Source organism: Podarcis melisellensis (genome assembly GCF_964234715.1).
Source record: "Podarcis melisellensis genome assembly, chromosome: 8".
In the NCBI taxonomy this organism is placed as follows: domain Eukaryota; kingdom Metazoa; phylum Chordata; class Lepidosauria; order Squamata; family Lacertidae; genus Podarcis; species Podarcis melisellensis.
In genome coordinates, this window is record NC_138540.1 from 71,734,706 (window position 1) to 71,805,821 (window position 71,116).

Here is a 71,116-nt window from a genome sequence, read left to right on the forward strand (position 1 = left end):
AGAGAGACCAGACTGACCAAGGCTGCACAGGGGGATTTTGTGGAGGACTCGGCCCCTCTTGAATATTTGAGTTTCTTTCCCATAATTTTCAGTTTTCATCTTTTAAAAACCTCTCTTCCTTTTACTTGTGAAGCTTTGACCCAAAGCATGCAGAGAAAATTGTGCAGAGGGGTTACATTTTTTTTAGATATTTCCAAGCCAACCCCAAGTTTCTAGTCCTTTCTGAGAACTTCTTGTTTGATGCATACTTTAATGAGGAGTAAACTCCTTCCCTGTGCACCACACCATAATGAAAGAAAAACTGGAAGCAATTTTCAGAAACTGGGTTGTTAACTCTGTCAATTTGACGCAGAAGTGTCATAATCCAAAATTAGCTGTACTCAGAGACATTTTAATCTCTTCATGCTGCAAAGTCACAACAGGGAAGTGTCAGAATAAATACTCTGTTGGATGTAGGGTGGTGGCTGTTCTCAGGATTTTTCACAGTAAATAACCCACAAGGAACCAACAACAACAACAAATGCATTGAGTACAGCATTTTGTTGCAAAATTAAGTTGTCTGGTTATGTGAGGTTCAGCCATATATTCCCTTTGGGATGTTGAGCTTTTGAAACCCTTTTATTATTGTCTGGCTAACCCTTATGATGGGACACAGGTGGCGCTGTGGGTTAAACCACAGAGCCTAGGGCTTGCCAATCAGCAGGTCGGTGGTTCAAATCCCCACGCCGGGGTGAGCTCCCATTGCTTGGTTCCTGCTCCTGCCAACCTAGCAGTTCAAAAGCACGTCAAAGTGCAAGTAGATAAATAGGTGCCGCTCCGGCGGGAAGGTAAATGGCGTTTCCGTGCGCTGTTCTGGTTCACCAGAAGCGGCTTAGTCATGCTGGCCACATGACCCGGAAGCTATATGCCGGGTCTCTCGGCCAATAAAGCGACATGAGGGCCGCAACCCCAGAGTCGGCCACAACTGCACCTAATGGTCAGGGGTCCCTTTACCTTTACCCCTTATGATAAAGATGAGGAACTTCTGGCCTTCCAGATGTTGCTGGACTACAACTCCCACCATTCCTGATTCCAGCCATGCTGACTGGGGCTGATGGGAGTTGAAGTCCAACAACATCTAAAGCAGGGGTGAGGAGGACATTGGAAGCTGCTTTATGCCTGATTATATCATTGGTCCATGTAGTTCAGTATTGTCTGCAGCAGCTGTCCACAGTTTCAGGTGGGATTCTCTCCCAGCTTTTCCTGGAGATGCCAGAGGTTGAACCTGGGACCCCTTGCATGCAAGGCAGATGCTCTCCTGCCGATTCATGCAAGGGAGATCAGGGATCTCTACCATAGCTGAGATTCCTGCATTGCAAGGGGTTGGGCTGGATGTCCCTGGGTTCCCTCCCAACTCTATGATTCTATGAAATATCTGGCTGATGTGCTGTGGATTAGGAAGAGTTTCTGACTCCCAGTTACAGAACAGAACAATTTATTGCACCTTTTAAAATTTACAGATTGCTCTTTGTTGAAAGAAAACTACATGAAAATGATGTATAAATGGTATATAACACCAGTGCAGATAGGAAGAATGAATAAAACGGGCTCAAATATATGCTGGAAATGTAAGGAAAAAGAAGGGACTTTTTACCATGTGTGGTGGGACTGTAGTAAAATTTAAAAAATTTGAGAAATGATATACAATGAGTTGAAGAAAATGTTCCAATTAACATTTGTAAAAAAGCCTGAAGCATTTTTGTTAGGCATTGTAGGAGAAGACCTGCCAAGGAAATTGAAAAACATCTTCATGTATGCGACAACAACGGCAAGAGTCTTAATAGCACAAGGATGGAAGAACGAGGAAATCCCGACTAAAGAACTGTGGCAAGAGAAACTGGTGGACTATGCGGAGTTGGCAAAATTGACACACAAACTACGTGATAAGGACAACTGTCACTTTAAGAAGAAGAATGGGAACCTTTTACAAAGTACTTAAAGAAACAACAAAATGAACTGGACTCCTTGGCAGGTTTTGTATAAACATTCACAAACTTTTTATTGGTAATATATAGAAAGATAAGTTAAGGATCTTTACAATTTTATAATATGCAAAGAATAACATGTGCTGAAAAACCAGAGAGAGGAGCTAAGGGAAGTCTGGGGGGTGGGGGGGTTCTTCTTGGGGGGAGGAATGGGGGGATCAGGATGATGCATTTGTGACAAATTGTTATGTTGAAATTCCTAATAAAAATGTTTTTTTTTAAAAAAAGAACAATTTATTGCACCTGAGCTCAGTTTAGTTCTGAAAACAAACTCCTGGGCTCAGATGGGGAACAAGGGAGAGAGATGGTTTAGCTCCCACTGAAAGGTGAATCGGTCTAATTACCACTTCCAAAAATGAGAGGCAAATGGAAATATAGCTGTCCCTCAAAATTTGTGCTTCTCTGAATTTTGCAATGCACTTCTCCAGCCAAGTAATGTGTGCAGCAATATCTATACCAGGGTGAAGTGCGCATGAAAATCCATACTGTACTCTTCAGGCCCAACCCACCTGCAGAAGTGCCTGTTTGCCACAGACTCTCCCTGTTTCCCATGCAAAGAACTGTGCCCACTCCGCTCTTCAAAAGAAAGGTGCAGTGACGGTATCGCTTGTTGGAACTACATCTTTTCTTGCACCTAGCTATGCATCTAAACCTTCTTTGTACCTGCTATACTTTGCAACCAGTGCCTTGCCTGTGTACCCATTGGCAAAAGCAGAACTGAGAATGCAAGGTATTCATCCAGCACTGAGGGGCAAGATATTCCCTTTGGATTTAGATGGTGCTCTTGCCTCATGCCCCCAATAAACCCCCACCCCTGGGGAGGGGAGCTGATGTTGCGGAGAGAACGTACGAGAGCTCTTTGCTGAGAGGGGATCTCACACTTGGAGCTGGCCCTGGAGTCCATCCCAGTAAGGCATGAATTGTCCCCATTGATCAGATTGACCTTAGGGTCCCATCTGCACAAAGGCCTTACTTCCAAAAAAACCCCGAAAAAAGATGCAACGGCTCTGCAGCGTAATCTGTGCCTTGCATATTTGCAAAGCGCAGAGATCGCCTAGGCCTCTCAACAGATGAGTTCTCAAACTCACAAGGGCTGGGTGTGACAAGGGGCAGGCAGGACCAGGGCATGCAATCCCAACCACTGACTTTGCATCCTGGTCCATGCCCAGGACCTTTGCATCCCATGCTGTTGAAATGGGATGCCATTGCCCCCGCTAAGTGTTACAAAGGGCCTTCCATGCATCGTGCAGCGCCATACTTCCGGAAGCTGGATGTGAACACATTGCCCATTCCTGGAATACAAGGGCAATTTAGCTTTTGTCGCAGAAGCAACCTGCTGTTTCCTTTTCTGCAGGCGGCAGTGGATTGCAATAGCAGGGTGAAATTTGCAGGTGTTGCCTTTGACCCAGAGTGAGTGGCTTCCGAGATTATGTCAACACACACATTCTTTGGGGATTTCACACAGCTGCCTACCTGTTTGAAGAATCACACATGCAGTTATTTTGCCACCCCTGCACGTTCCTTGGTGGGAGAACGGCATTGCAAAATTCAGAGAAGCACAAATTTCGAAGGATGTTTCGGTTCGCGCGCATTTCAGAAAGCGCAAATTGCATAGATTCACATTTAAATGTGAACCGAATCGCATTTCTCTACTATCCCTAATTTTTATATTGATGGGTAGCAGCTCTCGATGGCTTCAGACAGAGATCCTTCTCAGCCCTACCCGGGGATTGAACCTGAGACCTTCTGCTTGCAAAACAAATGCTCTGCCCCTGAGCTACAGATGCTCCCCTTCCAGTTTCCTAAAATATTAACCGTAGGACAGTCTTCATCACACTGGTGATCTCCAGATGTTTTGGACTACAACCCCCATCAGCCCATGGGCCTTCTGGAATGAATGGACCATCATCTGAGAGTCAGCTGTTCCTCTGCCCATGGACCGCAATTGCAATCTGCACTCTTCCATCTCCTCTCAACAGTTGGGGGGAAATCGTAGGAAATAATCCAAAGCAAATCTCTGTCTGACCTCTTGACCTGGAGGAGAGGAGACTGTGCAAAACCAGTGACCTGCTCACCTCCCTCATTCTGACGTGTCATCCCACTCGCCATTTCCTGAACACCAAAATGATGATGTGGTTGCAATCAGGAAATATGGTATTAATTGAAAGACAAGTAGAAAATGTGCCTCCAGCAACAGAGTCATTCTGGGAACTGAAAGCTAGTTTCACCCATAGTGACAAAGGTGTCAATTTACCAGTCTGTGCCTCCCATTGCCCGTCAGCTCTGAGTGCAAATTCTGCCCTTTGTGACATCATCTGTTGACCCAGTGGCTGTGGCCCTGGAACTATCACCTCCATGTGTGACAGATTACTATTTCTTTAAAGCAACTGGCATATGGCCTCTGGAAGGTTTATTATTATTTTATCATTATTTTATCTATTTCATGGGTAGGCAAACTAAGGCCCGCGGGCCGGATCCGGGCCAATCGCCTTCTCAAACCGGCCTGCGGGCGGTCCGGGAATCAGTGTTTTTACATGAGTAGAATGTGTCCTTTTATTTAAAATGCATCTCTGGGTTATTTATGGGGCCTGCCTGGTGTTTTTACATGACTAGAATGTGTGCTTTTATTTAAAATGCATCTCTGGATTATTTCTGGGGCATAGGAATTCGTTCATATTTTTTTTCAAAATATAGTCCGGCCCACCACAAGGTCTGAGGGACAGTGGACCAGCCCCATGCTGAAAAAGTTTGCTGACCCCTGAATTCTATTTATTTCAACAATTTGTTGTATATTGCCTGGTTAAGAGCCAGTGTGGTATAGTGGTTAAGAGTGGTGGACTCGTAATCTGGTGAACCGGGTTTGCTTCCCCGCTCCTCCACATGCAGCTGCTGGGTGACCTTGGGCCAGTCACACTTCTCTGAAGTCTCTCAGCCCCACTCACCTCACAGAGTGTTTGTTGTGGGGGAGGAAGGGAAAAGGAGATTGTGAGCTGCTTTGAGACTCCTTAGGGTAGTGATAAAGCGGGATATCAAATCCAAACTCTTCTAATCACAGTTGTTCCTAAGCCATGGATAGGAGACCTAATAAACAAAGCTAGGGATGAGTTAAAACTGTAATAGCAGACTTTAATTAAATAGCTTGCTAGGGGGGAATAAAACAAATAGCCTTTAGGAAGTACCAAAAGTTTTATGCGGTGGGGCCTGTCTGATTTCAACTGGAAGGGCATCTGATTTCCCCCCATGAGAGTACGGCAGCCATTTTGACTGCCTTGCTCTCTCGCGATTTCAGGCCAAGATTTCACCCCGAAAAGGCTTTTCTTCAGGTCTGCAATCTCATGCAGTGCCCCAAATGTGACTCACGTGGGATTTTGGACCCAGAAAATGGTGTCCCAGATTTGGGCCATATCGTGTTGTGGGGTATGGTACTGTGGGGGAGAGAAAGCAAGCTTGCTGTGAAAGAGCACAAAACCATCTGTGCAACCTGAATTTGCTGGTATGGGGTTGAATCCGACCCAGAATTAAAGACAGTCTGGAAGTGCCCCTAATCATTTTGTTTCACCCTGTGGAAGAACGATTCTTTTCAAGATCACAATACAGTAAAGAGGGAAAATTATCCTGTTGAGAACATACATTAGATTTCTTTAAAAAACAAAAAAAAAACCTCATAGCCAGAGAGCCAGTTTCACAGTCAGTTGTCTGGAATATACATTAGTTATCATCCTTTTTACCAGGTAGCCTTTTACCAGTTGAAGTTCCTTGTTCACATGTCCCAGAATTGTCTACTTTGATTGACAGAGCTCTCCATGATCTTAGGTGTAGGTTTTACTCATCACCCTGATCCCATCGCCCTATATAGGGTTGCCATATTTCAAAAGTTGTTGAGCTTTTTTGCAAAAATCTTAATATATATAAGGAAATTCGCCAAAATCTAGACTTCCAACATGGGTTTCCGTATGTCAGGATTTTCCCAGACATTTCAGCAATTTTCGCCCTGTTTTTGACTGCCATATTCCGGCTACGTCCAGGAAATTCTGGGCATATGGTAACCGTAATTAATGAGCTTTTAAAAAGTCAACAAGACTTGGTGGGGGCAGGGTCTTGGTGCATTTTGCTTATATTTTGAGATCTGGACACACACACACGCCCCAAAGTGCAAAAGTGTACTTCAGTCTGCCTCCAGACGACTGCATTCTGGTGCACCTTCAGATCAATGACTGGCACTTGGACCAGTTCAAAGGAGGAGAAATCACTGCAGGAAGTTATGGAGGTGTTTGTAGCGTCAAGTACCGCATGCAGTTAGCTCCCCCTAATGGATCAGAGAAGAATGACAGAAATCCATGATCTTATATAAGGGATGAACGAGGTACAAACATTTGGCCCTTCACCTAGTTTATCCCTAATTTCCCTTTCATGAAGTATGATTTGCCTACAGGGTCATTTCTTCATAGAACTCCATTCCCATGTTTTTCATTCCCTTGTGGCTTAAGTTCAGGAATTGGTGGGAAAGTGTCGTGACATACAGCTGCTCTGATAATTGCTGGGCCCTTCCAGGCTGTTGTGTTGTTGTTGTTGTTTGGGTGCAATTCTGCAGCATGTCACTGATGCAATAATAGTGCATTCGGGGTGAATTTATACTGGACCAGCCACACACCATTCTGCTTTATTAGTTGCTTTGCAATGCTTCTCCAATGTTCATCCATTATTGCCACCTAGAAGGACATTCTTCTGCTATAGCACAATGAGAGTGGGACACACAAAAAACAGAGAGGAGTGTTTGTGGCATAAACAGTTACAGGACTTCAGCAGCAAGTTATGGGCCCTGCGATGGTAGGAAATGAAGCATATTGTGTCCCCTGAAACTTGAGGCTGGGGTCGTGTATAAGTGCCCATGTACCATAATGGGAAGGAATCCTCACCAACTCGCAATTAAAAGGACATCTGAAGGGGGCAACTGCTTTCCTGATTTTTACTCATAGGAACATTGGAAGCTGCTTGATACTGAATTACCCATGCTGTCCCTCCTACATGCCAACATCTTCTGCCTGAAGTGATTGCCTCCCTCTGTCCAACGGTAGGGCTAGGCCTGGAGCGAGACACCAGGACTGAACCCCTGAGCTTTTTACTTTTTCTTCTGCCTAAATTGGCTCTCTTAAGAATATCAGAAGAGTCCTGCTGGATCAGGACAATGGACCATATAGTCTAGCATCCTCTACTCTCAGGGACACGGGTGGCGCTGTGGTCTAAACCACTGTGCCTCTTGGGCTTGCCGATCAGAAGGTCGGCAGTTTGAATCCCTGTGACGGGGTGAGCTCCCGTTGCTCTGTCCCAGCTCCTGCCAACCTAGCAGTTTGAAAGCACACCAGTGCAAGTAGATAAATATGTACCGCTGCAGTGGGAAGCTAAATGGCATTGCCGTGCGCTCTGGTTTCCGTCAGTGTCCCGTTGCGCCAGAAGCGGTTTAGTCATGCTGGCCACATGACCCAGAAAGCTGTCTGTGGTCAAACGCAGGCTCCCTCGGCCTGAAGCGAGATGAGCACCACAACCCCATAGTCGCCTTTGACTGAACTTAACTGTCCAGGGGTCCTTTACCTTTACCTTTACTTTCAGTAGCCAAATGGGACTTGAGTGCAACCAAATACTTCCCTCTGCAGCTGGAATTCAGAAACATTACTGCCTCCGAGAGTGGAGGTAGAATGTCAGGGTTACTAGCTAGTCATCAGTAGCCTTATCCTAGAGACCCTTTGGAAACAACCCTGGACTCCTGTTTTCTATGCTATCGCAGCTATGGGGCTGTAGGAAGTGGTGTAACTGCTACTGTGCCAGCGGTGATAGAGCTGTGCTGGTAGCGACAGGTATGTTGATGAAACTCACCTGGAACACCTGAGGCACGTCGGCAGCCACCCACCCCGCCATAGCTGTGGGTGATTATTATGAGATCAGCAAGCCTCATGCATGCAAGCTTTATTTGTGTTTTTTGCCATTTAATCCACATTTACCCTTCCTCGGAGGAAATACAATAAGTTCTGCACTGTTCTTCCAGGGCTACTGCCATTAGAGGTACATCTTTTATCTACACAAACCTAAGATGACTAATAGCTCTCAGGATCTGTGGTTTGGTTTCTGTCATTCTGTTTTTACATGTTTTTATTTTGCTTTTAATTGCAACTTAAAAAAAACAAAAACAAAACTTGGTGTTTGAAGCCCTGGGAAGGAAGGGCAGGATATAAATTCAACAAATAACTCAATATCCTCCTAGGCCTTCCTGTTTTTGTTAAGCTGCAAAAACCACTCTAAGGATTGGTGTGTGTTTATGTACTGGTGACCTCACGGGTGCTAGCCAATACGTGCCCACCACAGCTGGCTTTCCTCCAGTTCCAACAGAAGCCGACCAAAAATCTGGCAGAACTGGTTTCCCCAAAGATTGCTGCACAGCAGGGGAAATGTATGTCAGTTTGGAGTGCAGCAACAACCCTATAAAAGCCACCTCCACTCCCTTAAATGTTACATCTGTGTTTGTGGGTCAGACTGTTCCCATCCCTTTCTCTCACTTGTTGACGTTCAGTATGAGACATTCCTGTCTCTTCCTCTCCCTTTGCTCCTTTTGTAGGTAGGGACCAACGGAGCCCCTCCCTAACCTTCATGAAATTCAGTGCTGTCCCTTTGACAATAGAACAGTGGAAGACGGAGGAGGGGTTCAGCCAAACCCTGCCGTGTGCTCTTTCAACACACAAGGAGGCTGAGAGGTTGCCCAATCTTGCCATCTTGCTTGCCCCCATCATGTACTTCCCTCCCCCACCAGCCAGAGGGGAGGAATATGACTTTGAAAGTGGCCCTCCCTAATTTGTACTTTCTGGAACAAGAAAGCAAAATTCAAATTTCTTTGAATTTTGTAAAGCAGCCAAGTAATGGCTAGGAAATTGCATATACAGTAAGCCTGCAACTTATGTGCATTTCAGTTGTGCACATTCAACTTTATGAGCTTAGCAAAATCATCATCATCATCATCATCAATAAGGGGGCAGAAAGGGGTCCAAGCATCCAGGAAAATAAACTTCGGCAATCCCATCCGCCATTGCACCCAAAGAACTTTGATTTGGGCTTTATGCGTGGTCCCTGGAACATAAACCTCACATAGGTTTTGGGCCTACAGTACTTCTGTGAAGTGTGCATAGCAATTCATAGATCAGTGAAAGTAACGTACACAAATGCATTATATTAGAGGAAATATAAATATTATATGCTTTGGCTATTGTGCATGTTAGGCAAAAAGGCATACAAAAATTAGGAAAAATTCACTCTAAAATGCTAATGAATTTCACAAGGATTTTTTTTTAGAAAGATATTCAAATGCTAATTAACGAGGAAAACTGACCTTAAGATTGGAAAAACAAGAAACAGAGAAACCAAAACTGATTTATTCACCTGTCACTAGATACACTTTGATGGATGTTTACCACACACATAAGCTCTCCCTTGACATATTTCCCATCAAATGGAGACCCCTGTATGTGAATACAATCCTTCCATGTGGCTTGCGGCACACCATGTATCACTTAACATGTTAAAGGATGGTTCTATGTTTGAATGAGTCCCCTAATTGCAGAGCTGCCCAGCCAAAGCCTGATCAAAGTCTCTTTGTTTTTGCTCCTGATCTGTGTGTCACAGTTTTGCTCATTTGTGGGGGCGGATCCTGATCCATGGATCATATTCTTGCTCTCTCTTTTTTTGGAGTCCTGAGGTCCCCGAAATGAGAGAAAATGTGGCCCGCATGTCAGAGCAAAAAAGTGAGAGAAATCCCAAGAGGGAAATCATTCTTTCTAGTCCAGATCTGCTGTTTCAGGCCCATGGCATCCTTTCCCCCCTGCACAGTGACCAAGCAGAATCTGAGCACGAGAACACTCTCCCATTCTGTAGGTTCCAACAACTGGTGTCAGTCTGCATTTCTTAGTACAGAAAGTATTGATCTGAGGTGTAGAGATCTTTCCTGTTCTGCTTAGTTAAAGAGGGTTCTGGAAAGTTTTCTTTCTATGTGAAAGAAACAGGCAGAAGGTTCTTGTTTGGGTTATTTCTTCCGGGAAGCTGAGTACAGCTGGTTTAAACAGGTTCTGTTATCTTTCTGTCAAGGTCGTGCTGACTATAATAGTAAAACCAGGAGGAGCCTGGGTCTCACGCACTTTTCTCTTTCTGTCTCTCTATTCTAGTGTGGTGTTCTGTATGCTATAGTGCTAAGGATAAGTCTTATAAGTCATTGAAAGTTTTATTGTAAGCGCTGCAACTGGATTTTTATGGACTGTGCCAATCCTGAATGTATCGGATTTGTGACCATGATGCTCATTTGCCTTCAGTACCAGCAAAGCTCAGCTGAACAACAGATAGCTCTATTGACCATAAATTTGCCCAATCACCTTATAAGCCACCTGGTTTAGTGACCCGCACTGCCCCCTGGGGGAGCAAATGCCAGAGTTTAAGTTTGTGCTGCATGGATTTTTATTATTAGTATTAAAATAAAATTTAATATTTAATTTAAAATTAAAATTTTTAAATTAAAATTATTATTAAAATTCATCCATTCATTCATACAATGTAAAAACACAAAAATACACAACAACTCAATAACAATACCCTCTCCCCTACACACATACAGCTTAAAAGGCCATAGATTGTTTAATTAGCCAAAGTACTTTCTTTCCTATGTCTTGAATCTTCCAACATTCAGCCTCCTTGGCTGTCTAAGGAAGTTCTAAGTGTTATGAGAGAGGGAGAAAAACTGCTTCTATCTACTTTCTCAATTTTATAAAATTTATCGTGTCCCCACTTACTCACCTTTCCCCTAAATTAAAAGCTCTCAAGCGCTGCAAATGGGATGCCCTTATATTTTGGGTGTTCTCCTGCTCAGAAGTAAGTCCTCCAGAGTTCAGTGGGATTTAATCCCAGGTAAATGTGCAGCAGCCACGAAATTAAAAGACGCCTACTTCTTGAGAGAAAAGCAATGACAAATCTAGACAGCATCTTAAAAAGCAGAGACATCACCTTGCCAACAAAGGCCAGTATAGTTAAAGCCATGGTTTTCCCAGTAGTGATGTATGGAAGTGAGAGCTGGACCATTAAGAAGGCTGATCGCCAAAGAATTGATGCTTTTGAATTATGGTGCTGGAGGAGACTCTTGAGAGTCCCATGGACTGCAAGATCAAGCCCATCCATTCTTAAGGAAATCAGCCCTGAGTGCTCACTGGAAGGACAGATCGTGAAGCTGAGACTCCAATACTTTGGCCACTTCATGAGAAGAGAAGACTCCCTGGAAAAGCCCCTGATGTTGGGAAAGATTGAGGGTACAAAGAGAAGGGGACGACAGAGGACGAGATGCTTGGATAGTGTTTTCGAAGCTACCAGCATGAGTTTGACTAAACTGCGGGAGGCAGTGGAAGACAGAAGTGCCTGGCATGCTCTGGTCCATGGGGTCACGATGACTTGGACTAAACGACTAAACAACAACAAAAAATGTGCAGGATTGCAGCTTTATTACCTCTGATTTTGACCCATTGCTTCTGCTGACTTTAAAATTATTTAACGACTTTAAAATTATTTATAGACTGCTCCAATTGCTCGCATCCTTATTAAAGAGCCAAATCACACGTTTAACGTGGCGTCTGCTGAGTCATGATGATTCGATTGATGTCTCGAGAATGCTGCTGTTCCATAGGTTCCCTGTAGGCTTAATGGCTGGACCATTTCAATCTTAAATTAGAGCACGCAGAGGCAATTCCGCACAGCGATGATGCACAGGAAAATAAGTGTCAATTATACGGTAGTGTGCTTAGTGATGCTAGAGGGCCGCGGTGTGCCAAGAATCCTGCACACCGGCCCATTCCTCTGCTATTGGTGCATCTGCCCATGAGGCTATTTCCTTTCCAACTGGGATGGGAAGGTGCCAGCCTGAGAGATGGCACAAATGATAATGACAGATCAGGAGGCGTCCCCCCAGCCAGTAAATGCCACCTGCCACCTGAGGGCACCTGCTGCAGGGCCCAGGGTGGGTTAAAAGCATGTGGCATAGGGAAAGGCCAGTCGTGAGTCAGAGGCTATAGGAGCCTGGCCATCGGCAAGGAGACAAGCTGCTGGGAGGTCCTGCCAACAGAGGGTTGCATCCCGGGGATTCTGCTTTTAAGCTGGTAAGCACAAGGGGAGGTGTTACTAGGGATAGAGGATAAATTCAGTTTTGTTTGCATTTTGGTGAGAAGCAACCTAATCTGAACTTCCAGAAGCAATAGGCAAACCAAAACCTTTGAAATTTGCACTTCTTCAAATTCTGTGATGTGTCTCTGCAACGAAAGAATGTGTATACAATTGCACGTGCTAATGAAAAGAACTTACCAAAATGCATTATATTGGTGGGGGGATACTTGCAAAAATGTGTTTTATATGGAGTAATTCCCACTAAAATGCTGACAATTTTCCTGGCGGATAATAATACAGTGGTACCTCGGGTTACAGACATTTCAGGTTACAGATGCTTCAGGTTACAGACCCCTTTAACCCAGAAATAGTACCTCAGGTTAAGAACTTTACCTCAGGATGAGAACAGAAATTGTGGCAGCGGGAGGCCCCATTAGCTAAAGTGGTACCTCAGGTTAAGAACAGTTTCAGGTTAAGAACAGACCTCCAGAATGAATTAAGTTCTTAACCCCAGGTACCACTGTAACAACAACAACAATTTGCTGTAGAAATGCAGAAAACTGAATTTAAGATTTGAAGAACAAGAAATTGAGAGAAACGGAAATTTCCAGATCCATTCACCTCTTATGTTTCAGAGGCCTTCATTTGTTAAATGAATGGCATCAGCACCAGGGCAGTCCCCTATTTCAATTTGAAAGTCTGTTTGGTCCAAGTCCAATTTAAAGATAGTGACCCATAAGAAGGAAGAACCTTGAAGTTTGACACCAGCAGTTAAAAGTACCTGGGCAACAGACTGAGCAGGCAGGCAGCCCCCTGGTCAGTCTTTATAACCATGGGTTATCTCCAGTGTTAATCCTATTCAAAAGTAGTTTCCTTAAAAATAATGGACAGTGTTTCCCAAACTTAGGTCTCCAGTTGTTGGACTACAACTCCCATTAGTCCTAGCTAAGAGGACAAGTAGTTAGGGATTACGGGAACTATAGTCCAGATACAGCTGCAGACCCAAGTCTGGGAAACGCTGCCCTTGATCCTTTATAGTAAACCTTGCTAAATTGGCATCAGGACATTTTATGCAAATTGGTGTCTTATTTCAACCCCTAGTGCATACCCTCCTTTTTTTGGCAATGCAGAAAAATCTTAATCTTTGGGCAGTTGGCAGGGGGCACAGTATCCCCAAACCAGCATTTTGTGCTGTGCCTGGATGTAATCCCCCTTTTAGTTTCTCACAGCACCACTAAACCTAGTGTCAGTCTGGGTCATGGTGCCTGAAGTGCTGCCACTGCTTCCAGAAAAGCCCACCAAAGCTCATTGCCTGAAACCCTGGAGAATTGCTAGCCAGTGTAGACATTACTGAGCTAGATGGACTCACTATAAGGCAGTTTCCTAAATCCCCATGTTTCCTTGAAGACAGAGCCAACCCTGCCTTGGTTCACCTCTTGCAGCAGGGACTGCTTTGACTGATAGCAGCAGCTCTTCAAGACTCTTGAAGCGTCTTACCTTGTCGTGTTATCTGAGATCATTCACTGACCTTGGAAACTGTTTTATTCTGAGTCATATCCTTGGTCCGTTTAGCTCGCAGTTAACAGAAGCAGCTCCAGAACTAGCGCTTCTAAATATCTTCCAAGACACACGCTACACACATAACAGCTTATAAATCACTTACTCTCAGCAGCTAGGAGTGTCATAACCAGATGCTGGAGGGAGCTGTTCGGAGAGAATATGGACCACTGGTACCAAACTGCTCTACTAGAAAAACTAACCAACAAATTGAAACTATCACGGGGACAAACAAAGACGGACCCCTTGACCCTTGGGTAGCTCCCCTTTATCACATACACAGGCCAACAAGACAATGACCAATCCCTCACAACCGACAACATACGAATCAATATGGCGGACCCAACCCAGCAATGCCCCCCACCCACCCCAAACACGGACAAAGCACACTGCAACCAACCATGCCTTGGGCCTTTTGGTCTCTTGCTCCGCCAGCAAAAATAAGACACCTATCCACACAACACTGATTTTTTTAAAAGTTCCACTTATATACTATGTCAAGAATGAAACTTGAATGTCTCCCTCACCCCACTTTTTCTGTTCCTGTTTTTCCATTTCTCCATTTTCTCCTGTCTCTCTCTCTCCTTCTCTCCCCACCTCTCTTTCCCCCTCAACCTCATACAGTGGTACCTCAGGTTAAGAACTTAATTTGTTCTTAAGAGGTCCATTCTTAACCTGAAACTGTTCTTAACCTGAAGCACCACTTTAGCTAATGGGGCCTCCTGCTGCTGCCGCGCTGCCGGACCCCGATTCTGTTCTTATCCTGAAGCAAAGTTCTTAACCTGAGGTACTATTTCTGGGTTAGCGGAGTCTGTAACCTGAAGCATCTGTAACCCTAGGTACCACTGTATTACCTACAACAACAAAAATGTTTCAAACTGACTGCAATTGGCTTGTATGAAGGACTCTACGATTTGAAACAGAGACAATGAATGCACTGTACCTTTGTTACTTATGGAAAACCTTTCATTAAAAACATATGAGGGAGAGGGAGAGAGAGAGAGAGAGAGAGAGAGAGAGAGAGAGAGAGAGAGAGAGAGAGAGAGAGAGAGAGAGAGAGATGACACGGATTGGCAGTGTTTCTCCAGGGATTCAGGCAAGGAATCCCTAACTAGAGATGCTGGGAACTGAACCTGGGACTTTCTGAACGCAAAGTTGGTTCTCTAGCACTGAGCTACAGCTCTCCCCCCACATATCATTGTGCCAGGGGAAAAAATTCTCTTGCTCAGCTTCTGCACATCAGGATGCTGTTTCAAGGTGTGCAGGAGCAGGATGGAGAGCAAATTTGGCAACACATCTGTTCTGCCTCTGAGCTTCAGCCCTTCCTGCATGCTTTTCCACTGAGTCACGGCGCCTCCCGGTCTTAGGAACTGCCGCCTTAGGAACTCCCACAAAGCTGCCACAAGCGGCGCTCCCTACGGCCAGTTTTCAAAGCCCTCCCTTGACTTGGTGCCCAAGCTATGCCAAAGTTTTTATGGGTGGTTTGTTTTTTTTTTGGGGGGGGGGAGAAAGACTCTTAGGAGTGTTTGAATTGTAACACAGAGCACAACTACTTTATAACATGATCACAGGACATCCAGAAACAATTATTCTGATATGATAATGTGCCACACTGAAATGTTCAAATGTTTATTTGATTGTCCTTGATCTTCCTGCCACACTTGCTGCCCTCCCCTGCCACACCCTTTGAGAACCGCTGCCTTAGACCATGCAAAGGATGCAGCTGTGGCTCAAGAAGGCAAAATGTCTGTTGTTAGGGACTGCAGGACAAGACCTGCCAAGGAAAATAAGGAACCTCTTTATGTATGCTACAACAGCGGCAAGAGTCTTAATAGCACAAGGATGGAAGAATGAGGAAACCCCGACAAAAGAACAGTGGCAAGAGAAATTGATGAACTATGCAGAACTGGCTAAATTGACATACAAACTGCGAGACAAGGACAACTGTGACTTCAGGGAGGAATGGGAACTTTTCACAAATTATTTAAAAATACAACAAAATGAGCTGGACTCCTTGGCAGGTTTTGAATAAACATACACAAGTTTATGGTTGATAACTTGATGGACAGATATGTAAGGATATATACAATTTTATAATATGCAGAGAAAATATGTGCAGGGAAATCAGGGAGAGGACCTGATGGAAGTCCCGGGGGGGGAGAGAGAGAAATATTATGTAGGTGATTATATGGTTTGATAATTTGTTATGTGGAAATTGAGCAATAAATTTTAAAAAAAGAAAAGAAAAGAAGGCAAAATGTCAGGAGCCGCCTGAGCTATCCAGTCCAATGCAAGTCAAGTGAGTCCTCCTGATAATTCTGGATAACAAATGTCTGGCTCTCCTCCCTCTGCAGGACGGATCCTCAAAAGGTCTCCAGCCACTCTCCACTCTGCTTGTGACAATGGCAGGCGTGAGGCAGCTGGCCGTTGCATTGCTCCTTGTCTCTGCTGGTAAGTGCAAAGTGCAGGCACAGCGAGGGGTGGGGTGGAACCAGTGGCCTCGAGAGGGTGCTGGACTCCAGCTCCCATCAGCCCCAGACAGCTTGGCCAGTGATCAGGAATGATGGAAGTTTCTAAGCAGAGATTGGACGGCCATCTGTCATGGATGCTTTAGCTGAGATTCCTGCATTTCAGGGGGTTGGACTAGATGAGCCTTGGGGTCCCTTCCAACTCTACGATTCTATGATGGGGTTGTGGCCCAGCAACATCGGAGAGTTACAGGTTCCTCACCCTGTTCTCCACCCAAAGCTACAATTTCCAGAGTGGTTAATAATAATAATAATAATAATAATGATAATAATAATGATAATAATTGTTCCCCACCCAACTGTCTGAGTTTAACATTCAATCCCTCTTCCCAGGGGACTCTGAGACCTATAGCTCTGTGAGGGGGGTAGGGGCATCCTAGCAAATCTCAGCACCATTAACAAACTACAGTTCCCAGGATTATTATTTTAAATGTGTAGTGCAGGTGGGGCCAATATTTCTCTTGTCAGTTTAAAAAGAGCACCATGCTCACTTTTCCGGCTTTTTAAAATACCCAGACAAGAAATTCCAGCAGGAAGTGATGGATTGGAGCAGATAAGGAGTCCCTCCTCTCTCAGCGAGGTGTAAAGGACTGAGGAGCAAAACCCTGGCTAGATATATATCTATCTAAGTTCTGAAAATGCTCTGCAAAAAAGCAGTTGTAAAGCTCCCAATTGAAAATATCATTGAGTTGCGATTTCAGCTCTGCAGCGCCATCTGGTGTCAAAGTGTTATAACACATTTTGACACCTGAGTCCCCTCTTTTCTCCAGCTCTTTCTCTCTCGATCCCCTACAGCAGGGGTGACCAGTGACTGTGATCTACTCACAGAGTTAAAAACTGGCAGTGATCTACCCCATGGGGGGGTTTCAGATCAAAGTTTTTGAGCTTGTTTTAGGAGGGGAAGCCCCATTTTGGGGGGTTCAGGTCAAACTTCTTGAGCTTTTTTTAGGGGAGCCAAAGTTGTTGAGCTTCTTTGCGGGGGAGGCACTGATCTACCAGTGATCTACCAGAAACGTCCACTGATCTACTGGTAGATCACTGATCTACTGGTAGACATACCTGCCCTACAGCTAAAAGCATCTTAGAACCACCTGATCCAGTAAAGATTCCATAAAAATGGCTAAAAAGCAGGAACGGCCTAAAGCCTGATTGTTCCCTTCCTCTTCCTCAGAATCTCCAACCCTACTTTGAATAATTTACTGGCTGGAATAGAGGGACAGTGTGACATAGTGGTTAGAGCGTTGGGACTAGGACATGGGAGAACAGGCTTCAAATCCCCACTCAGCCCAGAAGCTCACTAGGTGAGCTTGGGCAAGTCAACTCTCAACCTAACCTACCTCGCAGGGTTGTTGTTGTTGTTGTGCAGAGAATACGGAGATGCAGAGAACCATGTATGCCCCTTGGAGCTGCTTGGAGGCAAAGTAGGATATAATGCAATAATAATGTTGATGTGTTTTTGCAGTGTGCACCCAAGATGACGAGGGAAGGATCATTGGAGGCTATCCCTGCCTCCCCCATTCTCAGCCCTGGCAAGCGTACCTGACTGGCGCATACACTTGCGGGGGGACTTTGATCGCCGACTCCTGGGTAGTCACTGCTGCGCACTGCTATGGTGGGTGAGTCTGACCATGCACCGGAAATAGTCTTCTGCTGAGTCCGATTGGCCCATCTAGACCTGCCCAGATGACTGGGTGCAGACAGGGGCGAACGAAGGCGTCGTGACACCCGGGGCAGGGCATCGCTACGTAGGGCGCATGTGTGGCGTTGCTACGTACAATGCATGCACCGTACGTAGCAATGCCGCACATGAGCTGCACATAGCAGTTTGCCAGTGGCGGCGCTCCAGCGTTGTACGGACGGTGCCAGGATCCCTCCATCGCCGCTACAGCTGCAAATGGAGGGATCACATCGCCATCTGTACAGTGCTTGAGCAGCACCAGCGGCAAACCGCTATGTACAGTGCATGTGTGCTGTTGTTACATACAGTGCATGCGTGTGACGCCGCACATACGCTGTACATAGCGGTTTGCCGCCGGTGCCGGGATCCTCTGCTCACGGCTGCAGCTGCGAACGGAGGATCCTCCACATGTAGCTGCAGCGGCGCAATGGCTGCTTGCGCTGCCGTGAGCCCTCGCTGGGTGCTTTCTTGTCACCCTCCCAGACATGGCACCCGGAGCGCACCGCCCTCCCACCGCGCCCCCATTGCGATGCCACTGGGTGCAGATCTCCAGGGACTCAGGGCAGATGTCTTACCCTGCCTTGCCACAACCCTGAAATCTCTTTAATGGAAGATGCTGGGGGATTGAACCTAGATCTCCTGTGTGACAAGTAGTATGTGCTCTGTCACTGAGCTTTAATCCCATTCAAAGTGAGAAGAGGCAAGGACAGCCATGTGCTCAGCTTGATAAGCGGACAGCCCTCAATTTCAAGGGCTGTCAGATAGGGATGGGTGGCTCTGTCCGTTTCGGTTCTTTCTGTTTCTCTCCCCACCCCCACCCCATCTTAAATTCAGTCCTCCACCTTGATGCAGCAATTTGCAGAAGGAAGGAAGGAAGGAAGGAAGGAAGGAAGGAAGGAAGGAAGGAAGGAAGGAAGGAAGGAAGGAAGGAAGGAAGGAAGGAAGGAAGGAAGGAAGGAAATAATGCTGCTGCCCTGGTCAGTGGTGAGGGATGATGGGAGTTGTGGTCCAGCAACATCTGGAAGGCCACAGGTTCCCCATCCCTGCCGCAAGGCTTCTTACCATTCAAATCCTGCTTAATCAACCATGTGATGAAAAAGACATTGCTGAGAGCAAATGCAAAGCTTTTGCAAATAGGTCAGGCAGAGGGTTGTATTATACACAGACGAACAGTGCCATCTGGTGGAGTGATTTTTACATCGCAAATCGTTACATTATTATCAAAAGGCTTGCGATCCATCGGGTTTGGAATATTTCATAGAAACATTCTGTACTGCAGTTTGCTACATATTTGAGTGATTTTCAGAAAGAAACCATTTCCCCACAGAGATGTTCAAAAGCAGCAATTTTTAAAAGTTCCTATACTTTATGATTTGGCTTCAGGATTTAGGGTGGTGACTTTCCTTTCCCTCTTTCTGCAATTTTCACTGGTGAAAAAGAAGTCTCTCAAAGCCAGTTTTGAACTGGAAATAAAGCCACAGTTGCTTTGCAGGCGCAGATCTAATTTTTGTGGGTGAAGCTGTCAAATTTGCATGGGCTGCAATGCACATTGGAAATTCCACCTGCGTTCTTACACTGTAGCGAACTATCTCCTGTATCAGTCTGCCTTGGCTTTACGAACAGCCTCAGATGTTAGGACCAGCCCTGCTGTTAGGCAGAGTGAGACAGCTGCCTTAGGCAGCAGATGCTTGGAGCACTGAGCAGTTGTGAGATGTGGGAAAGGCTGCATTTCCTAAGCAAACATGGTGCCCTCAGGTACACTCAGTTGCGCCGTTATGCAGTGGCAGCTCCCATCTTACATACTGCAACTAGGTGCAATGGAAGACACTGTCCTGGCACTAGATTTGAATGGCAGTCCTTCCACTTCTGTAGGTGGACTGGAGTCTGTGGGTGCCCCTTTGTCCTTTGTGTCAGGCAGCAAAGAGTCTTGGGCCCTGGCATCATCCTGAGCCACCTGGAGGGTGAGCATGAAACACGGAGCCTCTTCAGTGGTGGCACCATAATTCTGCAATACCCTGCCAACAGAGATCCATTCTTTCCATCATTTAAAATCTTCTTACCAACAGGCTTTTCATGCTCAATTGTCGTGCAGTCTGGCTTGCAGTGTTTCAGACTTCTGCTTTTCATTTAATCTTTGCAATTTTATTTTTAATTGTTACATGCAACTTCCATCTCTGAACAGTAATAAATCTCTGGGTTTGGTTTCCTTGGAAGGAAGGTCACTGGAGGTGGGTGGCATTAATAAGAGTTATTTACACATATATGAAGGGTGGGTGCAAGATGGAAGGTTCCCAGCGTTAACACCCCATCAGATCCTGCTCCCATTTTAGGTTTTGGGGCAGAGCACTGGATTCTCACAGAAAGCAAATCTGGCTTCTTAGTCTCCTTCTAGCCCAGTTCCAGGACAAGACTGCCAGGTTATTGTTGCTTCCCATCCACACACCTTGATGACCATACGTGGAAACAAAATCCATATCTGGAAATGGCTTTCTCCTTCCAGAAGAGCCCATCCACTCAGCAGGCCACTCTGCTACAGCCATCAAGGTACACATGCCATATATTTAAAGCACATTTAAAGAACTCCCCCTTCCCACAAATCCTGGGAACTGCAGTTTGTTAAGGGTGCTGGCAGCTGTAGCTCTGCAAGGGGTAAAATACAGTTCCCAGAATTCTTTGGGGGGAATTAATGTGCTTTAACAAGGGACGCAGGTGGCGCTGTGGGTTAAACCACAGAGCCTAGGACTTGCCGATCAGAAGGTCGGCGGTTCAAATCCCTGTGACAGGGTGAGCTCCCGTTGCTCGGTCCCTGCTCCTGCCAACCTAGCAGTTCGAAAGCACGTCAAAGTGCAAGTAGATAAATAGGTATCGCTACGGCAGGAAGGTAAACGGCGTTTCTGTGCACTGCTCTGGTTCGCCAGAAGCGGCTTAGTTATGCTGGCCACATGACCCGGAATCTGTACACTGGCTCCCTCAGCCAATAAAGCGAGATGAGCGCCACAACGCCAGAGTCAGCCACAACTGGGCCTAACGGTCAAGGGTCCCTTTACCTTTACCTAATGTGCTTTAAATGTACGGTTCGTGCACAGCCATAATCTATAGCAGCCCTGCTGGCTCTGTTAAGACTATTCAATCTTAAAATCAAGAATCACAGAGCTGTAAGGGATGCCTCAGACATTGCATGGACTACACTCTATCCCATTTCCCCCCCACAATGCACCTTAACACATATTGATCCTATTGTGTACCTACTCTGGGAGCTTTATGCTGCGAGCAGAAAAGCAGGGAGAGCAATGCGTTGAATGATTTACTGATGGCATACTCTGGTTGGGAGCCAGGGACAGCATGTGCAGTGGTGCTCTCTGTACAAACCAGCTTTTTTTCTCTCCTTGTTGGCTAGCAATATAATCGTGCGGCTGGGGAAACACAACCTGGCAATCCGGGAAGAAGGGGAGCAGACCCGGAGGGTGGTCAGGTACTTCCGCCACCCGCGTTTTGACCCCCGTACCCTCAACAATGACGTCATGATGCTGAAGCTGGAGAGGCCCGTCCCCTTTACGCAAAATCTACATCCTCTGGAGTTACCCAGAGGCTGCTCTGCCCCTGGGACGGAGTGCCTTGTTTCTGGCTGGGGCACCCTCACTACGCCACAAGGTACATGCACGGGCACAAAAGAACCAACTCTTTTTGCTCACCTTTATTGCACAGCTGGGGAACCGCTGGGCCACCAGATGTAGCTGGACTACAGCTCCCCATCATCCCTAACCATTGGCTATTCTGGGCTAATGTAAGGTTGCCATTTGTCCTCTTTTTCTAGGACACATCCTCTTTTTCAGGGGTAAAATTTCTGTCCAGGTGGATTCTTTAAATTTTCCAAAATATGTCTGACTATACTTTCTGGATGAGACATAAGACACATAATTGATGCTTTCCTCTTCCCTTCTCCTGCTCCCCTCGGCAATATATCACAGCTTCTATAGCCTATATATAGTAGGGATATTTAAAATGAGAGTCATCATAGTCCTCTTTGTTGCTCTTCAAAATATGGCAACCCCAGCTGATGGGAACTGGGATCCAGCAACATCTGGAGGGACAAAGGTTCCTCAGCCCTGCCTTAATGCACAGGCTGCCAATGCGCTGCTCACAGGCACACCTGCAAGTGCAGAGGCCTTCCCTGGTGCACAAAGTGGGGGGGATTAAATGTTGCACTATGCTGATTATTCAATCATTGCAAGCATCTCATGGAACAATCTCCCCTCCCTCTACATCCTGTTCTGTGGGTTCTCCCCCCCCCAAAAAAAACACCTAGAGCCAATTTCCAGGGGCACATAGGAGTGGGGTGGGGGGAACCCATTGAGCAAGTGGTCTTCCTTGTGTGGGCTTCGACTGGTGGGACTCATTAGCTGAATCTTGCCCAGGGTCCTGACTTCCTGCTGAAATTAATTTTGAAAGAGGCCCAAAGCCTAATTGTTGTGTCTCTGTGTTGGAGGTCCTGGAAAATGCAGCTGGGGAGAGAAGATTCATTCTGCAGGAAGATGGCCCTTCATTAACCACACAAAACCACAAAAAACCACACACACTTTTCTCCAGCCTAATTATTGGCAGGAAGAAGAGAAGGGGTATTATGTGCATGCGTGTAGTATATGGGGTGCCCCATGGCAGATTCTCCCGTTCCATGGGCCTGTAAAGGTTGGTGACCCCTTAGAGCTCCTCCAGACCATCTGCTTATACATCCCAATTTGCTTGCATAGTGTTTTCCGGTTGGTAAGATCTCATTCTTGAGAATTCGTTCTGGTTTGTTTACAGGGTGGGTTATGCACCAACAAGCATTCATCCCAATTTGCTGGCCAGGTGTTTACACGTCTTCCCATTAACCATGCACCCATCCCATACTTTTCAGTACATTGCCTGTCACTTTCCTAACCGTAAAAAGCACGGCTTTTTAAAGATAAGCGGATTTGCATGTGCTAAAGCGACAGAACGCTGCAATCCACTTTAACCACACGGACCTAAATTTCGGGCATGCGCTTGAACCAGTGCTGCAAAATAGTGACGGTCCACAGGCACCCTCCATGCACAATCAGAAAATTACTCTGTCATTAAGCGTTGCGGATAATTTGGACATTGAGCAGCTATTAAATGGGGAACGGGTGGTGTTGTCTTTTTTACAGCCACTTTCCCAAACATCCTGCAATGTGGAAACGTCAGGATTATCAGCTCAGAGAGATGTTCAGCTTCTTATCCTAACAGCATCACGAATGGGATGGTTTGTGCTGGTGTACCAGAAGGTGGAGTGGACTCCTGTCAGGTAGGACCTTCCCTTCCTGCATGTTCTTATTCTCAGTGCCTTCTTCTGTGTCATACCTTGTCTTTGCCTCTTGGGCTTCTGATCAGAAGGTTGGCAGTTCGAATCCCCACGACGGGGTGAGCTCCCGTTGCTCTGTCCCAGCTCCTGCCAACCTAGGAGTTCGAAAGCACAACAGTGCAAGTAGATAAATAGGTACCACTGCGGCAGGAAGGTAAATGGAGTTTCCGTGCGCTCTGGTTTCCGTCACAGTGTTCCGTTGTGCCAGAAGCAGTTTAGTACTGCTGACCACACAACGCGGAAAGCTGTCTGTAGACAAACGCTGGCTCCCTCGGTCTGAAAGCAAGATGAGCTCCGCAACCCCATAGTTGCCTTTGACTGGACTTAACCGTCCAGGGGTCCTTTACCTTTTACCTTTTTACATTGTCCCCCCACCCTGGCCCTCCTGCTGACGCCATCCTCTTCTCTCTCTCTCTCTCTCTCTCTCCCTCCCTCCCTCCCTCCCTCCCTCCCTCCCTCCCTCCCATCCATTGTTGTGCAATTATCTATCCGGCTTGCTTTCCCCTGCATTTTATTCACTGTGCATGCTTTCATGTCTTGTCAATGATGCCAACCAGGGCAGGACTTGGGGGCAGACACCTGGGCTCACATCTGCAGGGCAGCATGCTGGCCACTCATAGACTATGCTTATATTTAGTACCAGTGGTTTGCTGGTGCCCAGTGGGACTTGTAGGGCAGACCAGCAGTAGGTGGAGCCAGAGTCAATAACTTGCAGGACCACCACACACACAGACCCCAACAGGCTGCAAAGTAAGATGGCAGGCAGGTGGGGACCTGCTGAGGGTACCCTGGTGTTGGTGGGCGATACTTCATTTGCCAGCCTGCCATAGCAATACCACTGTTCTAGCCAAGTGCTCTGCTCTGCCACAACGCTGCCCCCTGTAGGTCGGATGGCAACAATGCAATGTCAGGAACTGTGCTGCCTTTCACAGGGCGACTCCGGAGGGCCTCTTGTCTGCAATCAGCAGCTGGAGGGGATCGTCTCCTGGGGCTTGGAAAAATGTGCCCAGCCCAACCGGCCAGGGGTTTACAGCAGAGTATGCAAGTATGTCAACTGGATCCAACAAATCATGTGGAACAACTGATCCCGAGGAAAGAGCTCGTCTTATCCACATTGGTGTTCTGGCAATAATAAACAATTTTTGAGTGCAGGGGTTTAAAGTCTCTCTTTCCATGAATTCTGCAAATATATATATTCTGCAAGTATTACAGCCAGTGGTGGGTAGAACAGGATAGCTTCCCCTCTTTGAAATAAATGTATATATTGGCTCTGCTTGTTTCTCTCTTCTCCAGTGCAATGCTTTTAAAGCATTCCTCCCCCCACCAGCAACTTCTGGAACTAACTGCAGAATACCCAAGAGACCTCCATGGCTTTGCTGGTTGGAAGTGCATTACAAGTGCATGGGAATGTAGGGTGTTCTTTCAGAAGCTATAACCAGGAGGAGTCATCATTTTACTGTGCTGTGAAGAACATACTGGTTAAAGCAAGTGTCTCTAACGTTTCCAAACCCAGGACCCACTTTAAGTCCAAGGATGCATTAGGGAACCCATTTCCCAACCTTTTCCGATACATTTGCATGGTGGTCGGGACACAGGTGGCGCTGTGGGTTAAAGCCTCAGCGCCTAGGACTTGCTGATCGAAAGGTCGGCGGTTCGAATCCCTGCTGCGGGGTGCGCTCCCGCTGCTCGGTCCCAGCGCCTGCCAACCTAGCAGTTCGAAAGCACCTCCGGGTGCAAGTAGATAAATAGGGACCGCTTACCAGCGGGAAGGTAAACGGCGTTTCCGTGTGCAGCTCTGGCTCACCAGAGCAGCAATGTCACACTGGCCATGTGACCCGGAAGTGTCTCCGGACAGCGCTGGCCCCTGGCCTCTTAAGTGAGATGGGCGCACAACCCCAGAGTCTGTCAAGACTGGCCCGTACGGGCAGGGGTACCTTTACCTTTACCTTAGGGCTCCTGTGGGGACCCACCTTGGATCAGGCTGTGACCCAGAAGTGCAGAGATTTCCAAACTTTGCATGTTGGTGGTGCACCTTTTTAGACAGGAATCATTCCATGACACAGTAATTCAGTTTCACTAGCAAACCGAAGGTTAAACTTAACTTTTTTTCCAAACCACAGGAGGAGCGCAGGGAGTGTTTGCGCGACACACCTACACACTGCAGCTGACACGCTATTGTCATGACACAAAATTTGGAAAACTCTGCACAAGTGGCTCCCACCCATCAGCTGAACCAGTGGGTTAAGGGATCAACAGAGAAAAGGTGACTCTTACGTACGGGTGTCAGAGGATTTTGACCCTGGCTAGATTTGCAGTGACTCCCCCAACTCACCATTCAAATATCAAAAAGTTATTAAATTTGTATACCGTGATTCATCCAAAGAACTCTGGGTGGTTCACAGCATAAAAATACGAACAAAAGCACAAAATACATAAGAAGAACAAAAACAAAACAATGCCACTCCCAACTGCCGTCCTCAGAATGAACCAAAAATCTGCCATTTAGTCCATCGAACTTAACAAGGTTAATTGTCCCCCCACCCCACCCCCTGGTGTTTTAAACAGTGCAAAGCTGCTTGGAGCAGCTTCAAAGTGCGGTACCTCTGCAGTGCAGGGTAAAAATACTTTTTAAGATGCTGTGGGAAGAGACTACACTTCCTGTGTAATTCTATACACAAAGGTCTATTGTACATACAACAAAATGGCTGCCCTCATTAGAACAGTAGCCTTGGTTCACTTTCTTAATACTCCTTATTTGCATGTGTGTATTTATGACTGCTTAGACGTGTGAATTTTTTAAAAAGGATTTCCCTGGAATTCTCCTTTATAAATCCACAGATATAGGACAAGGAGGAATCATTCCTCCCTCAACTTATGAGGGTGACGTAGACATGTTGGTCCTGTATATTTGCCTAAACACTTGCTTGTGTTTAAACCCTCACTTCATACAATACCAGCAGTTTATTTCCTTTTAAAATATCAGTTAATAGCCCTTCCTACACTAGAGCTTAGGTTCACCAAGATTTTCTTTTTTGTTTTGTTTTTTAGCCCTGTGGGCATATTTTTATTTTTGTGCAAGAGTTGTGGGTACCACCTTCCCAAAAGGGGCCCAAAAAAAAAGTGCACCAACTTCATTTTCCCAAGAGAGCTGGGTAAAAGCTGTAATTAATCTGAGCCTCAAAAAGCACACAGAGCTGCAAGAGGAAGTGAGAAAGAATGCCACTCTTCCAACTTCCTGCTTTCAGCTCTATGTACTTTTCAAGGGAGGATAAGGTCGGCACCATCTCATGGACAAGGAGACAGTGAGTGGTGGTAACTCAAGAGGCTTCATAGAGGTGCCAGGAGAAGACCTCAAGGGCACCACTGACAACCCTGGCTTAGAACACATTTCAAGAGTATTTTGGAATATTAGACAACTCTTTTAGACAGTTGTCTCCCAGAAATATCTCATACCAGAAATATTGTGTGGTTGCATTGGGTGGCTGCCACTAGGATGAAAAAGCAACCATTATTTAATTCTAACTCCCAAGGGGGTCTTTTTTTCCTTGGCGTTCTATCAACTGTCTACAGTAATAGGAAGATTGTGGTGCACAAAGAAGCTTGTTCAACCTCAGAATTCCTCCCAGTATGCTACTCCATTTGCTAGGTTCTTACGCGGGGGGCGCTGTGGTCTAAACCACAGAGACTAGGGCTTGGCCGATCAGAAGGTTCGAATCCCCGCGACGGAGTGAGCTCCCAATGCTCGGTCCCTACTCCTGCCAACCTAGCAATACGAAAGCACGTCAAAATGCAAGTAAATAGGTACCGCTCTGGCGGGAAGGTAAACGGCGTTTCCGTGCGCTGCTCTGGTTCGCCAGAAGCGGCTTAGTCATGCTGGCCACATGACCCGGAAGCTGTATGCCGGCTCCCTTGGCCAATAAAGCGAGATGAGCGCCGCAACCCCAGAGTCGGCCACAACTGGACCTAAAGGTCAGGGGTCCTTTTACCTTTACCTTTTAGACTTACCACACAAAAACCACACTGCTAGCCCCATATGATGACAAGGCTTTGGGGCCCACTGGGAAGACCAGTCAGCCAAGTGGTGTTCTCCCTTTTTCCATGACTGTCATTGAACAGAGACAGCTGGTGCAAACAAACTGCACACTCCTGAGGGGCGGCAACTGCGATTAGTTTTGTTGTGGTGGGTGGGTAGGTGGGAGAAAAGAGTGCCTGCATGGCTCAGAAGTGTGTATAATATGTAAGTTAGTATGTGCCAAGTACAACCTACTTTGTCAGATGCATCTAACAATGTGCATTCTAGTCTACAAAGCTTAATAAATCTGTTAAGTCTTTAGATCACCCAAAAAAGTCAGACAAAAAGTCTCTCACACACACACAAAGTCAGCTCAAATGTAAAGGATGTTGTGTTGGCCCACAAGAAACATTCCTAAATCCATTAGGGCAAAACCCTTATTAAGCACCAAAAAACATCACAAAATAGACCCAGGCCAATTCTCCATTACCCACCCACCACCCACAGAAGATGCGCTGCTGCAGCCAGTCAGTGAAATTTACTTCTTTTTAATCAGTGTAAATTCATTTGACTGACTTATGATACCACCAGTTTACTGGCAATCAGCAGAGCAATCTGCTTTCAAGTTGAACCGGCTATATACTCCTAAAGATTATGACAGCTGCCTCATTTCCACCTTCAGCCAGCTACTGCCCTGATTTCTAAGATTGTGTTTACCAGAACGAGAGCTAGAAACATGCTTCCCCCCACCCCTTTCAAATGTAACCTGAGATTTATCAGGACATCAAACAGCTCAGAACAATACACAAACTCAAGCCCAACCGGACACTAGACACACTCTGGAAGAAAGAGAGCATTTGCAACTTTAATACAGTCACTGAGCAATTTGTTTTATTACATTTGTTGTGTGTGCAGAACACATACAGGGATCTCAAAACAATTCTTGTGAGAGACAGGCAAAAAAAAAATCTCTATAAAGTAAAAAGGTGTGTGTTTAAATAATAAATGCATTTAGCTTCCATATTCTGCCATCGCAGGGGGGGAAAACATGCATACAAAAAGCAAATGATGGAATCAACTGCAATTGCACATGAGCTCAATTGATCAGGAATAGTCGCACTGCACTTCCATGGACATGTAACAAACACACACAGCTCACTGCTAGTGGATTTTTTTTTTAAAGGCACAACCAGATTTCTTTACAAGAGAAAACAATGTGAATTTATTTGTGCTATCTACATCTGGGGTGATTTAGGAAAGATCTAGTATCAAGGGGTAAAAAATTGTGGGGTGTTATGATATGTAACGTGTCCCCAAGTTAAAGTGTGTGTGTGGGGGGGTGTTGTTAGCTATATTTCATTCCAGCATTCTTCCCTCCCCAAACGTGCTTGTTTACAGCATTACTAGAAAGCAGCAAGCATTATTTGCATACATTTGCATAGTGAAGTACATCCAGTGTTTTAACAGTTTTATTAGCATTCGAGAGGGGCTATCTAACACAATCACTTTATGAATTTCTCTCCCTTCATACAGCTGTTGTGGGGGTGCCACCACAGGTTGAGTGGACTAGCGGCAAACTGATTAGAGGAATAATTTTACTGTACCAACCCCACCGTTTTCATCACCCTGTTTGATGGTAGCAAAAGTGTGGGGGGGGTGTTTTGGTTATTGGGAAAGGTTCAAGGGGTGCCCAACTCACTAGTGCTTCCTGTGCTGCCGGCTGCCATTTTGAATTTCCCACAATGACCCTGAAAGATGCCATGTCAGCGCAATGCCATCGGGGGCGGGGAGCTCATGTTGGCATCCCACACCACGGGAGCCAGAGAAGCACCGGTGACTTTTGTATAGAGGGCTTCCCAATTTGCTCCTCCCCACCACCATGAAAGGGGATGCGGTTTTGTGCACCCTCTTTTGTCGTGCCCTCAACCTCCTGCTCCCAATTCAGGCCCAAAGTTCTCTTTTGAGATCTTGTAGGCCAACCTAGAAAAGGCTTCCACTGATACACCTGAATGGTTCTTAGGCCAGGTGTTGGATGGGAAAATCCACCCGGCTGGTTGGAGGCGAGCGATTTGTGCGGCTTGGGTCAGTTTCAACCAACAGTATTGCCCCACATGGCAGGCCCTGAACCCAGAACCTGGCCAAAGAAAGAAACAAACAGCAAGGTGATAGGCCACAAACAGGTCATGTGATGAGGCCCAATTCCTATCAAAGTTCGCAGGTCAGGGTTATCTGCTTGTCAGAGCTTAGGGGTGGGAGGAATCTTCAGTTGCTTTGGAAAAACCCTTTGGTTCATCTATCTCTATACTGTCTACACTGACCGGCAGCATCTCTCCAGGAGTCTTTTCCCTGCCCTACCCAGGAGATTGAACCTGGGACCAACCTGCTTGCATAGCTCTGTCACTGAGCTATGGCCCGTCCCTCAGCCCCTGCTCCTGTTCTAGCAGAAAATAAGGTCTGATACCTGCACATTCATGCCAAGCAATGGCGGAGGGAGAGGGCCATAATGAGTAATAATAATAATAAAGGTCCCCAAAGGGACACGACTTCAGCCCTGAGAAGTGCAGAGAACCACCATTCAAAACAAGCAGCAGAACATACACACAGCAGCTTCATAAACGTATGAGGCGTCTCCCTGTGGTAACTTGGCAAGGCATTTTATTTCTTCATGCATTTTGCTCACACGCCTGGAGCAAGCAGGAAACAATTGTTAGGGGGGGACAAGCAGTATAAACAAAGAGACGTAGAAATATATATTTCTATATATATATAGGCACTGAAACTTAGGATTCTGCCTTTGAAGTGAAAATTCTCCCCTCTTCAGCACTGAGCACCGTGCAGATTTCCAAACACCCTGAGTGCAGATTAAGGCTTCAGCATATGTGCGTGATGAAGAACATTATTGCTTCACGTGATGAAGAACATTGCATAAGAAGCTAGGTGTTACTGGGTCTTGGTTAGATCGGCTTGTTTTAGTCATGTGAAACATGTATCCATTGCTATGTGAGAAGAATTCCACTTGCACAATGCAATTGCCCCTTCCTCTACCCTCAGGAAGAGGGTCACCTGACCCTCTGAAGCAGATTTTGAGGGTAAGGTCTGCAGGAGAGAGGAGGAGTTCTGCTTCACAAATGGAAATCTGCTGCGCGAGTCAGACAGATACATAATAAATACCGTATTTTTTGCTCTATAAGACTCACTTTTTCCCTCCTAAAAAGTAAGGGGAAATGTGTGTGCGTCTTATGGAGCGAATGCAGGTTGCGCGGCTATCCCAGAAGCCAGAACAGCAAGAGGGATTGCTGCTTTCACTGCGCAGCGGTCCATCTTGCTGTTCTGGCTTCTGAGATTCAGAATATATTTTTTCTTGTTTTCCTCCTCCAAAAACTAGGTGTGTCTTGTGGTCTGGTGCGTCTTATAGAGCGAAAAATACGGTAATTTGAGTTCGCTTGTTCTCAGGATGGTCAGTTCATTTCAAGATCTGCCAAGCAGGGCTGGGAATCTAACTCGCAGTTTTATGGGAGCATCTGATGTAACAATGCGCACAAATCCAGATTCCTGGGAATCTCAGCTTTTCAGTTTTAAACCATGTTCACAAGTTTCTAGCCCTTATGGGTGTGATGATAACACTTGGAACGCCGCAAGTCATGCCTTTTGGCATGCTGAGCATTTAAGTGAGAGGGGAAGCAATCCAGACTCATGTGCCATGGCTGCTTCTCCAGATTTCTCATCACAAGTTGGGATTCAAGGATTCTATAGCCAGAGGCACCCGTAAGCAGTTTTAATTTGTGTCATAAGTTTGGATAATGATTTCACTGACAAAAGAGGGAAGCAATCACCAGTGTAATTCATCAAAAAAAGAAATGCATATAGAATGGTTAGGAGCAAAAATAGCAAGTTACTAGCTATTTCATTTTAATTTTCAGTTATCTATTTAGGACTGCTGTAGTTTCCCAGAAAACATAAAAGCAGATCACACTGCTTTGGGAAACACATTTTCTGTTAGCAAAATGAGACAGTTGTTCTTTGCACAATCTGGTAACACTTTTTCATTGTTTCAAATCACTGGTTTTCAAACAGCCATGTGGGAGAAGCCAGGGTTTTTTTGGAAGCTTGTCACTCAGTGAAAAGTGAACATGAAAAAGTATCTGAATTTCTTAATGCAGTTCTCCAGCCAAGCAATGTGTACAAATATATATACTGGGGTAAAGTGTATGTTATTATGCACTATATTAGGGGAAATTGCTCTGCAAAACTGTGTGTTTAAGGGGAAATTGCATGCAATTTTCTGCATATTAAGAGAAATCCACGTTAAAATGCTGATGATCAAAAAAGAAAAAATCACACACCGAAGTAGAAATGTGGAAAACTGAAGCTAAGACTGGAAAAAAGTGAGAGGAACCAGAACTGTCAGATTTCCCCATCCTTAATCTTTGCATCTTGCTGGGACTCAAGTCTCCTACCAGCTCCAGCAGCCACTATGATCACTGATCAAAAATCCTGGGAGCTGTAATGTAATCTAACAATTTCTGGGGGTCCCAGTTTCCCCATCCCTACTCCCAAGACAGCTTACAATGAAAATCCTACTGAATCAACAATGTGATGGGGAAAAACACTGCTGGCAGTTCATGCAAAGCTTTTGTAAATACATCCATCGGAACCGGGGGGCGGGGGGGGGGCGGGGATCATATGCCATGAATAGAGATCATAGCAGAAATCTCCCAAAGTAATTAGATGAATTATGACGTCGAATTCTGAGCACCATTAAAATATATGCAGCAATTTTCCATAAATGTGCTCCATATGCATGCTTCCTTCTGCATTCCTGTTGAATTCTGCGACTTTTCCAGAATATTTTGGCAAACTAGCAGCTTAGAAATGGGAGATCGTCTATGAAGCGGGCCGTGGAGGAACATTTGGCAATGGGGAGGTTTATCAGAAATCATGAAAGACATCCATCCATTCTCCAAGCTCTGCAGCCTCGTTTTTGGCATCTGTAACCATGACAGCTAGAACCTTGCATTTTTAAAGTAATTTGAAGTAATAAAAACTAAGATCTTTAGGAATCCTAACTGCAAAATACTACAGGCACAGAAAGACAAACTGCTTGCAGCTTTTTAGCTGAGTTTGGCCAGGAGTTCCAGAATGCTACGCTAAAGGCATGATAGCTTCTGAACTCTGTTATCACAAAACCTTAACTGAGGGTGTAGGGGAATTAACCAGATAATGAGAATTTGCAAGCTCTACTAGTAGTTGCTATACTTTTACATGCCGCTGTGTAATAATTTGCAGCAAGCGTGGTTTCTTTGGTTGTTTTAAAAAGAAATTCAAAATTCAGAGTTCAGTTGGTTTGCGTAGCACTAGACGAAGCCTGGATTAAGGCAAAAGAGGTGTGGAGTCAGGGAGAGGCTGATTAAATGAAGCCTCACATTTTCTCACCACCTGCAAGGGCTAGAAATTCAACATTGGTTTAAAGGTTTGGGTTCCGTTCAAGTTTCTGGAGCCGGCTTCAGATGCCATTATTTTGTGCAGAGCTCCTATCAACAACTCTTGCATATTCTGGTTTATATAGACCATGTGCAGAGAAATGCTTTTTGTCTCTCTACGTGTGTGGGAACCCTGTGGCTTTCTAGATTCTGTTGAATGCCAACTTCCAGCAGTCCCAGCCAGCATGGTTAAGGTTGAAAGGTGGTTGCGATCAAGCTATAGATCAAGGTCCACAGGTTCCCCAGCCCTGCTCTCTTCCATTCCTAGAGTTACAGATCTAAAGTTTGATGACAGGAGTTTCACATACAGACACTGTCCCAGGCAGTCACCTAGACTCTTCCTGCTACAGAAGGACAGCAGTGTAACCTAAGAACAATGTACATCTCTTGAGTGTTCCGTACAATTCCTGTCTGCAAGGCAGCCAAAGGCATATATACATATATATATGTGAGCCTTGGTCTCACCCAAGCGTGTGTGTGTGTGTGTGTGTGTGTGTGTGTGTGTGTTTGGGTGAGGCCAAGGCTGCAATCCTAAGCATACTTGCCTAGAAGTAAGCCCCACTGATTTCAACAGGACTGCCTTCTGAGTAAACATATACAGGATCAGGCTGCAGCTTACACTGAGCAGCACAACTCAGTGCACACAGCGTGTGTTGACCTGCGCAGCCCTTGGAAAGCTGTACAGCTAAACTCTCCTAGGCTTTAAATCAAGAAACTTGTGTCCTTATTTTCAATGCACAGAATAAGCTTCAGTACAGTAGCATGATCTGTTTGGATGCACACGGGGCTGAGCAGAGATCTCCATTCTTTCCTCTTAGACAGAAATTTTAGAACCACAACAACAACAAAAGAAACCCATCCATTTTTCACACATCAATTGCATTATCAGGAGGGGGGGTTTACAAAACAACAACAACCTGCTGCCACGACCATCCTGCCAGCAAGAGGTTGCGCCCCATAGCGGATGGCTCTCCATGCTCCTTACATCCCCGAATGAGGTGGGGGGTTGCCTGGGGTCGGAGGAGCGGCAGCTGGAGGGTTATGCAAGTTGGTTTCCTTGTAGACAAACCAAGCGTTCCCTGCCCAGAGGATCAGGTTGAGGAAACCAATGACCTAGGAGAAAGAAAAGGGGGAAAGAGATTGAGGTTTTGGCCTAAGAAGAAACTAGTGCACCTGCCTGATCCTACCAGCCGCATCCCACAATTTGCATTTCCGACATGAATTCCGGGGAGAAAATCATGAAGTGTTAGAATCCCAGAGCAGACCTGCTCCAGTCCCTTCCTCCCCATCACTCCCATGAGGACTACAACTCCCATGATCCCTGACCACTGGGCCATGCTAGCTGGGGTTGATGGGAGCTGTAGTCCAACAACCCATGGAGGGCTCCACATTAGCTGTCCCTGTTTTAGCTGTTAACCGCTCACGGTCAGAAGAAAACATTTCCCCCAAGGAATGTTGTTTTAACCCCAAAGAGCTGCAGGAAGTTGCTATCCGGACTGGGTGTTTGCCTCGGGGCAGGACGCAATTATCTCTTTCCTCTTGGGCCAGTTTTCTTATTTTAAAAAATTAAGTCTCCCTTGAGCTTTTTGTCCTGCAGCGGAAGAGGTATAGGTACTCTAGATAAGAAAAACTGTACGATTCACAGAAACGGGGGGGGGGGGCACCTAATCTACCCAGATACTTCCGATTGAAACTGCAGCTTCCTGCAGCTGTTTTCTTTTTCTTTTTTTACCTTCAGGGGAAAATATTTCTGTGACAAAGCACACTATGCCGTTTAACCCAGAGTGTCCAGGAAAAGCATTTTACTGTATCGTATTAAACGAGAACCTCCTCCAATTTCAAAGCTATTGTCACCAAGTCCTCAAAACCCTAAAAAAACAGAGTCACGAAAGTTCAGAATATGAAAATTGACTGGTCCCAACACATCTTGCTCTGAAGAGCTGTGTGTGAATCCAAACTGATGCACTGGGATTAATATTTTTTTATTAGAGGATGTTTGATTCTAAATCAATCTACAGGAAGTACGGCAGAATATATCGCCCCTGAGGGATTTGGGTGTGCACAGAAGTGTTTTCAGCAGGGGGCAATGGGAAGAAACATATAACAAGGCATGCAAATCCTTCCAGGACAGACGAGTGGTAGGTCAAGGTCAAAACTGAGTTAGTGAATGTTGAATTCAGAGAATAGCCAGTTTACACTCTAGTCTTAGCCAAAAGGTTGAGATGCCAAGGATTGAACCTGCGACCTTCCGCACCTAAAGCAGATGCTCTACCACTGAGCTATGGTGCTTCTACATGCTCTGAGGAAATTGTGTAAATCACAATTGCCTTGCTGGTTCCTCAAGACCAGGGACAGCTTATGTGGTGCCCTAAAGATGCTCGTGGGACCACAACGTTCAGTGGTCCCAGCCAGCATGGCCAACAGTCAAGGGTGATGGAAGCCATAGCCCAGTAACATCAGGAGGCCGCCATGTTAGCTATCCCCAAACTAGACCAGTATTCTGTCTCCTGGGACAACTCTCAAAGAAAGAAAACATGAGGATGGTGGCTATTTCTGGTTGCTTGTAGCCCCAGCATCTAGTAATGCATACATACCACAGAGACATTCAAGGAACCCAAGCTTCTGATGTCATTGAATTGACATCGATTGGTGGGGCTCAGGCAAGGTTGAAGTTCAGTTATGCTGTGTCCGGTGGATGTTTTGATGTCTGTGAGGGCCTTAGCCCAGGCTGATGTGCTCACCAACCACAGGAAAGAGACGACTACTGTGATAACAAAGTCCTGCATCAGGAGAAAAGACAGGCACCCTTAGCCGTCTGTTCTTTTCTTTAAAAGTTTTTATTTATACTTTTCAAGTTTATACATTTCATTAGTTTTACAGTCAATTTAACATTTCAAAGTTTGACTTCCTTCTCCCTCTTTCTGCGGTTCCTTACGTTTATTTTTAAAAAATATCTTCTGCATATCCAAATTCATTTAATTTGGATTCATTTAATCATATACTTTAGATATATACTCTTATGAAACTGCAGGTTATTACAATAATCCTGCTAATGTTTTTATCTGTTTGCAATTTATCTGTAAATATTCAATAAACCATTTCCATTCTTTTATATAAAACGTCTGTTATCCTGATTTCTTAATTCTTCCGGTAAGTTTCGCCATTTCTGCATATTCCATAAGTTTTTGTATCCATTCTTCCTTTACTGGGACACCTGCTTCCCACTTTGGGGCAAGTAGCATTCTTGCTGCTATAGCAGCATACATAAATTTCAATACAATTTAGGTAGCTCTGTCTCTATAATTCCCAAAAGAAAAGCTTATGGGTTTTGGTTTTGTTTTTTTTTACAAAAGTTGTTAGCTGTCTGTTCTGGAGGAGACGGTGGAAGATGCAGACAACTGGTCACCAAACCAGGTTGCTGCTAAGGGCTACCCAGGGCTGATCCACACATACACCTTTATTATTGCTCAGTGACACAGCAGCTGAACATGTGGATTGCTTGCAACCCTATGTGGAGATGCCAAGGATGGAAGCTGATGATCTACCAATGATCTACCAATGCACTAAGGCCCTTCGCCATTGCTCCCTTTAACTGGAGAGGTCTTAAGACTGCACCTCGGACCTTGTGCATGTTGAGCACCTGCCCTGCCACTAAGGGATAGGCCTTAATGTTTCTGTGCTTAAGGAACTCCGTTAAGAAAAAGGTTGGTAAGCTGGATGGGTCCTGTCTTGGTGTTCAGAATGTAACTCAACATGCGAAAGGAATGCCACACTCACCAGAGCTCCTGCAATCCCAGCGGCAAGGAGAATAGGAAGAAAGAATCATTGCATCATAGTTAGAACATCTGGAATGCACCACACCTGCCCAGCTTCAAGGGTAACCTCTCGAATACATCCAGAGGTCAGGTATGGGCCCTGGATGCTTCACATCCGGGAAAGGAATATTAAATAGTACAAAATGCCCATATGTTGTGTATTAAGGTAAAGGTAAAGGGACCCCTGACCATTAGGTCCAGTCGTGGCCGACTCTGGGGTTGTGGTGCTCATCTTGCTTTATTGACCGAGGGAGCCGGCGTACAGCTTCCGGGTCATGTGGCCAGCATGACTAAGCTGCTTCTGGTGAACCAGAGCAGCGCACGGAAACGCCGTTTACCTTCCCGATGGAGCGGTAGCTATTTATCTACTTGCACTTTGACATGCTTTTGAACTGCTAGGTTGGTAGGAGCAGTGACCATGCAACGGGAGCTCACCCTGTTGCGGGGATTCGAACCGCCAACCTTCGGATCGGCAAGTGCTAGGCTCTGTGGTTCAACCCGCAGCACCACTCGCGTCCCATATGTTGTGTATTAAAATAGCTTTAAATTAATCAAAAGTTAACTTTTGAGAGATCACTAGGTTTTAAAGAGACTTCCTATCTTCCAAAACAATCCACATCCTAACACTTTTTAAAATAAGGATTTAAAAGTGTTTCGTTTGGTAAAATATCCACGGTTAGTACCCAAGAAGTACACAGAACAATCTCCAAAGCTGTGCATAACCTTGACTGGGGCTGATGTGAGATGGAGTCCAACAACCTTTGAGGGTCGCCGCTTCCACCACCATCTACTACTAACAAAAATGGCCCATAAACAAGTAACAATCTGAATGTAATGATATTAAGAATATGGATCACCAATTTAATTTTTGTGTGTGGTGGTTGGATTTTTCCAGACAGTGCTTTTTTCTGGAGGGACGCAGGGGTACACATACCCCTAAACATTTTGTGAATCCTTGTACTTTTGTCCATTTACTGCATTTATTTTCCCCAATTTGAAGAATAAAATTGTGATTTTCTTGAGTCAAAATGAGAGTACCCCTAAACATTATTTTTAAAAAAGCACTGGTTCCAGATATAGCAGCCCATTTACAGCTCTCTCTTGGAGCATGGAACACACAAATCAAGTACACTCAATGTATCAAGTAGACTCAATGCCCAACTGGTAGGAAGCACACATATCCTTATTGAGTCCTATAAATTATGGGGAAGCAAGGTGTTGCCAACTTACAATCATGGGGAGTTTACCAGTGCCCCGATACAAGTGCAAGAAACCCACGTAGAGCACCAAGGCAGCCATGCAGTACAGGAACACGAAGACTGCAAAAGTGACAAAAAATTGAGCGGGAGAGGCGAAGTCTCCCACCAGGTAGTAAGTACTGTTCCAGATGCTGTGACACTGCTTGCTTGAAGGAATGTCAAACGAAGACTGGTGCAACCTTGAGTTCCGGACAGAGAGAGAGAGAGAGAGAGAATATGCTGAAGCTCAATTTTCCATTCGCAAGATTCCCAAACAAACAGGGCGAAATGCAAAACCAACCCCCATGCGAGAAGCAAAGCTACAGGGAACCAGGCAGAGGGCCTTTTCGGTAGTGGCGCCCGCCCTGTGGAACGCCCTTCCAGCAGATGTCAAAGCGATAAACAACTACCTGACATTCAGAAGACATCTGAAGGCAGCCCTGTTCAGGGAAGTTTTTAACGTGTGATATTTTACTGTATTTTTGGTTTCTATGGAAGCTGCCCAGAGTGGCTGGGGAGGCCCAGCCAGATGGGCGGGGTATAAATAAATTATTATTATTATTATTATTATTATTATTATTATTATTATTATTATTATTTCAGCCTGCGCGTTGTAGCTAACAATTGTTCTTTCCATCAACTTTGAAAACCATAGTAACTTTGAAAATTCTTTAAGTTTAAAACCATCTTGCCTAGAAGCTCTCACTCTGAAGAATATCCCCCTTGGCATTTCTCAGAGGAAGGCAGGAAGGAGGACATTGCATAGGTAGCAAAGAGCCTTGCTTCACTTGCTGGGTAGGTGGCCAAACTAATACTAAGGTAAACAGAGGTGGCAGGGAGGCACCAATTCATCATAGGGCTCTGCCACAGGATTGCAGCCTTAGTTGCAAAAAAAAATAAAGTATAAGAGCATCTGTAGTAGCTAATGTTGGGTTTTTAAAATTAATTTAATAATGTTAAAACACGTAAAGAGGAAAAGGATTACAGCTGTCAAAACAATAGCATACACTTCAAAGAAACAAACCTAAGGCTGCGGGCCAATAAAGTACAAAACACCTTTTAACACCACATATTAACCAGAGATGCGGGTGCTCAGGAATGATGTTATGTGGTCTAAAATGTTGTATGGTGTTTACTCGTCCTCCCTCGTTCTCAGGGCCCACCTTGCTGCTGGATTGGGGCCTCTCCTTTCTGACTCAGGGCTCCAAGCAACATTAGACACCAGAATAATCACTGCCATTTTACTTTCCCAAGATGGTCCTCCATGATGCAACCCAGGGGGATTGTGGGAAACTGAAATGGCAGCCAGACCCAGCTGTCGTTGCTGCACTGCTGTAAGAACCGCTGTGGTCTCCCATCAAGGTCAGCGAAAGGCATTTTGCTGCCCGAGGCAGAGCAGCAAATGGTGCCACCTTCCCTGCCCCATTGCCCAAAGCCAGTCAAGTTCTTTTGGCGCCTGAGGCAGAAAACCCCACAAGCCACCTCATTCTGCTCAGCAACAAGGCTGGCATCGCCTCTCACAGCAAGGTAAGCCCTGAAGGTCTCAACGACAGGCCCCAGCTTCAAAAGGCACCTTGCCCACAGCCTCCTCAAACCTGGAACCTGCCATTTCTGTCCACACACACGACATTCCCCATGTCTAGGGCAGCTCTTTGGAGAGAGACGTGTTTGTTGCGTGAACAATTAGAAGGGCCTCTCTCTTTGCGCCACAAGTGGCAGCGTTCCTCAAAGGGATAGATGCTCTTACCTGAAAGGGTACGCAAAGTTGGCTTGAAGAGAAGCGTTTGTGCCATTGTAGCAGTTGAGGATAAGAGAGGTTTTTCCACTGTAACCTCCACAGGTGGCAAATGCAAAGATGGCAAAAATCTGCGAAGAACCAAGACAAAAGCAAATGTACGCGTTAGTGCAGTTTTCGGGTGCATAGGCACGTACATCATGGTGGAGGGAATGAACGCTTTCTGGGGGCCCTTTTACATCATAAAAAGTTCCTGTGCTCTGACAGGGTGATCAGTAATGGGTGGTCTTGAATTGTGGACCTTCTGGGAGCCTGTTTGTTCCCCTCCGTTTGGATCCACTGCCTCTCTGTGATGCCATTGGGCTCAAGAAGCTTTGCCACGCTTCTGCCTGATTATCACTGTAATTATAATTGTTGTGGCTGTTAATTTATAAGGCACCTAAAGTTACATTCTAAATCTGCTGGGGCTGATGGGAGTTTGAGTCCAGCAACATCTGCAGGGCCGCAGATTACCCAACTAAGGTAGATAGATTCTTGGGGCAATACTGTGTACTCCAAGCAGGGGGAGATAATTCTTAATACTCCTCAGATTTATTTTATCTTAAAAACGACAATAGATTCTGGCTGATCAGAAAGAAAGGCACCAGCCCATTCCAGACTCTAATATTCACGCTATCGACCTGAAGAGAGGATTTTTTTTAAAAAAAAAGTTTATTTTTTTAAGAATTCAGAAAGATGATTCCCCACTTGCAGTCTGAAATGGTACAGTGGTACCTCGGGTTAAGTACTTAATTCGTTCCAGAGGCCCGTACTTCACCTGAAACTGTTGTTAACATGAAGCACCACTTTAGCTAAAGGGGCCTCCTGCTGCTGCCGTGACACCAGAGCACGATTTCTGTTCTCATCCTGAAGCAAAGTTCTTAACCTGAAGCACTATTTCTGGGTTAGCGGAGTCTGTAACCTGAAGCGTATGTAACCTGAAGCGTATGTAACCCGAGGTACCACTGTACAACGCATTCTACCGTTTCAAGAATCTTAACACTTTTATTTGACAAATTTATAGCAAATAAAGTGTTCTCAATTGCTGGTTGAAAGATAAAGTCCAGAAAGGACCAATAAAACAAGAGCAATGAAACAATGAAACATTGTTAATGGGGCCGATGGAAAAGCAGCTGGCGTTAAGACAATATCTTACTCATAAAAGGGCTTCTGAGAAGAGAAAGGTCTTGACAGCTTGTTTAAAAGAAAAAGAAAAGAGGCTAATCTTCTGGGTGTGCAACACCAGATTCACTGATTCGAGAATTTGATGGCTAACAGTGAAAGAGTTTGGGGTCATATCCGTACCCTACCTTCAAAGAACATGGATACCACTTTAACAGTCAGGGCTTCGCCAAAAGAATCCTGGGAACTGTAGTTTACACCTCACGATTCACAAACAACAGATCCCAGGCTTTGGGGATGGGACTGCCAGGGAATCTCTCTTTGCCTCTACAACCCACCAGTTTGAAAGAAAGGTCTAACCTTGCAGAAATCAAGCTTCCTTTCTCATTCAAGAGGCCCTGAGCCTGCCATGATCCTGCTTGCAGAAAGATATATATATATATATTTGTGCTGCACAAGTTTCACATGAACTGTGCCAACTGGGTTGACCCACAGTCTGTGGCCTGCTAGGTGAGCAAGCAGCGAATATCCTGGAAAGCAACCGTGGGCAGATGTACCACAGAAGTGTGGTAATTAGCCTCCTAGAAATGCCAGCTCTTGTTGCACAAACCGCAAATTTTATAGTCCTAGGTTGTTACACAGGACTAGCCTTCCTGTGCTTCAGCATAATTTCAGCATACACACTGACTTGCTTTGGTGAAGGTAAACTGACCTTCTCCACCAGTTTATTTAACACACAACTTACAGTAGCCTAAGATGAGCTTTTCCCAACCTTGGGTCTCCTCCAGCTGTTGTTGAACTACAACTCCCATCGTCCCTAGCTAGCAGGACCAGTGGTCAGGGATAATGGGAGTTGTAGTCCAACAACAACTGGGGAACCAAGGTTAAGAAAGGCTGGTCTAGACTACCTTATAGCAACACAATCTGCATGGGGCTAATTATGAAGCTCCTTTGGGAACTTCCATTGATCCCAGAATGCAGCAGCAAGTATGTAAGCAGGCACCTACTCATATTATACTGATCCTGCAGTAGCTCCTCTGGCTATCAGTTTCTGGGCACAATTTAAAAATGTTAGGAAATACCTTTTAAGCCCTAAGTGGCTTGGGTCCACACCTAATGGACCACCTTCTCCTGCATCAGTCTACCAACTAACAAGCGCTAGTGAAGGGATCTTCTTTGTATCCCACATACACTGAAAGCATGGTCATCAGGGCCTTCTCAGTGGTGGCACCCAAATTGTGGAACATGAGGTTCAAGCGACCCCTCCTGAGTTGTCATTCAGGAAAGATCACTTCATTCCATCTGGCTTTTATCTGAAGATGTTTTATCTAAAGATGGTGGCTTGTATTCAACCTAGTTCTAGTCACAGAACAGACCAAACGAAAATAATGTCCCTGTGTTCGTCATGCCCATTAATTTCAATAGGTCTGCTCTGAGTTATGACTAATATTGGATATAAAGTTGTGCCTTATCTGCAATGCCCATCTCTACTTGACCTGTCCAATGCCACTTTTATTGGACAGTCCCTGGCATGTCGAGGCAAAGACTCCTTCCTGAAACCCTTGAGATTAAGGCTGGGCTATATCTGGTTTCCAACATCCTGATATATCACCAGCTGTTAACTCTGTCGGCTCAGCTCTCCCCTGCCACCTGCATAGGGCAACAAATCACAATAGCAAGCAATGGCAAAAAACACGTTTTCCCATGCATCGTGATTTGTGTAAATATTCAGTGTCACTTGGGATAGGAAGTGATGGCCCTAGATTGGCTGATTGCTATCAACCACATGCTAGTTTGAAAATAAGCTATTTCCAGTTTAACAAATTGGGGGAGGGGTTTTGTTTGAAAAGGCTGAATTCATTGTATAAATCTTTCGCAAAAAAGGAGGGTTTCTGTTTTGAAATCTTAACTGACAGTCATCAGAATGCACTTAATGCCCTGGGGAAACTGTGGATTCAACAGACCAGGTTCAATGGAACTGCCTTGCAACCATTTCCGGCCTTGGGGTGATATATTGCCCCATATCTCACTTTTTGTGCAGGCAGCAGTGAAAGAGTCAATTCATTTCCCCATGTCTCCATGTACTTCCTCCTCAACGCAATAGATTTATTACCAAAAGTCAGTAGTATTACTAGAAGCATGGAAATGGCATTTATGAAGAACACCACCAGCCTAGCCTATATCAAAAACAGCAGAGACACAAAAATGATAGCCTATGTTTGCAGAGCCCAGATCCAGCAATGCAGGCAGCACATTAAATTGGCCAGATCTGTGCTGCCTTGTTTATTTCATATTTGGTGCCCCAAATGTTGCTGCTTACATGTTGCCTTTATGTTCAGCATTCCAATAAGCAGGATATTTTTGGTACTTCCATCACATATACCAGGGGTTGTTCAACCTGTGGCCCTCCAGGATGTTGTTAGACTCCAACACCCATTAGCCTTAGTCAGCATGACCTATATGGACAAGGATGATGGGACTTGGGTGTCAAACTGTAGCCTTATGAGGCTTTGCCCCTTCAAAACAACATCTACAAAGCCACAGATTCCCCAGCCCTGGTGTAACCATAGTGAATTCAACTCTCCCACTGCTCATCCTTGCAGCCAAAATGGTACAGTCAAACTTCAGTTCCCGAATGCCTCGTACGTTTTGGCTCCTGAACACTGAAAACACAGAAGTAAATGCTCTGTTTTTCTAACGTTTTTCGGAACCCAAAAGTCTGACACGGCTTTTGCTTGAGTGCAAGAAGTTCTTGCAACCGACTGGAAGCCACGCCTCGGTTCTCCAACATTTCGGAAGTCAAACGGTCTTCCGGAACGGATTACATTCGACAACCGAGGTTTGACTGTACCATTCATACATACACACGAGAGAAACATCCAACAGGCCTGGGAGAAACCCAAGGTTTGTAGACGTAAAACTATTTCCAGGCAGGTTGGAAACCTAACAGGGGAAAGGAAGACTGAGCATTTTCAGTGGGCACAGAACACAGGATAATGTTGGACGAGGATGATAACAGAAAACAAGGGGGGATGAGAATGCGATACAGTATCTTGGACAGGAACACTTCGCAATTTACTGTAGGCCTCACCTGGTAAATTTAGTTCTGATCTTGCAAATTTTACCCTATCCCCCATCTGTACATTTATTCCTATTAGTGCTTTTATCTTGGGACTAAGTGGGCTTTTTGCATACCTCCACACTATCCGATCAGCTTAAGAATTTGTTTAAATCCTCGATAATTTTAACGACCGAGCATTGTCATGAGGAGGCCTAGCAAGGCTTCAAGGGCCAGCAGCTCCTGCTCTCTCACACTCAGAAGGAGCCAGTCATTCAAGCCGTGCCAGATTTGGCTCTGCGCTCAGCCTCCTTGCCCTCACAATACTGAGGCATGGGCATAGCTGGAGGGGGGGAGGGCAAGAAGGTGCAGCTGCCCCCCCCCATAATCATTAAAAACCAATAGCTACCATATTTTTCGCTCCATAAGACGCACCTGACCATAAGACGCACCTAGTTTTTAGAGGGGGAATGCAAAGAAAAAAATATTCTTTAAAGGGAGCGCTGAGCAGACCCTGTATGCATCCCAGGCTCTGCTCAGCGCTCCCTTTAAAGAGCCGTGTGGTGCGACACTTACAGGCTTTTCCCCGAGGAAGGAGAAGGGCAGCCCATCAGTGACGGGCTGCCCTTCTCCCTCCTCAGGGAAAAGCCCCCAAGAGCCGCACACACGCTCCACGTGGCTCTTTAAAGGGAGCGCTGAGCAGAGCCTCCTGTCTGCATTTGCTCCATAAGACGCACACACATTCCCCCTTACTTTTTAGGAGGGGAAAAGTGCGTCTTATAGAGCGAAAAATACGGTAGCAGAGGTTCTGCCCCCCCCCAACAAAAGGCCTGCTCCCCACTAACAAAAATCCTGGCTAAATCCATGCACGGAAGCAGTGGCGTAGCGTGGGGGGTGCAGGGGGGGGCGGCCGCACCGGGCGCAACATCTGGGGGTTAGGGTTAGGGGGCACAAATCCACGGGTTAGGGGGCGCAAATTACTTGCCTTGCCCCGGGTGCTGACAACCCACGCTACGCCACTGCACGGAAGGGGTCCAGGCCCCCCCAAGAGATATTGAGGGAGACAAGACCCCTCAGTCCCAAAGAGCCCACGTCCCTGCTACCAAATGGTACCCCCCCAATGGTGTGGCTCTTACTCTGGTGCCTGAAACCCTTCATTCAGAACTCAAAGCTGATTCAGTCCCTACACCTGGTATAATTGGGACTGTTTCCATTCCTCTTTTTGGTATGCTCGAAATTCTACGTGGAATCCCAAGAATGTCAGCTTTCATTTGAGAGAGAGAAGTCTTGAGGAATCTGTCTGCTCTATCTGTTAACCGTTCTTCGATGACACCTGGAAGGAACTCTTGCAACCGTCTTATTCACCGTGTCTCCGAAGCTGTGTACACACAATATATTTAAAGCATACGCCCCACAAAAATTACGCAAAGTGTAGTTTACTTCTCATGGAGCTACAATTCCCAGCACGCTTAACAAGCTAGAGTTCCCAGCATTCTTTGGCAATGTGTTTTGAACGCATGGTGTGTACATATTCTTGCAAATTTTACTGTATGGTCAAAGACGCCGTAAAACAAATTAAAACACCAAGATCATACAGTTTCCAACACAAAGCATTAAACGGTACATTTCCTATCCTGCAGGAAATTGTTCTTAACGGAGAATATCCAGTTTCCGGTTCCTCTCTCGTGGCCACCTCCTGTTCTAACAAAATAGTTACCTCATCATGAAGCTTAAGCCTCAAAATGGCTACTTGTGGAGAAACAGGAGTCTCAGTCAGAATGGGGGGCAGGGGCAGGAAGCACTTCAGATTCCTATAGTCAAGAATCCCCTTTTTAAAACACCAGCATAAATATTTTCGCCTACACCTTTACAGCTACGGAAAACATGCTGAATTTCTCAGAGGTCTACATTATTTTTGATCAGCATTCATCAACTTGGAGCCCTCCAGATGTTTAGGACTATGGGCCCCTCCAGACTGTCAGTTTTTTGCGGGAAAGATTTTAGCGTATACAGTGCCTCGGGTTAAGTACTTCATTTGTTCCGGAGGTCCATACTTAACCTGAAACTGTTCTTAACCTGAAGCACCACTTTAGCTAATGGGGTCTCCTGCTGCTGTCGCACCGTCGGAGCCCAGTGTCTGTTCTTATCCTGAAGCAAAGTTCTTAACCTGAAGCACTATTTCTAGGTTAGCGGAGTGTGTAACCTGAAGCGTATGTAACCTGAGGTACCACTGTACCAGAACTTTAGGCTTCCAAAGTGGATTAACGTGCTGGTGCCTTGTGCAACAAATCAACAACAACAACAACAACAACAACAACCTGTACTTTTTCCTGTTTAGAAAGTAAGGGTGTAATGCACTGAGAAGTGTGGGATAAATGATTAATAGGGAGGCATGTTAGAGCGTGGTGCTGATAACGCCAAGGTTGCAGGTTTGATCCCCGTACAGGACAGCTGCAAATTCAGGTTGGACTAGATGATCACTCTGTCAGGGGTAAGCAAACTTTTTTAGCAGGGGTCCACTGTCCCTCAGACCTTGGGGTGGGGCGGACTATATTTTTTTTGGGGGGGAAACTAATTCCTTTTCATGTAAAAACACCAGGCAGGCCCCACAAATAACCCAGAGATGCATTTTAAATAAAAGGACACATTCTACTCATGTAAAAATACACTGATTCCCGGATCGTCCGCGGGCCAGATTTAGAAGGCAATTGGGCCAGATCCGGCCCCCGGGCCTTAGTTTGCCTACCCATGCTCTATGTAAACAACCTGCAAACAAAATACGAGGAATTCTCACTGCCTGGCAAACAAATCGGAGCAAATACTCAGTCAATACCAGACGTTTTGTAACCGCCATGTAAGCTCTGTGCAAGCAAGATTCGGAAGAACGCTCAATAAGTTGCCTGGAAGAGCCCTGCCTCTCTCCATCAGCCACAGGCAACACGGCTGTGCTAGCTGAGGCTGATGGGAATTGCATGTCAAATTATCCAGAGGGTACCAGGTTGGTGAAGGCTGTTTGAGATGCTTTTGGCAATAGGGAGCTCCCCTGGCTACAACTCTTCCAGAAAAGTTGAGCACGAAATGTTACTATGCTGAGACTTTTAATTCCCAGCAGTGTAATTCCTTGGGGGGGAGAGAACAAGCAGGTATCCATGCTACATTCTGTCCTGAAGTTCAGACCACACAAACAGCAAATGAAAGTTGGGAGATGAGATGCCCTGATTCTCTTTACTTTCTTGGGTGTGGCATCTTCAGAACGATCAAGAGGAGAGTCTCAGGAGACGTGTTAAAAGTCCATTTTCCAGCTGTTAAAATTGCTTGCGAAGTTACACCACCAAACGTACAAAGTACACGTCAGGCTTTTTTTAAAAAGACAAGCTGCTTAGATGCAACCATTCCGTTTCTTTCAACACACAAAAAAGCTAAAACAAAACAGCAAAACAATAACACACACACACACCCTTCCCAGACACATTAAAAAGGCTGTAGAATAATATTCAGAATATTAATCAGCCAAAGGCCTGGTTGAAGAGGAATGTTTTATACAATTGTAATACCGCATGAGAAATAAGAGAAAAAATAAAAAATACAATTAAAAAGTCATTCAGCATCTAGGCACAGCCCTTTACAATTGTTATAACAGGCAAAAACATTATTAAGTGGTTCAACCAAGGCCCGCAACAATATTCAAATGGTCACTGCGGGGCCGGAGGAGCTTGGGAACTTGTAATTTAAACTGAGGGAGTGTTGGTAACAGTCTTATTCCTTTCTATTTATGCTGTCCTCTTCTTAATAAAGTTCTTGCCGGTTTTACCAGATGTTGACCTCAAACGCCCCCATCTGCACATCTGGAAGAATTAATTTGTTTGGATGTTACATTTCCAGGCACTTCAAACATCTTGCACGCTCTAATGTTCTGGGGTACCCCATAAGTCTTTGAAAAGGAAAGACGAGGATTTTGGAATAAACTTGCCGTCGCCATTGCTCCAGCAACCAGAGGGGGAAAACAGGCTGTGGGGTGGGTGACTTTCATCAGAAAGGAAGGAGGGAAAACCCATTAATTCAACATTTCGTTCTGCCTACCTAAGCATGTATTGAAGAATTCGTACTATTAAAACAAACATGTTTCAGCTTGGAAAATGTCGTTGACTCCCCCTTTCTGATCACTACTAGCTCTCTTGATCTCTCAGGGTACTTGGGATATTTTTGCATCAGAGCTGGTGCAAGACAATTTGCTGTCCGTGGCAAAGGCTAAGACGGCACGCTCCCTTCATTTCATGAACAGAAGCTGACTGGGCTGGCAGCTGAATCTGAGTTCAGCACTTGCAAGGAGACAGGCTAGATTAGGAGGTATAGGGCAGGCCATGTGGAACGCACAAATGCACGCCCTCCAACATTCCTCAGATGAAAATAGGGTAATAGGGTCATTTCTTACTCCCCTCCCAACCCTCCTTGACCTCCTCCTGGCCCGCTCTCCAGGAAGGAGGGCAGAGGCAGCAGCAGCAGCCACGGAGAGGCCATAGGATGCTCCCTTGAAGCCACCGTCACTCAGGACAAACGCCGGCTCATCCTCCTCCCTGAGCTCGGCAGTGGCAGCACCGGCAGGGGAAATAGGGACATCCCGTGATAAATCAGAAGCTGGGATGGCTTTCGTAATTCCGGGACTGTTCCTGGAAAATCAGGACGTTTGGAGGGTATGCAGCCATCTCAAAAACTTGCCAGTGCTCTCCACATTTGTTGCCTGAGGCAACTGCCTCACTCTACCCAACGGTAGGGGTGGCCCTGCCTTCTGGACTAGGAGGGCACCCTTGGCTACTCCAGACAGGCTGTCACAGCTGATAGGCCATTGGGCCACATCTGTGCCAGAAATAAATGTCCAGACTTCATCAACTGGCTGCACAATGCATATCCGTAAAGAGTTTCAAATACCCTCTGGCTTCTCCCCCGTCCCCTGCCTTGCAACCCTCTGTTAAGGGCTCACAAGAGGAGTAAGGTGTCTGCGGTCAAACCAAATTAAAAGCAACTGGATTGCAGCATATAATACACTTCACTTCCCAGCATCTGACTTCAGCTCCAATTATCCACAAGATGGGTGGGCGGGCTTTGGGCTCACGGGAGCTATGTTGTTTTTATGCTAGATCCCTCAGGTCTGCCAGCTGGAATCAGGTGCAAAATACTATGAAGGGTGGGTAGAGGCAGATGCAAAATGGTGGCTCGGGGCAAAGACAACTGCCTGCTGAAACGAAATAGCTTGCATATGCAAGGACAAATCTATATCCAATTTGCAACTAGGGATGGATGAATCTGTCAATTTCAGATTCTCCCAGTTTCTCTTTTTTCAATTCTTTGTGTTTCCAGCTTGTGCTTTTTTTTTTTTTTTAAAAATAGTCCTCATGAAAATGCAGCAGCATTTTTTTGGTAAATTTCTCCTAATATGTATGAAATTTTGCTTAACACGCGCATTTTCCCAAAGCAATTTCTGCTAATGTGATGCGTTTTTGCATGTTAATTTTGCTAATATATGGGTTTTTGCATGTTAATTTTGCTAATATATGCATTTCCATGTACACTTTATACATTTTTGTACCCATTACTTGGCTAGAGAACTGCACTGCAACGCTTGGAGAATTTCAGTTCTCGTACTGTTTCATAAAGGTGTGATTTAGGTATGTTTGCCTTAAAATGCAAACTGAATCAAATTTATCTGCCATCCCCACCTATAAAAAGCTCAGGGTTTCTAACAGGCCGCTAACCGGCAAGAGGGAAAATCTTCCGTGTTGCTGTTCTTAAACAACTGGGAGTCGGCAATCTAGACTAAACTATTGCAAAATCACTCAGATCTATGAGTAGATCTAGATCTGCCTCCCCCACCACCTCACTATGCAAACACTGTTGTGCGTTTCCATAGGACATGAAAAATTCAACCCCATCTCACAGGAGACTGAAACTGAAAGTACTTTCTAGCAAAGGTATACTTCATACAGTACTCTCATTATAGCCCTATTTGAAACTCAAACTTTCTTCCCTTTTTAATATTATTTCCCCCCGGGTCATTTTTATGCAAAGTTTTTTTTTTTATTAATTTTAATGAATTGGTACATAAACATACATTTGAGAGTTAAGCTTACACTGTTGCAGAGCACATCAATAATGTACACTTGATGTATTACAGTATTTTAATATTTTTTTTGGAAGCCGCCCAGAGTGGCTGGGGAAGCCCAGCCAGATGGGTGGGGTATAAATAATAAATTATTATTATTATTATTATTATTATTATTATTATTATTATTATTATTTATATTCAAAACCATGATTCACTATATTAGAAATGAATGGGATATAGATTGGATGCTGCATTCAAGTAAAATTTAAAGGGAAAATGTGATTTATTTATTTTTTTAAAGTGGATTTACTAGATCAAATAATAAGTGAAGGTAGGAGAATATTTATGAATTTTGCAAACTTAACTACACGTCTTACAATCCTATACAATATGTATACAATCCTATACATATTTACTTAGAAGAATATCCCCATTGAGTTCAATAGATGTAACTCCCAGGCTGAGCATATCATTGCAGCCCTAATGCCTTAAGGTTTGTATTTTTGTGCCTTTGCCCCTGTTTGCAGGCAACACTCAATCCAAACCATGGCTGAGCATGAATGAGCAAGCCAAGAGAAAAATCACAGCCACTTTTCTCCTCCAATCCTGTTGACTGCTGCAGCTGCGCTTACACAAGAGCTAAGCCATGGTTTGTGACTTGTCTGTCCCAGACAAACTATGAGCAGTAACCCAAGAACAAACCTTGGCTACAGCTCATACAGTCATACCTCATGTTGCGTCCGCTTCAGGTTGCGTGTTTTCATCTTGCGTCCTGGGGCAACCCAGAAGTACTGGAACGGGTTACTTCCGGGTTTCACCGCTCACACATGCACAGAAGCGCTAAATCGCGCCACGCGCAGCCCTTCAGCTTACATCAGTTCCATGTTACGAACAGGCCTGTCCGTAACATGATGTTCCACTGTACTTTGTTTGGAGTGAGACAAACCATGAGCCATGAGGCTCAGACGGACTGGGGAAGGAGCAAAGTGGCTGTGATTTTTCCTCTTGACCTGTCCACTCACTCATTCATGCTTAAGCCATGGTTTGGCTTAAGACCACATGTAAACAAGGCATGCATGTTTAAGCACCTACTAATTTAAACCTCAGATATAAAAATGCCCGCTGTTGCCACTTAAGCATCTGCCCACAGTAGCTAGAGACTCATAACCTTTCCCTCCTCCTTTGTACTGCAATCCCAAAGCGATCACAATCTATCTAACAACTTTGGGAATCCCTGGAAATGCCTATACAGTGGTACCTCGGGTTAAGAACTTAATTTGTTCCAGAGGTCTGTTCTTAACCTGAAACTTTTCTTAACCTGAAGCACCACTTTAGCTAATGGGGCCTCCTGTTGCCGCCGCGCCACCACTGCACGATTTCTGTTCTCACCCTGAAGCAAAGTTCTTAACCCGAGGTAATATTTCTGGGTTAGCAGAGTCTGTAACCTGAAGCATCTGTAACCTGAAGCATATGTAACCTGAGGTACCATTGTAATTAATGTCATGAAAAATCAGTACTATTTTTCTAGAAAAAGAGGTGCCGGAACTCACCATAAACGCCTCCCTTGTTGTCTTTTAATGGCAATGGCACTCACCTGAGAGGTGCCGTAACTTAGTTCCTGTGAGTTCCTGCTGAAAAAACTCCTATGAAAAACTATTTAACTCCCCCTCCCATTAGTGTCCAAAGTTATTCCAACTCCCACATCTCCAAATAAAAAGCAAAGGATAGAGCCATTGTGCAAATTCCAGATGTTGGGTTTGCCAAGGACCTACAAGATGGCTAAGAGGTTTGGGGGCTGCTTTGTGATTTGGGGGTTCCTCTCTCAATTTACTTTAATGGATATTTATGCACACTTTCATGTGCTTTTAAGGAGTGCTTTTCATATGTTTGAAAATAAATGCTCAAAATAGCCAGCGGCACCATTTATGCAAGCCTGCACCACTCAAAATGAAAGGAGGAGAAACTGAATGATTGCATACTCCCTTGGGTCTAAAAACAAAACGAAACCTCAACCATGAAAAGCCATGGTGTGTCAGGAAGACAAGTTGCAGACCAGCCTTGTTACTGACACGATTGTTTCCTATGCACAAATGAGAATTGGTTTTCACATGGAGAAGCATTCAAGCATGCCCTCCACACCTACATTCTGCAAGTCTGTACCTGTCAGAATACAGGTGAAATAACTGTGGTGGAGTGCTTCTTGTGATCCAAGAACCCTATATAGATACAGTATCGTGTGCACTTTTCTTAATGTGTAGATGACTTCTCTCCCAGCCTTGGTGAGAGGGAGGTACAGTGGTACATTGGTTCTCGAACAGCTTGGCTCCCAAACGTCAGCTCCCAAATGCCACAAACCCGGAAGTGGGTGTTCCAGTTTCCGAATGTTTATCGGAAGCCGAACTTCCAACATGGCTTCTGACTGAATGCAGGAAGCTCCTGCAGCCAATCAGAAGCCACGCCTTGGTTTTTGAACCATTTTGGGAGTCGAGCAGAATCCCGGAATGGATTAAATTCAACAACCAAGGTAACACTGTGTTCCAGCAACCCTTGTGGAGTTTGCCCCCCATCCCCACTCGTAAGGGGACAGTGCTTGACGCTCCCGTTGTTCTTTTTTTTAAAATAATAATTTTTAATAATTTTAACATATAAATTATAATACATACCACAAAGCTTCACCACTTATACAATCTTTTTTTTGGACTTCCATCAGCACCTCTGATGATCCACCGTTTTAACCACTTCTTATGCATTTCTTAAATTCATATTGCCTTTCATTATCTTAACTAACCATCCTCCCCTTTATCCATTTTTGCAATAGTTCCAATAATTCACCTCACAAAACTTCTGCAAACCTACAAACGTAGTCTGATCATCACAATTACTTTTCAAATAGTCTGTAAATTTACAATTACAATTACAATCACAATTACTTTTCAAATAGTCTGTAAATTTACACCAGTAAATTTACTGTAAATTTCTGGTCCCTCAGATTTCGAATCCTTCCTGTTAATTTATCTAGTTCTGCATAGCTCCCGCTGTTCTAGGTGCATTTCGCAACATGGAATTTCATTAGTGCAAGCCGTTTCTGAGCTCTGGGTGCAGTATTGCGCCTAAATTTTCAGATTAAAACTGCAGAGTGGAAGGAAAGGAGGACCTTTTTCTGCCTCCCCACTTTGAGCTACTCACTGAAAACTGGAGAAGAGACTCTCTTAAGAATATTATGGGTGGGCAGGGGAAGGACTAGACCATGTGAAAAATGAACATAATTATTTTAGGTGCAGTTCATTCATTTTCAGCTTTGTATTCTTCATTATTTAAAAAGCACACCCAGACATTCCGTTGTCGCGCCCATTACCAAGGTTTAAGGTGCCATTTAGCTCCTAGCTTTCATATCTTAGTTTCTAACACTGCTTACAGAGGCTCACATGCTGCACCTCCCCAGCGTGGGGAGCCTCAAGCGCCAAAACATCTCAGGCCACAACCTGTTCCTTCCTGCTTATAGGAACATACAAAACTGCCTTTTAAGCGATAGTTCAGGGTGGTCTCCTCTGATTGACAGCAGCTCTCCAGGATTCCCAACAAGGATATGCTAAGGTCCTGCATGGCACTTCCTTGAAGTGACTTGACAGAGTCCGGCCTCAAGTACAGTCAATGGGTTCCCTTTTGCCCCCGGAGTAAAAACTCCTTCCAGCAAAAATAATCCTCAGCCTGCGTTATGAGAGTGGGCCAGTTCCTACTCCACGGTCCACTGACCTAAAGAGACTGGATCTCCTCCACACCATACCCTCCATACCCGCTGCACTCCCGCTAAAAGTTTATTACGTTGCAGGGCATAAAACTACAAGTCACTTTTGGCACACGTGCTGCCCCTTCCAACGTGACGCACGGAAGGAAAGAGTCCAGGTTTTGCAGCAGCGGCTGGGAGCCGGAAGGCGACAGATCCATTAACCTGCCTGCGTGATCTCTCGCTCCCCACCCCCTCCAGCCCTCCCATGACCAGATCCCCACTCCGAAGCACATGGTTTGTTTGGAAATAGAACACAACAGACGTCCCCGCCCTGCACCAACTATGCAAGGGTGTGTGTGTGTGTATGTGTTTAGAAGCGGCCCAGAATAGATCCCTGGAGCGGGGTGGGCTGGAAAGACACGAGTCCCCTGCAAATCTAAGCGAGCTTCGAAAAGTACAGGCCGGAGGCCACGCCTGTGTTTATGAAGGGAGGAAGGAAAGAAATTCCAGCGGGAGAGCCAAACAGGGCTCGCAGCCAATACCTGCCCCGGGGGGGTTGGGGTGGGTAGGGTAGGGCAGATCCTGCCAGGAAAGCGGTGATCAACCTCCCCCCCCACACACACACACACAAAAAAACAAACTCCGTTACCCCTCTGTGGCCACTGGCCCAGCCCCGCTCTCCGATCCCCCTGCCGTCGAGGACTCACCCACTCGAGGACTTTGATGAAGCCCAGCGGCTCCTTCACGGGTCCCAAGTTGATCTGCAGCCCGGACATTTTCTGTGCGGGGAAAGAGAGACGGCGGAGAGGTGGCTCAGTCTCTCTCTCTCTCTCTCTCTCTCTCTCTTCCACCCAGAGGGGAGGAGCGGAACAGAAGGGGCGTTCACAGCCCGCCAGCCTCCTACCTGACTCACTCGCTCCAGGCTGGGCTCGGCCTGACGCTGCGCGCGCCCCGCCCCAAGAGCGCCCCGCAGCCAGAGCGCAGTCCCGGCCGCCCCAGGGGAGGGGCGCGGCTGCCCCGGCCCGCCTCCTCGGGGCGATCCCCGCGCGCCCGCCCGCCCCAGGTTGCCATCTTAATCTCTGCTGGAGAGCTGCTTTTGCCCTCGACGTGGAGCGCAGCCGCCGGACGGGAAAAGCTGTTATGTTACTTCCCTGGTGCTGCAACGACGGCGGTGGTGGTTCTCTGCTGCCGGCTGGCTCGCCTTCCGTGCTTCTTTCCTCGTTTTGGTTTTGTTTTTTTGCAATCGCGCGGTAGAAATCCAACAGGTGCTGCTGCTTGCCCAAAGTTGGAAAGACGACAAGGTCCCTGCCAGAGTGGACTGGCAGACTAAATGAATGGATTGTGCAGAGATGGCAAGAATGACCGGGGAAATCAGAAACTAGGAGGATCAAAACTTCAGCAAAGAATGGGAGAAATTTATACAGAGCACTGTAAACACTTGAACCCTTTGGCAGGTCTTAAATAACTCTTGTAATGTTACATAGACTTTGGATATAATGGAGGACTGAAAAATTAGGAGGACTTATAGTATGTAGTTGAAAAGGTTAACTAAAGAACCCACCAAGGGCAGGATTCGAAAGAATCTTGTGTAATTTTTATTATTTGTGATTTTGAGTGTGAATGAATTGGTAAAATCAAATAAAAATCATTTTCCAAAAAAAGCAAAAGAAATCCAGCAGGTGCAGCAAGCTTTGCTACCTGTGGGATTTCTGCCTTTCCGAAGGTGCAGCCCCTGGATGGTCACAATTCAGGGCCAGGGGTAGGGGATAGCTCCGAACCTCCACATGTTGCTGGGCTCCAACCTCCATCAGCCCCACCCATTGTGGCCAATGGTCAGGCATGATGGGGGCTGTAGTCCAATGGCGTCCATCCCTGATACAGGAACATAGGAAGGTGCTTTGGATCTAATCAGGCTATTTATCCATCAAGCTCAGCATCCTGACTTCAAGATCTCCTCTGAAGTCTTTCCTATGAATTCTTCCTCCTGGAGATGCCAGCGATCAAACTTGGCATCTTCTGTATGGAAATCACGTGCCCTTGTCACTGAGCAATTGATATAGGATCTCCTTTCTAAGCTGAGGCAAGGGTGTAAACTTGAATAAATTATTGGGGGGGGGGAGAGAGAGAGAAAGCACTACCCCGCATAATCCATCACATGCATGGACACCATTTGAACAGCAATGCCCCTCAACTTTGTGGTGGGGGTGGCCTTCTCAAATATTTTAGGGGGGGCAAAGGGACTTTGGCCCCTTGGAGTTGGCTGTTATGCACTGAGGCCTACTGTGTTTACCCAAAGGTGGACTGTTCTGGAAGCTCTGCTTATGCCATGTTGATAGTCAAAATGACCCCATCCTTAATTGGTAGTGGCTGTAGCACTGAACTCAACTTGCTTTGATATCCACTAATTGGCCTGTTGGGATGGTACCCTTATCTGTGGGCCTGGGGAAGTTGGGCGCAGAGCCCAGAAAAGGGAAACATTGGTAATGTTTGAGGTATCGGCCACCTGTTTCCCCATGTGAAGTATATGCTGTTCTATTGGACAAAGAAAGGGAGTATTTTTGTTTGGATGCGAACAGTCCATCATCAGACAAGTCATCTCCTTGCTGTGGAGTTCATCCCACAGGTGCTGTTTATAAGCGGAGCGGAGCTGGCAGATTGCTGTTGCTGTAAGCCTTTTCCTTTCTCTTTAATAAAGCACTAGAGAAGATCGCTCTGGTCTTTTAGACTTCTTCCTGGGTTCTTCTGCAAAATCCGAACCCCTGTGAACTCTCCAGCTCTGCAGGTTGCAACACCAACCACTAAACATGGTTCTTCTCCCACACTCAGGCCCAATATTTGGCCTCGTCGACACCACACATTTAAAACAGTATCATACAACTGTAAACAGCTGTGTCTCCCTCAACAAAGAATCCTGAGAACTGTAGTTTGTTAAGGGTGCTGAGAGTTGTTAGTAGACCCCTGTTGTTGTTGTTGATGATGATGATCAACTCCCCACAGAGCTACAATGATCAGAGTCGTTTAACAGTCAATTCCTCTTCCAAGGGAATTATGCCAAGTGTAGCTCTGGGGGAGACAGGGGTCTCCTAGCAACTCTTAGCACCCTTTACATTTCCCAGGAATATTTGGGGAAGCCACAACCACTTAAAAGTGCTCTGATACCACTTTCACTGTACAGTGCAAATGGAGGCCTATATCTGAGCTCAGCCCTGAACTTTCTTCTTAATCCAGGGGTCTTCCTCAAAACGTGTGGAGTGATTTCAAAGTGTCCGCAGGCATGTGCAGAGTGGTCTTCCCTCACGGAAGAGTGACCACAGCTAGTCTGCCCCCTCCCACATATGTGGGCTCACATTGGTTTGATGGTGGTTTGCAGACACATAATAAGCCCCGACACCTCTTCTTTAGAGATCCACACTTATTTTTCTTCATTTACTACATTTATGTTCTACAATAAAGTTCTTCGAACAGTTTACAATAAGACGTCTTTTAACAACAAGAAAGGGGAAGGAGAACAAATCTGAAGAATGGCTTTACACAATCAGAGTGGCTCCCATTGAACTCAGTGGCATTGACCTCCAAGAAAATACATTTTGCAAATATTTAGATTAGATTGTATAAGGTGACTTATACCACAATCTCTGTCTTTGCTCTCTGTCCTCTGACTCACACAGTGCTGGGATTTCCCCCCCCCCCAGCCCAAGGGCCACATTGCCTCATGGGTAACCTTCTGGGGGCCACATGCCAGTGGAGGATGTGGCCAGATGCAAGAGTGGGCGGGGCAATGGATGTCACTCTTACTGTCGCCCAGTAGGCTACATCCAGGTGAACGTAACAGTTCAAGAACACCATTCATCTCTGACATTCCCCTCTTTGATGCCATGTTAATAAACCCCAACCATCCTTTGGTAGGCAATTAAATACATTTATTTCATTGCACCATTTCCAGACACTTTTAGGGCTTTATTTTCTTTTTACTTGCTTTGCTTGCTGGTTTCATGCCTATCAAAGCTTTATATTCTTTCAGTAGTTACTATCTTTCATTTTCCTTCTTGCAAACCACTTTGAGAACCAAGATGGTCGAGAAGCAGTATACAGTGTTACAAATGGCCTTATCCTGTGTGAACTTCTCTAGTTAATTGAGAGAGCCTCCTCAACAATTTATAGTGTTTTACTGTCTGTTGTTTTTAGAGTGTACAACTCCCACAAAGGGTAGTCTAGATGTTTACTAAGCTGGAGCAACTAATGCAGTTTCCTTCAGATGTGTTGGACTGCAACTCCCATCAAGGAGTTGCCTTGAGATGAAAAAGCAAAATATCAGTACGTATTTTAAAGGAATGTCTTTCTTCCCCCTGGTGAGAAAAGATTTGTGGGATTTTATCTCTAGGGCTGCAATCTTATGCACTCTTACTTCCAAATTGTTGCATCTGTTTTTTATTTGTAATGTTTTGCTTTAGTGATGTATGGAAGTGAGAGCTGGACCATAAAGAAGGCTGATCGCCGAAGAATTGATGCTTTTGAATTATGGTGCTGGAGGAGACTCTTGAGAGTCCCATGGACTGTAAGATCAAACCTATCCATTCTGAAGGAAATCAGCCCTGAGTGCTCACTGGAAGGACAGATCGTGAAGCTGAGGCTCCAATACTTTGGCCACCTCATGAGAAGAGAAGACTCCCTGGAAAAGACCCTGATGTTGGGAAAGATGGAGGGCACAAGGGGAAGGGGACGACAGAGAATGAGATGGCTGGACAGTCTTCTCGAAGCTACCAGCATGAGTTTGACCAAACTGCTGGAGGCAGTGGAAGACAGGAGTGCCTGGCATGCTCTGGTCCATGGGGTCACAAAGAGTCGGACACGACTAAACAACAACAAGTGTTTTGCTTAGTGGCATTGTAATGGACCAATAGCTGCTCTGATCCCATTTAGAAAAGAACTGAAGACTGATTAGTGTTTTAAATAAAAAATTAAATAAGGTGTTTTGGAGGGCAAATTCAAAGAGTCATTCTATGTGTCTATTAAGACTTAGCAGTAACAATGTGATTTCCAAGAGGAGAATTAAAATGTAACTGGCATGTTATGTAGCAACCTTGGGTCTATCAGAAAAAGCCAAGTTAAAAAAGAAAGAAAGATGACACAAAGGAAGCCCAACAAATTCTGGCAAATATGTCCTTAAACATTGTGGGAGACTTTCTGCTCAGGTAGAAAAATTAACAAAACGCTTAAATGCTCCCTGCCCTCCTTCAGTTTGACAGTGTGTTGGACTGGTAACTGTGCAGTCTGATTCTGTATGATTCTGCTGAAACCGTAAACTGGCTAGTCTGCATCATATATTTAAAGCACATGCCTTCCACCAAAGTATCCTAGGAACTGTAGTTTATTAAGGGTGCTGGGAATGGTAGCTCTGTGAGGGGAAATCTACTGTTCTCAGGATTATTATTTTTTTTGGCGGGGGGAGTCATGTGCTTAAATGTAAGTTAGGTACGCAACCCTAGTTGGGGCTGCAATCCCATATACAAGCTTGCCTGGGAGTAATCCTCTAGGATTGTGCCACTGGGTCTGGTTTACGCAGATAGCTGGTGGAGATGGAGAATATGTGTTAGCATCCTAGGGTGTCAGAAAGAAATGTATGACTTCAGACGGCAGGTGGTGGTTGGTTTTTGTTTTGTAATGCTTCCTTAGGTTTTGTGTTTTTAAGCACCCTATACCTGGTATCGTAGCATATTAGGAAGTGAGGTGTGCTAGAAGCTTTCATCCTGTTTTTTTCCCCCCTAAAGAAACACTTGTACGTCATGTTTTGATTTTAAACAAAATAGTAATTTTTAAAGAGCAGCCTGACTTGCAGCCCAAGTGGTGCAATGCATTCTGGCATCTTATTTGGCTTAGAGAGAAAGAGAGATATACGTTTCAACATGAGGGAAGACCGGTTTGGGAGTTGGCTGATCCTTTGAAACATAAATGCACTTGTAAATGTTTCATTCAGCCTGAACACGAAAGTGGCCTAAATCTTGCGTTTCCCCGAGGGAATTGGGAGGGATGAATAGACTGAAAGTGCTCTCCCTGAGCCTCCACTCCGCACCTTCGTAAACATTCCTGTTCCTGGTTCGTGAAATCTTTTGTATATCCAACAACGTGATAAAGATCCTGCTTTTTCAGGTTTATCTGCTTTTTCGCGGCGGGAGAGCTGTTGTACCATTTCCTCCCCAAATTCCCACTCTGTTCCGCAGGACCTACTCGCGCGCGTTCCGTGTCTCACTCGCACAGCCCCAAATCTCGCATGCAGAGGCATTCAGAGTTTGGGTTTGTCTGTCCCGTCGCTGCAGCTTCTTTACTTCATCGCGTTCAGGGTGCGCGCGCGCGATCTTCATTCATTCATTCATTCTCCCCAAGCTTCGGCAACTTTTAAGTTTAGAGCGGGAGGGGACTTGCCGGCTTAACGTGGCTTCTCCACTGTCAAATGGAGGGAAGCTGTCTGTTTTTCTTCTCTCCCCGCCGCGTTAAATAGTCGCGGCGATGCTCTGTCTGCTGCAGGACGCTATTCCTCAGGGCTACTCGCTGGGGCAGTGGCGCCCTTCATTCATCGTCCCTTCGGGGATTTCTCTCTCTAACAGCATTCTATGGGCCGCGCCGTCCAGCCCCACCCCGACTACAACTCCCAGGGTGCATTCCAAACGAGACCGGGCCTCGCGCTGCATGCTGGGAGCTGTAGTCTTGCCGCCGCCGCGCCTTCCCTCTCGCCCCGAACGCGAAATGGACTCGTTCCTCGTTTGCTCTTTCAGGCCTCCCGCAGCTCCTGCCTGCATTGCCCGGGCTGAATGCGACTCTTTATCCCTCAGGCGCACGAGCGGACCCGCGCCCCGCTCTTCACCCCTTGAGCGAGCGGCCATTTACAGCCGCCTCAGTCGCCCACCACGCCGGAGGGCAGCTTAGCTCGGGCGTCGGCCGCGGTGCCTGACGGGAGACGTAGTCCCTGCCCTCCGCCCTCCTCGCTTCACGCGGCGGGGCTCCGTCCCAGCGGAGGACTTCCCTTCCCATGGTGCGCGGCGGCGACAGAGGGCCACTTCCGGGGCGCGGCGGCCGACGGGAAGTGCGGTCCCTTCCCCTCGCGCCCTCCCTCCCGTCGCATTGCACAGCCCCCCTCGGCGGGACTCGGGCTCCCAGGCTGCCCCGCGCTCGGCGCTTGAAGGCTCCTGCGGAGGATTGTTATTGTGGCGGCCCGGCCCCCCTGGGCTCCTCTCAGTGTTTAAAGATGGCGGCGGCGGCGGCTTCGGCGGGAGGCGGCGGCAGCAGCGGCGGCGGCTCGTCCGGGGCCTCGCAGGCGCGGGGCCGCTTCCCCGGCCGGCCCGGCGGGTGCCGCGCGCGGGGCGCAGGGGCCGGCAGCCGCGCGAGGGTCTCGCTGCTGGCGCCGCGCCTGCTGGTCTGGGCCGCTCCTGGGGACGGGGAGCGGGCCGCGACGGACACCACCCTGGGGATCCTCCTGGGCCTCAGCCGGAGCTGGCGCCGCCTGCAGGGCCTGCTGGGGGACAGCAGCAGCAGCGGAGGCGGCAGCAGCGGGGGCGAAGAGGAGCCGGTGAGATTCCCTGCAGCTGGCGGGGCTGGGAGGCTGCGGGCCCCGTCTTGACAGGGGGCGCGGGAGGCGCTGCGGAAGCCCACGCTCCCCGTGGGGTGGGGTCGCGCCGAGTGCACCCGCGCGATGGTGCTCAGCTGTTGGGGGGGCGCAGAAGCGCTGGAGCCGTCCTCTTCTCTGGCAAGACCTGGGCTGGAACCGCATTGCTTTTTCACTCCCTTCATCGATGCATTTCTCCAACAGGAGCGCGTGTTCGTGGTTGGTTTAGTTTCTTAATTGTCGTGGGGGGTGGGGAGGCTTCTTGTGGCTGATGCGAACAGTGCCACAGAGCTCACCTGCAAAGTAGGGCAGGATCCCTGGAGTTTGCGCCCCTCCTCTCCTTTTTCCTGCTTCCTGGGCTGGAGGCTGGAAGCTGGCCTTAAATCCCATGCTTGTGCTTCCTGGGCTGAGCTTAGATGCTCTCCCCCCCCCACAGGAAATGGGCTTTGTGGGGTGCGTGAGGGTAGCGCTGGTGGTGGGGGTCTATCTGGCTTGTGAGGATGAGCTGGGCCTGGTTGCAGGGGAGGTAAGTTCGTCTGCTGGCACATGGTGACCCTGCACTGGCCCACTGGCAGTGTGGGATTTGAGGCTGCAGGCATGTCCAGGAGCAAGTCCTGTTGAGCACAGAAGGGGTGCTTCTGTGTCAACAGACCTGGATGATAAGGGGGTGCTTTGTTCAGCTGTCAGGATCAGCTTCTCCTTTATGCAGGCTGTGCCTCCCACTTTGGATTGCTGCATGCAACACTTTTATCAGGTAGCCATGGTGAACAGATGCTGCCCTCCTTGGGGGGAGAGAAAGAGGAGGGATTGCCTTTGAGCTTCCCTGTTGTTTGCACACAGCTTCTTCTTCAATAGGTGCTTTCAAACTTAAGGCGGTTTGGGCAGAATGGCCCTGTCTCTGGCTAGGCAGGGGTGTGGTGCGATCAGACATATGGGGCTTTTGTTCCTACCTTGGTCCTTGAAAGCAGAAAGCTGACAGCGCTTAGTCACCTGCTCTGCTGTCTCCTCCCTGCTCCTGTAGCATTAGACACATGGGAGAAACTAGCCTAACCAGGGATGGCCTTCACCATACAGAGATTCTTCCAGCAATTTGGGGAAAAAAACTTCACTCTTCGAAGGTTTCAAGCTGTATAGAGGTAAATTCACCAGGGAACAAGGGGAATCAATATGAGGGTGATGGAAGGCTTGTGTTGGAAGAATGGAGTTTTCTTAGGGTTTTCTAAGGTGGGGAGGATGGGTTTTTGGGTGACTTTCGAGTCCCCCGAGAAATATGCTAGAAAGGATTGTAAAGAAATGTCAAGAAAGGAAACAGTTATGACTGAGCTGGGCTGCTGCTTGTCTTTCACTATTGTACACCTATCCTCAGCTGATTGCAAATGAGAGTTAAAAGTTAATCTCCTGAAATCTTGCTGCAGTGCAACATGGGACACAAACATTTAGCAGAGTCTGAGAGTGAAACTGAGGTAAGGGACAAGTTATCGGCTGACTGACTAGCCGGTATCTGGGCTTTATTTTGTTCTTCTCTTAGTAGTTAACTGAATTTCAGATGCTGGTTTTCTCTTGAAGGATTTCAGTTTCTGCTCTATAGGTCTGACTACCTCTGCCACCAATGGGAAAAGCCTAGCTTCCAGAATTCGGTGTCTTTGGCCTGGATGAAGTTGCCAATGACTACTTGTTGTTTCGTAACTGTGAAAGTGATGCCATTTATGTATATTGCTAGCACAGGGGGTTGTGCCTTCAAGAAAAACACTGGCATTGCAATGGAGTGATTTTTTTCTGTGCTCCCAGGCCTGTATCCATACTCGTTTATGTTGTGTGTCCTGGGACAGCTGTTTAGGTGTGCCTCATTTCAGGTACAGTACAAACAAATTGCCAGTGCTTGGTCTCAGAGTCTGGTCAGTCTTTGATTTATGGAATAGCATAAGAAAGCAGGAAGACTCATTTGTGGTAGTTGCAAGTTGCTTCTATGCCCTCAGCTGGTAAATCTGCTGGGTGGTGGTAGGGAGCTTGAACAAATCTCTATATTAAAACAAAATGCAAATATATTTCCACATAGAGAACTTGGGTATTTGGCAGCAGGGGTGGGGGCGGTTTCAAGCCTTGCCTATTCCCTGGCATGTGAGTCTTGTACATGGTCGGACTCTCTTTTTTGGTGTATGAAGAAGCATTCTGTCATGTGAACCCCCATCTGCCCTATTAAGTGTCCATTGTAGATGGAAGTGTATTTACAGTGTGATCACATCTTACTTCAGGATTTGGTTCCAAGGGTTCTGTGTATACATAAAAATTACACATACCCAAACCCTTGCGGCTACTGGGTGATGGGAAAAGAGAAATAACTCTCCCCGCCCCAGTACTCCCATAGCTCGCACACCAAACAGGTCTTGCCTCGCAAGCAGAGGTCTTAAAAGCTATTTTTTCACACTGGGTTACCCCCAGAGGATCCAGTTCGGAAGAGCTTTTAACTTTCCACCTTGCTTGGATTTAACTTGCGCGATTTCAGCTATCTTCAACCATGTATGGTTGAAACTGTGCAAGTTACCGTAAATGCATGTAATATGCGATTGTACTGTGCTTTATCTATTCATTTTATATTCTGTTCTTCCGAAGGAGCCCACCACCTTTGTTTTGTAAGCATCTCGTCTGACTAGACCTTTGCAGATTGTCTCCTTTCTGTTGTTGTTCAAGGGACAGCCCAGGATGGGTATTTTTAGATGGCAGATTTTGGTCCCCTAGTAAATTAAAAAAGTATGCAGGTGCCTAGCAGTTAGTTTTCCAGAATATGCAAAAGGGACCAGTTTTGAAAGCGCCCTAAGCTAAGAGGTTTGAGAACTATTTGGCACAAATTGGGCTTCTTAGGGTGAGATGGCCTATTTTCTAGGAAGACTTGGAATGTTTGTAGGAGAAAGGAAGAGGGCTACTCAAGGTAAGAAAGCTACTGCTTGACCTGTCCATAGCACTAGAAACTTGGTGGAAAGCACACAAGGACAACTAGTGACCAGAGATGCATGCTTTGACACCTTGATAGATTTTGACTGGGTGGGCAGAATATACTGGAAGGCCATCACCTTGGCAGGGAGTGACTTCAGCCTTTGGAAGAGGGCTTGGTGAAATCACTTGGGTAATCAGCTTCCCTTGTGATTAACTCCATCTCTTGCTAGTGGCTGTTGCTGTCTTCGGTCAACATGGGGAACCTGCAGCACTCCAGATGTTGCTGCATTTGCACTTCTGTCAACCACAGCCAGCATGCCCAATGGCTAGGTTATGATGGAAGTTGTAGCACAGCAACCTGTGGAGGGCCACAGGTTGCCACCCCTGACATAGGCACTGGAAACTGATATGTGGTTCTCAGCACTTGTTGGGCTACACAGTTTGGGTTCATCCACAGAAAAAGCATTGATGGCATTTTAAGGTTTCCTTGGTAAGAGGTTTCTGACAACCACAGATTGTCTTGTAAAGCATGCAGCCACAAAGGGAGTGTTGGATGCATCCTAGAGTACAGTTCCAGTCAACATGTCTTGGTGTGTGCACTCGGTTCATAAGGGTGGGGAACCTTAGGCTCAGGAGTCAAATATGACCCTCCAGGCCTCTCTGGCTCTTGAGACTGTCCCCAGGGTGCACACCCCCACTGGCTCTGCCTGGCACCCTCCTTGAGTGTGGTGTTTTTTTTGTTTTTTTGCAAATTTGGAATGTGTTCCTGAACACAAGACCCTTGCTTGCCTGCGTGGAGAATAGAGAGGGAAGTGTGAGTGTAAAGAAACAAGCATACTGTGCAAAGGGGGAAATGTGTATTCATTGTTCTGCCCACTTTTGCCTCTGGCATTGGCCCCCCCCCCCCCCCGCAGGTTGTCTAGAAGGGAATGTAGGCCTCTGGCTAAAAAAAAAATGGTTCCCCACCTCAGATTTAGAGCAACAGGCACCTTGTGTAAATGCAGTGTGCCATAGAATGCACCCCAGAATCCTCTGCAACGTGCAGGGGATCCTGAGCAGACAAATTACTGTAAAAAGAAACTTTGGAAGCTTATAGCAATAAGAATTGGTCACAATATTTAGCGTACAGTGGAACAGCGGTTTTCGAACTTAATCTGTTACCGAAGACCGTTCGGCTTCTGAAAAGTTCGAAAACCAAGGATCAATGGGCTGGCTCCAAAGTCAATGGAAAGAAATGAAAAACGTGCCTTGGAAGCCATTCAGCTTCTGAAAATCATTCAAAAACAGAAGCATTCAGTTCCGGGTTGTCGGCGTTCGGGTTCCGAATTGTTTGGCTTCTGAAGTGTTTGATAACCGAGGTTCCACTGTACAGCGGACTTGCATGCTTCCTGATGACAAAGGAGATGTGAACTGGGAATAACAGCTGAGGTCGCTTTTAAAACACCCTCTAATTTACAGGCAGTGCAGAGAAGAGCAGATCCCTCCATCGTGTCTACAGCTGGGCATAAAATCACCGGCTTCTCCTGCAAGTTTAGGTAATCCCTACCATATGAGTACTAAGAATTTCACCTTCACCCAAGGGGGGAAAAACACCCAACCGAATACTAACCATAAAAGAACTGGTGGTGTGTGTACCCACATATTTCTCCCTTGTTGAGTATGGAAGCGCAGTTATTTTCTGTTTCTTTGGTTGGTTAAATAGCTAATATCTCTTTCAAGGAGAAAACACCACTAGTGGTAACTGAGCCCCTACATTTCTTTATGCCGTGGTTGAAATGTAATCAGCTTTGTATCTCTGGTTCATGCAACAGCTATTGCACGACCCCTGGCCAGAACCAGTTGTGTTTTGCGTTTCCACAAGATGGCTGTACACGTGTGGAAAGTTCTTACCACAGACGATCTGGCTGCAGGTGTTTTTCAAACCTGTTCCATCGGGTTGCCCTTGGAACAGAGTTTGGGTCACAGCCGTGCATGTGTCTACTGCAGGCCTTCCCCAACATGGTGTCTTTCCTTCCAAATATTTTGGACTGAAAAATTCCCCTGAGTGTGGGCCAAACTGGCTGGAGTTGACAGGAACTGTAGTCCACAGTATCAGTAGGGCACCAGGCTGTGGAAAGCTGATGTGCAGATAACAGCTACTCTGGTGCTTTTCAGTAGTGGCTCCCCATTCGTGGAATGCTCTCCCCAGGGAGACCCGCCTGGCACATCACTTGATACCAGGGTATCTAGGTAGGTAACAACATTCCATTTTAACCAGGCTTTCAGTTTTTAACTTATCTATGATCACCTGGAGTGGAAGGGATGTTTTTAATGTATTGAGGGAAGGGGTTGTTAGTCACTTTGAGTTGTTGTGGAATAATAATAATAATAATAATAATAATAATAATAATAATAATAGTGCTCCAGTAAGCTGTTAACAATGTTTGGTAAACCAGTCCATAATGTGACCAGTGTCAGAAATGGCCATGTGAGGTTGAATGGCATTCTTCCTCGCAGCCAGGTAAGAGCTAGCTCCAGTTTCTCTGCTTTGATAACCATCGTAACAGACACATGGGAACTGTCAGGAAACACTTTCCCTGCTTGCTATTGTGTTGGAATAAAATATTCTTTAAAAAACACACACACCTGGGAAGCCCTTCAGTAACCTGTACCAAAAGTGTAATACTGGCACACCTAGACAGGGCCCTTGTTTGCCTCTGTTTCATCAATTCCCGTTTCCTCCACTTTCTGTGTCTGCAATGGACAATTACCCACAACAGGTCAGGGAGGGCAAGGGTGGGTTAAGACACTCTAGAGCAGGGGTAGACAACCTAAGGCCCATAGGCCACAAGCAGTCCACGGGGGTTGTTTAACTGGCGTACGAGCTGCTCCTGAACCAAGCCGCCCACTCAGTGAGTCCCCGCGTGCTGTACTAACCCGGCGTGGCGCAGGGACTCGCTTCCGCAGTGCCAGAAATCGCGTCTGCGCATGCACAGACACTGGAAATCGCATCTGTGCAAGCACTGGAAAGTGCTTCTGTGCAGACGCCGGAAATCACATCTGCATAGATGCAGACGCCGGAAATCGTGGGCGCACATGCAGTCCAGCCCATGAAGGGCTCTCCACTGAAGTGAACTGGCCCAGGCGAGGTAAACCTTGCCGACCCTTCTCTAGAGATCAGTAGTTGGCTTGAGACATATTTGTTGAATTTTTTTTTCCTGAATCACAAATCGGTGATAGAGAGGGAAAAATACACCCTAGGATTGCTCCTCAAAATATAAGGATGGTTGGTTCATCGTCTTGCTGTTCTTGGGTCTGAGTTCAAGCGTTCAGCAGGAGGCGTTATGCAGTGTGTCTCAGCTTGAGCATGCATATGAGCGATAGCCTATATGGAAGCATCTTTGCATAATCTCCCTATTGTTCCATCAGGGAAGGAGTTTTGACAGGCTGCCTGCCCTTGGAGTGCCAGTTGCATGCGTGCAAGAAGATTTCGACACTGCATTTAAGTGTTCAATATCCCTGTGCCTTCTGTGACAGCAGAGCCTTGTGAACCCAGTCCTGCGTGTCCTCTGTGATCTGTGAACAATGTGACCTTCACATCATGAACTATGGAGTTAGCTGTTTCCCCCCAGTAAAGCTGTCCACCCGTTCAAATAAATGTTGGCTGATTAATCGGATGAGTTTTGGTTGGTTAATGGATTAAGATCCATACCAGGGTACATGTCTGATGGGGGTACATGACCACATAGCCACCTTGCTGAATCTAAACTGGACGATGGCCAACAAACATTGCTTTGAGTTCCACGAAGGAAGGAAGGCAAGATACAGGTGTGCTAAAATAAAAATTAAAAAATCTGCAGAAACTGGCATGCAAGAGGCCAAGCGATCTTTTGTAACAATAAGCAGATTTCTTCTGTTTCTAGATGATGTGCAGGCATACGTTGCATCAGGTGTTCCAAAATGCATTTTTTTCCTCCCACTGGGAAGAATCTCATGGCACCTTGAAGCCTGGAACATTTATTATGGCATATGCTTTTGTGGACTAGCGTCCTCTTCACCAGATGCCTGAAATATCATTGGGATTGTGTGTGCTTTAAGGTCCCAGCCACACCATACATTTAAAGCACATTTATGCCACTTTTAACAACTCTAGGAATCCTGGGAATTGTCATTTGCCCCCCAGCTTACTAGTGCCAGGTGCTCTGCATTATTGCCAACCTTGTCTTGTAAATGGTCACTCACTTAGGTTTTTTTCATAATTTCTCTGTCTATTATTTATGGATTTTGTTTCCTTCTGGCTTCACTGCTCTCAAAAAATGTACATACATCTCTACCAATTATTTAAAAAAATGCTTCATACATCTGACAAAGTGGATTCTAGTCCATGAAGGGTTATGTCTACCTTAGATTAGTCTAAGGTACTATAGTGCTCTTTGCTGTGTTTGCTGCCCTTCTGGAACGGCCCTATTGTGATGGCCTTCTGCAATTTTTATGAACACTTGTGTTAAAGTAATATTAAAACAATTCACTCGCTTAATCAGGGGCACCTTTTTAAGGCGATTGTTCAGTTCCATTTCCAAAGTTTTAATCAAACGTTGCAGCCCTAGTGTTTTATATTGATAAATGACACTTGTAGGGGGGATGCCTATTAGGATGTGTGGGGTTTCTTGTCTGGAAGGAGGGCTTGCCAACCTGCCAGTGGGTGCTTGGCTACCCAGGTCTGGAGGTGCCCTTATTGCAAGGATAGGGAACTTTGGGGCCGATGTGCCCCCTACAGCCTTCTCTGTGTGACCTTCAAGAGTCTCACTAGGCCACACCTTTCAGTCCTCCCTCATTCCTTCCTAAAGTGCCTAATGGCGGATCTTGCCTGCCTGGGTGGAGGTAGCTATAGGTGTATAGACACCACTAGCATTCATGTGTCTGGAACGTAGCCTACTGTCACATCCATTAACATGCCTATTTTGGTTGCTGCTCCCACCCACCCACCCACCCCTAGCATGCAGTCCCAGAAGATTGTCCATTAGCAAATGACTCCCTTATCTACTACCTTCCCATAGGATTTAATGGCAACCATTCGCTTACATAGGAGAAAGCCAAGAGGTGCCCTTGGGGACACCTTTGTGGAGGGGCCTTGGTCTGATCCCTGCCCCTGCTTCCCTCTCCCATCACTGAGGCTTTCTTCTGTATCATACTAGAGGATTACCAGGACCCAAACCTTGGTATTTTCTAGCTATATAGTGAGAGGGAGAAAACGCAGTTCTCGAGAGAGGAAAGGCACCTCCCTATTTCTTTCTCCCCCACCCCAAATTCTCCAGGATACTTGCTGTAAGCTGTCAGGCCTTTGGCAGGTCAGTTGTCTTCCCTCTCCATCCTCAGTTTGTTATCAACGGACGCATGAACATTCCGCATATCAAGCTTCTCTCAGCCCTGGACTTCCTGGATAGACTTGCACAAGCTCTAGTCCGTCTTAGTTATGTGTAGGGTATACTAGTGTTGATGCTGGAATGGGGCAGGTCTAAAAGCAGAAGACGTCACCCGCAAGTGCCTATTTGCATGCAGAGACTCTGCATGATTGGGAGGCCTAGTTGCATGGAGCCCTTCTCTGTGAGTTGGTGTCTGCCCACAGCATGTTGTTGCAGAAGGACAACTCAGCCCGGGGTGAGGGGAGACCTGCTGTGTGCATGAGTAACCCCTGAAGAGGGCATTTCTGGCTGAATTCTGGTTCCTTAGACCAGGACTTGGAAGCTTACACCCAGGGACCAAATGTGGCCCTCGAGCTTGCCCTCTGAACTCTCCCCAGACCACAATCCTCACTGGTCATGCTGTGCCCCCCCAAGTGCTTTTGCCTGGCTAGAATGTTGTTGCAGTGCCCATTTTGCCTCTGGTTCCACCCACCATTTATATTTCTTCCTTAAATGGTGGCCCTTAGGCGGAAAAAGTCTCCCCATCTCTGCTTTAGGGTGTGTGTGTGTAGAGCAGTGTTTCCCAAACTTAGGTCTCCAACTGTTTTTGAACTATAGTTCCCATGATCCCTGGCCACTGGTCCTGCTAGCTAGGGATGATGGGAGTTGTAGTCCAAAAACAGCTGGAGAACCAAGTTTGGGAAACACTGATGTAGAGGCTCAACTGCCATAATGATCCTCTTAAGCTCACAGGTTTGGGTTCTTTTCTTTCCCTTCACCTAAAATGTCGTTTTGATCACAAACTTGCGTCTTCCTTTATCTATGGTTTTCCCCAAGTATGTGGACGCTGATGCCTTTTTTGTTGGTAGCCCTGTTTCTTTCCTAAACTGATAGACTTTCAGCCACCTGATTTTACTATGAGATTGAGAGAACAATGAGGCTACCTGAAAGCCCACAAGGTTTGGGGCGGAGGAGAGGGTGGCAAGTTCCAGTTCTTGTCCTGCCAACCCTGTTCGCTACCTCCAGTTCCCAGAAGTTGAAACCACCACTTGCTCCTATTGCTGCAGTTTGCACAAAAAACAAGGCATGCACTTGCAGACTAAAGCAAAACAAAGTGTTTGGTTCTTGCCCGCCCCGCTCCCCATTGCTGCAGTAGCAGTTCCAACACTGAAGTATGTACGGATGTGGAACTGGGAGCACCTTTTCTACCTCATCGCAACCCTGTTTTTATTTTGCTGGTGATGGACGTTAAAATATATTGTTTTCCTTCTTCCTGCAGGCCAGAAGTGAGACTAGCCTGAGCTGTATGGATGAAGGGAAAGTTTTGCACCCACTGTAATTCATTTCCCACAGGAATGGATAGCTGCCATTCATTTCCATGACATAAAGTACAGGGGTGAACTGGTACTACACCTGCCCTGCTGATTGCTCAATTAAGAAGCAAGTTTGCATCTAACTGTATAGTCCTATCCTAGTTTCTGTTTCTTGGCCAGATCACACCAGGTGCTATCATTGACATTTGTAAGCTGCTCTGGGGCCCTCTTTCTGACTGAAGAATG

At 46.2% G+C, this 71,116-nt stretch overlaps 3 protein-coding genes and 1 long non-coding RNA gene across 5 annotated transcripts in view; 3 read left to right on the top strand and 1 right to left on the bottom strand.

The window, feature by feature from the left end:
- Nucleotides 1-12,153: 12,153 nt before the first annotated feature.
- Nucleotides 12,154-24,471, top strand: LOC309375281 (trypsin-like). Its single transcript, XM_081920937.1, has 6 exons — nt 12,154-12,193; nt 16,109-16,205; nt 17,745-17,898; nt 21,358-21,611; nt 23,129-23,265; nt 24,255-24,471. Exons 2-6 carry the CDS (start codon nt 16,157-16,159, stop codon nt 24,405-24,407), a joined length of 747 nt encoding a protein of 248 aa, XP_081777063.1. The 5' UTR covers nt 12,154-12,193; nt 16,109-16,156; the 3' UTR covers nt 24,408-24,471.
- A 3,656-nt stretch (nt 24,472-28,127) lies between these two features.
- On the top strand, nt 28,128-31,072 carry LOC309375357. The gene is made up of 2 exons (XR_014170847.1): nt 28,128-28,970; nt 29,037-31,072. It is a non-coding gene; the product is annotated as an uncharacterized lncRNA (long non-coding RNA).
- A 353-nt stretch (nt 31,073-31,425) lies between these two features.
- On the bottom strand, nt 31,426-54,514 carry LOC309375288 (synaptophysin-like protein 1). The gene is made up of 5 exons (XM_081920948.1): nt 54,356-54,514; nt 39,615-39,733; nt 37,860-38,067; nt 35,409-35,594; nt 31,426-33,927 (listed from the first exon to the last, which is right to left on the bottom strand). The coding sequence occupies exons 1-5, from the start codon at nt 54,422-54,424 to the stop codon at nt 33,796-33,798; spliced, it is 714 nt and encodes a 237-aa protein (XP_081777074.1). The 5' UTR covers nt 54,425-54,514; the 3' UTR covers nt 31,426-33,795.
- A 6,231-nt stretch (nt 54,515-60,745) lies between these two features.
- Nucleotides 60,746-71,116, top strand: part of KMT2B (lysine methyltransferase 2B) — a 63,246-nt gene continuing 52,875 nt past the window's right edge. The window contains exon 1 of one of the 2 annotated variants that reach the window (XM_081920470.1): nt 60,746-61,209. In XM_081920470.1, coding sequence (XP_081776596.1) covers nt 60,889-61,209 — 321 coding nt within the window. In that variant the 5' untranslated portion in view covers nt 60,746-60,888. The remainder of the gene's footprint in view (nt 61,210-71,116) is intronic. The other variant, XM_081920471.1, reaches the window with a different exon arrangement.

Bases quoted from the DNA above. Each gene is read 5' to 3' on its own strand.
- LOC309375281 (XM_081920937.1), top strand. From the start codon at position 16,157: ATGGCAGGCGTGAGGCAGCTGGCCGTTGCATTGCTCCTTGTCTCTGCT. The intron at 16,206-17,744 runs GTAAGTGCAAAG...GTGTTTTTGCAG, and splicing joins ATTGCTCCTTGTCTCTGCTG to TGTGCACCCAAGATGACGAG. The intron at 23,266-24,254 runs GTAGGACCTTCC...TGCCTTTCACAG, and splicing joins GTGGAGTGGACTCCTGTCAG to GGCGACTCCGGAGGGCCTCT.
- LOC309375288 (XM_081920948.1), bottom strand. From the start codon at position 54,424: ATGTCCGGGCTGCAGATCAACTTGGGACCCGTGAAGGAGCCGCTGGGC. The intron at 38,068-39,614 runs GTAAGAGCATCT...CCGGAACTCAAG, and splicing joins AACTTTGCGTACCCTTTCAG to GTTGCACCAGTCTTCGTTTG. The intron at 33,928-35,408 runs GTATGTATGCAT...TCTTTCTCCTAG, and splicing joins GTTCCTTGAATGTCTCTGTG to GTCATTGGTTTCCTCAACCT.